Source organism: Thermobia domestica, chromosome 12 (assembly GCF_964235325.1).
Source record: "Thermobia domestica chromosome 12, izTheDome1.hap1.1, whole genome shotgun sequence".
NCBI lineage: Eukaryota > Metazoa > Arthropoda > Insecta > Zygentoma > Lepismatidae > Thermobia > Thermobia domestica.
In genome coordinates, this window is record NC_137465.1 from 163015054 (window position 1) to 163087142 (window position 72089).

Genomic DNA, 72089 nt, shown 5'->3' on the forward strand with positions numbered 1-72089 from the left:
TTTGGACTCGTGCTCAAGGCTCAGACTGTGAGTTATTTGCTCAATTCGTGCGCGCAGAGCCGTTTGCTAATAAGAGATTTTCTTTAATGCGCAGTGTTTTATCCTTCTTATGATAAACATTTAGAAATTATTTTGTGTTTCTTAGAAAGAAAACCGTATGAACAATATTTGCTGTATATAGCTTGCTTTTTTTTCTGGAAAACTTGCGTTACAGATGTCCTTATAATTACAGATATCTTACTGTAATACTTACTTACTGTAATACTTACTGTAATACTAATACTTAATGTAATACTTAATCCGAGACTCACATTTAGTGAACTTAATAAAACATTAAATGCAAAAACCAAATTCGCTTTACTCCAGTTTCGCTAGAAAAGTACATTGGAAGGTTACTTAACAAAGAAATAATAAAACAAAAAAAGTCCGAAGGATCTCAGGTCAGTATCTGTACTCTACACAAGTTCACATCAGCGGTTTAGAATTCCCCGCTTTTCTTATTTTAAAATATGGCAACCCTAGTGTAAATAAACTATTATTCTTTTTCTCTTTCTTATTCGAAGACACTCAACCGGAACTTTTAAATTAAAGCTCCTGTCATGACCTAACAGTAGCTGAAGGTACACAGTTGATTGGTGTGTTATCCAAAGCCATCATATACATATTTCTTAAAAAGAAAAGCCTACTATATCTTATCATTCACACTTGCATATGAAGTACTGACTAAAGCCTATATTAAGTAAGACATTGATTGGTGTTCTCTTGTCTTATGTTCTAAAGCAAGCTGAAGGAAGAACTCCATTTTAGGAAGCTGCTAGCCACTGTTGTACTTTGTGTGTCAAGAAAAGCTGCTTAAGAAAGGTGAAAAAGAAAGAATCTCGTTTTCTTTTGTACTTCCCTTGAGCGCAATTGTTGATGTTCAATTGTTCTTGAGGGATAAAGGTTTTTAGAAGGAAAGGTCGGCACTTCTAATGACAAGCCACCAAGACTTCAATTAACACCAACTACAAAAAAGGCACACGCCTTTCTTTTACAGCTTTCAACCATTTTTCTATCTCCTCATCATTATTTCTCACCTCCATGCTGATTGCTTTCGTGTATTCTATATTTATACCAGCAGCGACCTAACTGGAAATTAACACTTCAGTAGTTCTAGTATGGTGAGATTCTTAAACTTAATATGATCGCACCTCAATACAAGGTGGTCCAAAAGTGTGGAAAAACCCTAATAAGTAGTAAACGCTGCTAAATATAACTAAAGTAGTAATGTAGGTGGGGAATAGGGATGGGGAAAAATGTTTGAGGATGCATCACAATGACGTCCGCCATCTTGAATTTTACACAACTGTCTTAAGTGGAAATCATAGCATGTGATATGTAATTCTAATAGCAAATTTTCGTAGAAATTGAATGGAACTGTTATTTTTGCACTAGCGCTAAACATTACGAAGTTATGACTATTTCTTTGTTGTATCCCTGACAAAAGAGGTTTGTCATGAGGCAAGGACCACTCACTGTTTCAGAACATGTTAAATGTATCCCCATTCTGGCTGGCTGTCAGATGCATTCTCAAGTCTCACATGTCCCAGTCACGCAAAATCTTTCCCGAAGTGTTGGCAGTAATGTTGGAACATGCGTCCAAAATTCATTCCTTGAAATGCTGAACATCCTTGATTCATCGCATACACGACAGACTTCACATGACCCCACTGGCAGTAGGATGTCGTCGTCACATCAGAAGAACAAGCTGACCATTCCACAGCGAGCTTCTTTCCCACGCTAATAATAACAGGACGCATCCTTCATAACTTCGGTGTTGCACAAAGGACGTAAAACGTTAAATCTCAACTCACACTAAAATTATTTTTATACATCAAGATATTAAAGATTTACACGTCCTTGAGAGATGACTGCAAATGAATCCCTCAGATGGACTTGATACCAAAGGTCATTCAACGAACCTTCTGATCCTGATGTAAACATTGCAGAATGGTATTACTCCGCCAGTCATCGGATGATTGGCTATCGGCCAGTGCTTCTTTCGAGAAGCACGTACTTGTATCTTATTGGTGTTTTACATATTCCCGGACGCGGCCATATTGTAAAGTGTAATTCGTGCCTAAGATGGGTCAAAGCCCCATGCGTATTCTCTTTTATTGTATTAATTTAATTTACTTCTTAGATACAGTGTTATTTCTGTTATTTAATTGTAAGGAATTTGCATTTCTGCTAATGAGCCTTGTAAGTAACAAAAACATTGAAAAACAGCTTACTTGACATTGGACTATTTTCTTCTGCCGCATGAATGTTCCAATGCTCTTTAACCAAAAATGAAATAATTACCACGTGTATTTGTTTACATGAAGTACTAGACATTTCTTGAATAAACTATAGTACTATTAGGGACTTACACTTAACATACTCGTGTTGCGAGCTTAAGAGCCCGACTTACTAAAAATAATACAAAATTTATCATTTTTCTTTTTCATGATTTTCATAAGTGAAAGAAGATAATGAAATGCAACTTACCACGATCATAGATAATGTTATTCTACAACAGAAAATATGAACCTGAAGAATTTTCAATGTTGCCATCACTAGACATTACAGTGTTACTAGAATAACATTTTTCACAAAATCTAAGTTAGGGCAGCGACTAGAAGAACGAACTTAACTGCACTTCTTTACGTATCATGTTATCTTAAAATCATGTGAACTACTTTTAAAATAATAGTTGTATTTAGTTTGTAATAAACAAAATAGTTTTAACATACAGTTATTAAAATTAAATAATAATGTTGCCCTAACCTAGATTTTTGGAAAAATGTTACTCTGGCAACTCTGTAATTTCTATTAATGGCAACACTGAAAATTCCTCAGGTTTATATTTTCTATTGTAGAATAACATTATCTATGATTGTGGTAAGTTGCATTTAATTATCTCCTTTCACTTATGAAAAACAAGCAAAAGGATAAATGATAAATTTTGTATTATTTTTAGTAAGTCAGGCTCATAAGCTCATAAATGTGTGGAACCCCAAATTTGGTATTTTGTATCATTACATTTTAATTTATTTAAGAAAAGAAGTTCTCTTCTTTATCGTTATTACTAAAAATCATGCTTAAAATTTGACCTATTTGAGTTGCAGTTTTCTTAAAACGAAGGGCAACTAACGGAACACAACGCAGAAAAAAATTCGATTAATTTTGAACGATAAATAAAAGGAAAACCACTTCTCTTCAAAGCCTTGCCCTGACCTTAACCTGACTGTATAATACTGTTATTATACTTTAAACAATGCAACATTCTTGTTGACAGTTCTCTGAAGAAGGCATCTATTTTCTTATCAATTATAATTCTCGTTAAAGATTTAAGATTCCTCAACTCTTCTACATCCTTCTTTAACTGCACTATACTTTCCTTCCGCCCAGTTTCATGAAGTACGAGTGGCCTTCTTCGCTTGCGTCTTCTGGGAGTGGTTTTATATTTGTCTTTATACTGCGATGAGGGTGGAGCATTCTTTCTTCAATTAGGCCTCTGCATCCGCGATTTCATTTGGGTGGTCCCTGGTTTATGTACGACTGCAAAATGATACACGCTTCAAAAGAAACACTAACAGCGCTGTTTGTTTCCTCGGGTATCTCTGCAATAAGGTTATCTCTTGTGAAATAATATTAAGAACAGGCCTCCAGCTTTCTTCTTCTTCTTCTTCTTCTTCTTCTTCTTCTTCTTCCACTACTAGTTCTACAGAAAGCTTTAAGAACGTTCCTTACTAGAAGTGCCTTTGACTTATCGTTATGGTTTTAGAAAGATGGCTCTATGTCTTGAGTACCTTTTAAGTTTAGTTCTTTTATGACTAGTGCTGATTACAACCATCGCTGGGTTGAAATAAAATGTCATCGAAAGTTTTTTTTTTTTTTGGCTCAGGCCCGTCTTTCAGATCCGGTATCTGAAAAATTAAACCGGAACGGGTTATCATCATTGCCATTTTTTCTTTTCTTTATTCATTATGACATACAATGTCATCGAAAGTGTCATTGTTTGTCTCAGCGACCCCCAAAACTATGGATTCGACACTAATTCGCCATTTTTCGATAATTTTTAAACATCTTCCCTCCCCCAAGTTGCGGGGCTGAATTTGGATTCAAACGGCATCGAGTGTCACTGTTCATCCCAAGGATCCTGAAAACTATAGATTTGACACTAATACCGGTCATTTTTGATCATTTTAAATATATCCCCCTAGTTTATTTAATCTTACTTACAAGTCATTCTAACTCAGTGTAACTCCACATGAGCTCCATTTGTAACTTTATAGCATGAACTCAATCTCTCTCTACGTATTCTGTAACATCTGAGTTGTTACTGAAGCAATCGCATTCCTTATACGGTACGGTTCTTCAGTTCGTCAAGGTTACGCACCTTCTCACAAGAATACACAAGGTCTTTCACGTACTCCCACAGGAAGAAGTCCAGGGGGTATCTAATAATGTCAACTCGCTCGGCTCGAGCCCTGAGCCACCGGTTCAGCTCCAGCTCCAGCTCGGCTCGGCTGGGTTCAACTGAACCAACAGCTCGAGCCGGCCCGATTGCAATGAGCCACCACCTCGGTTCGGCTCAGGTGAATCATTGGCTTGAGCCAGCTCGGTTGGAATGAACTATCGGCTCGGTTCGGCTCAGCTCAGGTGAGCCACCAGCTCAAGCCGGCTCGATTGGGGTGAGCGATCGGCTCGGCTCGGTGGTGACTGAGCCGTGAGCCGAGCCGTTTCTTATTTTTGTATATATATATAATGTATGTATGCGTGTGTGTTTCAGCATGAGTCTGTCTGGAACACTTGGGGCAATTTTAACCAATGTCCACATATTACTTACAGTCTAGAAAAGAGTACTGTTGGGAAAACTAACCTTAGTTAGTGATGTCAAAAGGATCTGCGCGAGCCCTGAGTTACCAGCTCCACTCGGCTTGATTGTTATGAGCTTTTGGCTCGGCTCGGCTCAGATGAGCGATCGGTTCGAGCCGGCTCGATTGTGATGAGCCAGCGGCTCGGTTCGGTTCGACTCACGTGAACCATCGGCTCGAGCCAGCTCGGTTGGAATAAGACATCGACTCGGCTCGGTTCGGCCCAACTGAGCCACAGGCTCGAGCCAGCTTGGTTCGGTGAGCTGTTGACTCGGCTTGATGGTGACTGAGCCTCTCGAGCCGTTAACAACACTAGGGGTAACATCAGGATAGCGTGGAGGCCACCTAATTGGCCCATCACGGCCTATCCAACAGCCAGGAAATTCAGTATCAACTTACTCCCTCACTTGTGGGCTTCAATGTGGCGGGGCACTATCCAATTGGAGTATCACTTGAGGTTGCAAATGTTGTAACTGGGAAACAGCAAAGTGTTGAAGCATGTCTAAGAACACATTTCCTGTTATGGTTTGCTCTATGAAAAAGAAGGGGCCTATAACTGCATTATGTGTTAAAGCACACAAAATATTCAATTTGGGACTGTCTCTAGAATGTTCTATGTACGCGTGTGGATTCTCAGATCCCCATATCCTAATATTGTATCTATTAACACAGCCAGATAAGTGGAAAGTTGCTTCATCAGAGAAAACAATGCACAATAGGAAATTATGGTCATAATCAATCCTGTCCAGAATTTCAGTAGCATATGCTGCTCTCTGTGGCTTATCGTTGGGCTTAATTTCTTGCATCTTATATACGCACAAACGTAATCGTTTGTGTACCACATCGTACACTGCTGACTTTGAAATTGCGAATTGCCTGCTCGCTGCACGAATTGACTTCCTCAAGCTACGTGAGAAACACTCTCTTATTGCTTCCACATTTTCTTCTGACACACGCGATTTACCACCGCTGTCTTGTTTCACTACACCCCGTTGATAAAAATTGATCCTTCCACGCCTGGATACTGTTGCGTGATGGAGAATTCTTGTGGTAAACACGTCGAAAGTTTCGTTGAACTTGAACAACACTTTTTGTCTCTGCAAACCACCAGACACATTGCGCCTTTTCGACTGCCGACGCCATTTTTATTTATCGGCGATACTAGCGCCGTCACCGGTAGTTGTTCAAGCATGAAACTTTGCTGAACAGAACTTTTTGAATTTTCCTTCAATATGATTTTTTTTTCCTGTATCTCTGACCATATTAAAACCATACACTTTTAAAAACCGTCAGTTCCATTCCGGACAACCTGTATACCCCCTCTCCTAAGTAGCACCAACAAAGTGAAATGGTGAAAATCAACCCAGGGCCGAACCTCATCTATGATGAAAATTTGATCGAGATTGGTCGGTTTGTTTAAGAGGTATGAAGTCACAAGCATATGTCAGCTTCAACAGTATAAAAACAATTCTAGCGGCAGCTCATAGGGAAGTAGGTTACATCAGTAAAAAATATTTTTTTTTTTCGTACGAGCTAGGAGAAAGAGGCTTTAAACAGTTTCAAAAAGATGTGTACAGAAATTAGTATATTTCTAACCTTAGCTGGTAGCAATACGGTAAATTCAAAATGTTTACGGATATGACTTTTCTCAAGAGACACCACTACAGAACTATTAAGCATAAGGAAGGTAAAAAGGAAAATGTCTAATTAACTTACCATACTTCGACTCCACTTTGCAAAGCAAAATTTATAGAGAGTTGTGATCACTGGCATGTAGAGACTCTTAAATCACTAGCATTTACTTAAGGGTGGTGTTCTTGCCTTGAAAACTGGAAATCTCAAGCTTGGATAAAGTTTTTCTAGAATGTCTCTTCAACCTCACCAGGCAAATGCTGCAATGACACGATTCATGCCCCAACCAATTTCTTTTTAAAATACGGTAGGTGTCTCAGTTGTTCCCGGTAGCAATAGCCGAGTGGTTTTCGGGTCCTGATCGCATAGTGTTATCCATCATGGTAGAGGAGCACCCACGGGCGGTCCTTCGGGTCCGGACCCCCAAAACTTCCTAACTCAACATACATTTGTGCACTTTCTTAATAAAACTGTACTTGTTTAACAGGAAAACTCTTGATGTAGTATGAACATTTGGTTTTATACTTCATCTGTATTCTTTCTCTCACAAAAACAATCCAGTTCTAGCATTTTTTTTCTGAAATTATAGATGGTAGTATTTTACAATTACTTATCGGGTACGCAATAATACCTTCAATATTACACAGATGTAGTGGCTTGTAATATTATACTTCCCCCCCTCCCGAACAAAAATTTTTGGGTGTGCGCTTGCCCTGCCTCAGGTTCGACTCTCTCTCTAAAAAGAAGCTTTTAATTCTCCTCGAATTTTCTATGTCTCTGTCTCTGTCGGATAGGATTGTGTAGACTCTAATCTGAGATAAATGAAAATACTAGGAAAAAAGAGTCCCTGTTGGGGCGAACTTTCTTCTCTACCAGCGACTCAAGTACAAGGTTCCATCTCCGACCTGGCAGGTTATAATATTGAGCCTTTGATAGTTTCAAAGCCTATCAGTTTCTCAATGTGAAACACAACTCACTTGTTCATTAACTAACTAACTCTATGGCCTATGGAACCCGGAGGTTCAATGCCACGTTCACAAAAGCTCTCCACTGACTTCTATCCTTAGCTAACTGCATTCAGTTTCTATTTTGTATTCCACTTGTTCATTATTGAAAAAAAAGAAAGAAAAAGAAAAGATAGAAAGAAAGAAAAGAAAAGAAAAGAAAGAAAGAAAACGTTTTTAAGTAGAGTGTTACAGAGATCTAAGTGTAAGTGTGCAGTGGCTGCGAAACATAATTCACAGAAAAGCCTCCTGATACTCTGTCGTGCTACCTGTAGTTGCATCACTCGGTAATAGGAGAAGTGGTGTTGTTACACGACAGGGAACAAATAATATGTTAACGTCATGGTAGCTGATAACTGGCCTTACACACAAACCTATTCTAACACTCTATCTTTAATATATATATATATATATATATATATATATATATATATATATATATATATATATATATATATATATATATATATATATATATATATATATATATAAAAGAAGCAGCTAAAGGTAGATTGCTTCCACAAACGATAGTATCAAATGTCATAGCTCTATACAAAACTGGTAGCTAGACCCAACATTTGCATACAACACTAATCACACATGGCGAGAAAGTCAAAATATCATTGTTTCTATCTCAGAAAACCTTAAGTTTACTTCAGAAACTTAAGACGAAGAAACGAAAAAGAGATACCCGTACTACACCACCTTTTGAAATGGTTGTATGTTTACATATATACAAGAGGAGTTTCTCTCCCTAGGTGGTCAAGTGGAATTAGGCAATACTTAACTTGAACAGACAGCGACCTCAACAGGAAGATAGATTCCTCAGAGGATAAGGAACAACAAGCATAGAAGGCACGGCTTCTGTGAAGAAATCTATCACGACTGACTGAGTATCGGTCAACAATCGATTCGTGTTTATGCATTCTTTTAAGAATGAACCATACTTAATAAGGATAAAATATGAAGAAACAATGGTTACAAAAAAATGATGAAATGGTATAAATACTCTCAGAGACGGAGGATGGGAATGTTTGTATTACTTCCGACATGAAAAGCCACGTGTGGAGTTACAAGGAATGACATCATATCACAAAGAATGTATGTATGCATCATATATGAATATGGGCGGATCCGAAGGTGCCTCTTCAGCTCTCCAAATTTACACTTCATAAATGACACTTAGAACAGTTTATTGAACTTCACAATGGGCAAAATAACATATGGATGTGCAGGGCCGGATTAAGGGGGTTTAGGGGACTGTAGACCCGGGCCTCTACTCTGATCAAAATCTTAACTGGCTGTCTAAAAAACAATCATACAAGATACAATCATCATCTTCATAAGATATTGTTACATTCACCGTCTTAATGAATTAGCATAAATCAGTTTTAAATAGTTTTTGAGAAATACTCATTTCTTTGTTTATTACTTGTATATAATAAGGTAACCTTGTGTGTTTTCTTTATGCATTTCCAAAGTTCCATTACGTACCGGTATATCATTTAATGCATGGCATGATTGATATAGAACTAAGTGTATTCCTTTAACTTTCCTACTGTATTTTTATAGAAATGTATTAGGCGAATTCAGCAGAGGCCACATTTTTCTTTTTAGCCCCGGGCCTCCAGATGGGTTAATCCGGCCCTTTGGATGTGTATATTGTAGTCCTTTTTCGCTAAATTCTAGCATATATATATATATATATATATATATATATATATATATATATATATATATATATATATATATATATATATATATATGGTGTTCTAAAAATGGCGCACACGGACCACAGAGCCTTATTCCACAATTCAGAATAAAGCGAAAAATATATATATTTGTATACCTTTCGAGTCCACATGTGGTAATACAAATTGCACTATGTAGCAATGTCGCAAATAAAGAACCATAGACTAGATCTACCAATCTATCAAATAGTTATATCGATTCTTTCCATATGGAAGCTAAGGTCGATATTGATTGACATCAGCATCATATATTAGCGTAGCAATCGATTCAACTGCTAATGGTTCCAAGTTAATCTGCGACGTTGACACATTGTGAAATTTTGATTTCCCATAGCGGCTGAAGGAGGTCCCGGAGGGAATATCGTACTATCATATAACATTTTCGCTTTATTTTGATCTGTAGAATAGTGCCGTGGTTCATGGGCGCCAATTTTTTTAACACCTGATATATATATATATATATATATATATATATATATATATATATATATATATATATATATATATATATATATATATATATAAGGTAACCAAGAAAGTTCTGTCACTTTTTGTGGAGGTCTGTGTTCAATTGGCCCTCACACCTTGAGTTGAATGCGAATGGAGATAAGGTAGGTTAGTTGTTGGTCTGGGTATATCCAACATACTAACTGGTTATGGCAGTTCAGTTACACCCTGAACTTGTGTAACGACAGAATCAACATGCAACCTCCACAGAGCGTCATACGGGCGTGTATAGTGTACGAGTTCAAACTGGGGTCAAACGCCGCTGCAGCGGGCGGAAGATATGCCAGGCCTTTGGTGAGGGCGTTGTGACTATGCAAACAGTGCAGCAGTAGTAACCAGTTGCACAGTTTGAAATAAATTGGTAACTATTTTATTTCAACGGTTGCACAGTTTGAAATAAATGTTTGAACTTATTTAACACTGCGGTGGAACTGGGTTTGGATAATTTCAATTCGATTTAAATACACATCCTAAGGGAAAAAGAGGGAATTCAAATATTCTTTCATTCTTTTTTTATTATTATTATTACTCTATGCCTTTTTCCCAGTTAGCTGGGATCGGCTTTTTGAATCGATGTCTTGCATCTATCTTGTGTTATAACCACTGTGACAACACACTGTACTATTCGTTCTAACACAATTACCCCACTTTTCCTTTGACTGGCTTCGCACTCGTTTCCCATTCATTTCTATAGCATCCACTTGGGAAGCTACGTATTCCGAAGTTCTTCTTACATGCCCAAACCGTCTCAGACTGAATTTCTTGTAGTTTTACTACTGGTCTTACTTTCGCTGTCCCTGGGATTACTTCTGTCCTGTCTTCCATACATTCTGTCCTTCCACACATCCACTACAGCCACACATGTAGCCAGAACTTCATTTTGAGGAGGACTAGGGCATGAGAATTTTTCAAGGTTTCTGCATCAGGAACTTTCTTTACAGTCTAATAGGTTTGAATGTTGTGACTGGGAAGCAAACACACCTAAAATCGTTAAATTTCAATTTATTAACCATCTACTGGTGAAAAATGACCCTCTCATTTCTCTTTAAAGTATAGCCATACAATACCACACAACACAATGAAAAGAGTTCATCTGTCCGTTCACAGAATCAATTTTATTTGTCCGGTAGCGGCCATAACATTAATCACCTTCTCAACATTAGTGACAGATGAGAACGAATTGATAGAAACGCATGTCCTGTAATCTGCTCTACACTCATTATGCTTCGGAGCAGCGGCGCAAATCTGTCTTCAACATTGGAGGGGACAAGAAGACCTTTATTTATTTATTTATTTATTTATTTATTTATTTATTTTTTTGTTAAGCGATGGTCAAATATTTGTGAAGTTGAAAAACAATCCCGTGGAGGATCAGAGAGCAGAGTTGTCTTCAATATTGGAATGCGGGCAGATTTGAGGCTTATTCTGGGGGGACATCAATTTCATCTCACTTTCCTTTGTGGCAATCGGACACATATTATCACTATTTTTTTCGCAAAAAACACATTTCAAATCGGATTAATGGGGCGGACAGTCCTCCCAGTTCCAAGATTGGAGGGGACATGTCTCCCTTATCCCCTCGGGATTTGCGCCAGTGCTTCGGAGATAGTATTTGATTCTGTTTTATTGAAGAAAACTATTTCCTCGTCGACGCGGTTGAAACGAGCGGGTAAACTAACTGTAAGACCCGTTACACAGTCACGCGGAGCTCCGCGCGCGGAGTCCCGCGTGGCAAGATTGTTCTATTGATTCTTATGGGTGCATACATAGTCACGCGGAGGCCTCCGCGCGGCCCTATCCGCGCTCCGCGAGGCAGATAGGGCCATTGAGCAAATGGGTGCTTACACAGTCAAGCGGAACTCCGCGCGCAGAGCAGCCACTTCTCTTTAAAATTTAAAAAGAAACGTGCATGGTAGCAAAAGCAAAATGAAAATTGATCCAGATTTCTTTTCTTATTTTTGATGGTGAGTTGCTAAATAATATTTTATACTGTTCTATAATACTATTTTCATATTTTTTTAATGTTATTTTTAATTTAGCTATAATGTCTTCGTTTTGCTTAATTGGAACTGTACATGTGGTGCCTCTAATGTACCAGAGTTAACAGTATGTGACTATTGTAATTTTTCGTCTTTCTTTCAAAAATTTTCAAATTTCAGTTTCAGTTTCAATTACCATGGAGGTTAAATTAACACCATGTTAATGGGATCCCTCTTGTGAGGAATACAAAAAGTGTGACATTCGTGAACAGGCATGGAACGAGATATGTAAAAGATTTTTTTGTAAAAATAAAGGTATGGACAATGAAAAAAGATAAATTGAAGCAAATAATTTATCACTATTATTAAATAGTTGATTGGATGAAAAGTGATTGGATGTGAAGTTCTAACCAAATGTACAAACATTCGTTTTTTCATTTGTTAAAGAACAGTATCATGATATTTTTTAAAGGAAAGTACTGTATTTTAAGAGCGTGCATATGGATCCTATTTAAACTACATTTTTATAATTTCGGTGGAATTTTTTCAATTAGATCATCGAACGGCTGAACTGACGTACGGAAATTATTGAAATACTTCTTCTCGTCTTCTTGCAAATCTATATACACAGCCACAAAAGTTCCCTTCAGACTTCTTTGAGAAACTAAGGAATGAATCTTGAGACATTTATTTTTCTGTGATCGTTTTCTCTTCTTACAGAAATATTAAGATGCCACTATTGTCGTTTCGAACTTTTCATGTTGACTCGCAACACTGACTGAGAAGAATCCTGTATATAATCACGTGACGCGTAGCGCGTAGCTACGGATGACTGTGTAAGCACACACGCGTAGTGCGGAAGACGGAGCGCGGAGCTTCGCTTGACTATGTAACGGGCCTAAGATTGTTGGAGTAGCTTGAGTAGCTTCTGATTCTTGGGAAGAAGGCTGGATTACAGGCGTCGAGCACATTCATAATTTCGACAGAGTTATTCGGTGCATGATGCCATTTTCACACCACATACTACTATACTCAGCCTTGAGGACAAATTCTGAAGAAAATTCAATCCAACAGTTCTGAATTTTTGAGAGATCTTTTAGTTTTCATTAGTTGATTGCCAGAAATCTGCCATTTTTTAATGTTCCTTTTTCTAGTTCGCAGCTACTTGAACTTCTTTATTCCATCACCGCTGCTCCTTATCAATGAGGCCTTTTCCTTTTGTTTCTACCACAACTTTCCTTGCTGTTTCCCTGTGTGCTACTGATACTCTGGTCCACTCCTATTCTACGTGCACCTCTTCCTTCATTTTCTTTATTCATGATGTGGTAATTTCTCTTTGAACCTCTCCAGCACTTCCCACCTAATTTACACCACTTCGTTTAAACAGGCACATTTTGTCGTCTTATTCCTACTTTTTCCTTGACGCAGATATTCTACTACAAGATATCCTATTACTTTGCAGTCCTTTGCATCACGTAAGTTTTGTCTCCTCCATATAATAAGGTAATTCTGAGACCTTGGGTTCCCACTACTATATGTTATTCTCTCTTCTTATAGAATGTATTCAGGATAATAAGATTGTATGCTTCCGCCACTTGTAGTATGTTCTCTCCCTCCTTATTTCTGTCTTCCAATCCATATCCTCCATGTATTCTTTCATAACCTGATATTAAACATCCTACATGCTCATTTAGATCTCCTACTAGGACAAGCTGACGTCAGAAGTAACGAACAATTCTACAGACTACTATCTAGCTCCATCCAAAATTTCTGCTTTACCTCTTCATCACACTTAACTTGTGGGGCATTGGTGCTGATTATATTCAAGGTTTCTCTTTCTTCTGGCATAAACTTCACTATCATAATTCTATTGACTATTCTCTTCACGTCTACCAATTGAAGATTTTGGGGCAAAATCCCGTCAAGTCCAAAAAGTGAAAGTATAAAGGAGATAGCTTCACAAGGGTTTCTAATCATCCGTTTTTTTTTCAAACTTGGCACATATATAGTAGACCGAAAATAAATCGACACGTATTTTTTTCTTTCGGAAAATAGGTTAAGAAGGGCAAAGGCTCCTTTTCAAAAAAAAAAAAAAAAAAGTTCCCTTCGTTAAAAGGGCCACATTAAAGAAACGAAACTCTGAAGATGACTTCAAAGTAGAAAATACTTGTTTTGTTGTTTTTGCGACAAAAGAGTTGCAGATGGCAATGGCCCTCTTCGAAATGACAAAGGGCTCGCATAATCCTTACGGAAATTTGATTTCGGTTAAATTGCTTGAAACCGTGATATGTTGTAGATATTGTGTTCTTGAGAGAAAGCCTCAATGGGCATAACCACAATTCACTGACAGTTTGGCACTACAGGGCCACTGTTTTTGAAAACAATAGAAGATAACGATATTCTGGATCTCGGTATAACTGACTGAAACCGTGATATGTCGTAGATGTTGTGATCCTGAGAAAAAATTCTTAATGGGCATAATCACAAATCACTGATCGTTTGGCCACTACGAGGCCACTTTTTTGAAAGCAGCCAAACACAGTGATATTCTGGATGTCGATGAAAATGACTGAATCCATGATATGTTGTAGATATCGTGACTCTGACAAAATCTCAATAGGCACAACCACCAAGCACTGACCGTCTGGCCACTATAGGACCACTTTCTTTGCAAACAGCAGAAGGTTACGGTATTCTGGATTTCGTTGGAATTGCTTGAAATCGTGGTATGTGGTAGATATTGTGATCCTGAGAAAAAGTCTCTATGGGCACAACCATCAATTATTGACCGTTCGGCTACTACAGGTCCAGATGTTTGAAAACAGACCAGTATAACGATATTTTTGATTTCGGTGTAAATGAACGAAACTGTGAAATGTAGTAGATGCCATAATCCTGAGAAAAATTGTCTAGGGTTTTCCTTTTCGTGCAAGATGAACATCGGAATGTTGTCTATGCTTAAATGATGTTGGCCTCTACTCTCCCCATCCCTTTTCCGGGTTGTGAGATGGGACTTTTCAGGGTTTCATACAATTCCACCAAAATTCCAGAATATCCTTACCTTCTGCTGTTTTTTTTTTTTTTTTTAATGTGGCCCCGTAGTTGCTAAATGGTCAATGATTGGTGCCTGTGCTTATTGAGACTTTTTCTCAAGATCATAGTATCTACAACATATCATGGTTTCAAGCAATTACACCGAAATCCAGAATACGTACCTTCTGCTGTTGTCACAAAACATGGTGCTGAAGTGGTCAACGGTCAGTAGTGGGTGGTTGTGCCCATTGAGACTTTTTCTCAGGATTACAATATCAACAACATATTACAGTTTCAAGCCATTCCACCAAAATCCAAAATACCGTTACCTTCTGCTGTTTTCAAAAAACCTAGGTAGCCAAACGGTCAGTGATTGGTGGTTGTGTCCATTGAGACTTTTTCTCAAGAACACAATATCTACAACATATCACGGTTTCAAGCAATTCCATTGAAATCCAATTTCCGTAAGAATTGTGCGGGTCCTTTATCATTTCGAAGGGAGCCATTGTCCCCTGCAACCCTTTTCTCGCAAAAACGACAAAACATGTATTTTCTACTTTGAAGTCATCTTTGCATCGGCAGTTTAGTTTCTTTAATGTGGCCCTTTTAATCAAGGGGACCTTTTTTTTAAAGGGGTCCTTTGCCCTCCTTAACCTATTTTCCGAAAGAAACAAAAAAATGCTTGTCGATTTATTTTCAGTCTACTATGTATGTGCCAAGTTTGAAGAAAATCGGATGACGAGAAACCCTTGTGAAGCTATCACCTTTATACTTTCACTTTTTGGACTTGACGAGTTTTTGCCCCAAAGTTTTCAATTCTTCCTTCACATTCTTATCCAAGACAATTCTGACGCCATTCTTTCTGTTGTTGTTCCCTGCATATATAAACTTGTATTTATTTCCTATTTCCATTGATCTTCAACCCTATCAATTATAGTTCATAAAAGTACTTTCTCACTGAGAAGAACGGTCACTTGACCTAGTGTAAGCTGTAAACAATTAGAATGAATTGACCATACTCATAAACCCTAAATGTAGAGAATTAGTCCAGCTTACCGAAACAAATTTTGATACTGATCTACTTAAATGAAATCAAGCTTGAATTTGTCTTTGTGAAACGAATTTTTTTTAAAAGATAAAATACAACTTTCCTAAAATCTTAAACAGTATTCTGAAACTAAGATATTTTAATACTTATCTTTGTATTTATAGCAGATCCGTGTATACTTATCCTTATATTTATAGCATGAAATTTTAAACGAGGTTGGGTGTATCACAAAGCACACTTGGTACGGGCTGGGATCGAACGTGAGACCTCATGAACCCGAAGTGAGTTATCCATCACTGACTACTACAGCCACCAGGATTCAAGCTACTATTATATATTTTGTCCAAAGCATAATTCTGGTGCAGATGTTGTAGCTGTGATTAAATAGATGGAGGAAGGAAGGGAAAAGGGGAAAGATAAGAAGACTGAGATTAATGTGATTGCATTAAAACAATATTTCGTACGTTGAGACGAAAAGATGGTGCATGGAAATTAATGAATCCATGGGGAAATGAATGTCTGTTGATGAGAAAATATCTAATTGTGACGATAATTAAATACTTCTTTATGCATATATACTTCTGTTTTCTGTATTTTCCATTAGAGCAGAATGTATATAATACGCACATCTGAAGACAGGTGTCAAAATAATAACAAAACAGCTTGTTAGGCGTGAAGATGAGGCAAAGACAAGAATTGTATTATCAGGCTCATCTTGTCATTTCTTTTTTAGCCTTGTCTGATTACTATGCTGACAAGGATGAGGATTGTTTCACTGACAAACACACCCAAATTAAAACACCATCCACACACACTTTAAGTAAAAATATGTTCCTGACACTTACGCATTTCAAAGCTATTTCTCCACCGTTTCAGACACGAGAAAGATTAATAAATTTTGCGCAACAAGCTAGCTATATATTTTTTTGTCTTTTTCCTTTCTCGAAACTAGTAAATATATACATAGACGTGGGCATACAGTGTATGCTGTCAGGACCAGTCATCAAATACGAAACTTACAATATACCTACAAGCATCATCTCCTTCTAAGGTGAACCTCTCATAAAATTACCATTACCACGCAAACACTAAAGTGTTTTGTGTAAGATTTTACGATTATACTAACAGAGCCTTGAAGCAATTAGTATGTAAATCCAAATCAATTTATAAAATGCTTGATTGATTAAACTTGATTGTGGTTGTGGCTTTTGAGGACACCCACACGATGTACATTTACATGTGTGGTCGCTAACATTAATATTTGGATAGTTTTATAAGAGGCAGATGCATTTTAGAGCCCTCTAAGGTGGTCTTGTGACAGGTACATGCGACTTTGGTGCACGGAGTGTCCGGTTCGATTCCCGGTCGAAGAGCCTTGTAGCTTGCATTTTACTTTAAGTTCACGTCTCATATAGCCTGGGTGCTGAAAGGATAGCTAAACTCCAAACCATTACGTTTCAGAAGCATGCATTGTTCTCGAAGTTGATTGGTTTGAGATTAAAAGACGAGTCTACTGCTCAAATTGAGATCCGAGCCATTTATATCTGTGCAAGTACACGCACGTCGAAAATTATTGTCGCATGTCTATAAATATGTTGTTGTAGGAATATAATTTGATAACAAATTCGCCCGGTATTTCTTATAATGTTAGTATGAGTATAATCGGCAAAGACATGTATGTGGCGAACTACATGTCAAAAGAGCAGTAAATAAGAACAATAAAACTTTCTTGTCGATTTAGCAACATTATGTTTTACTCATTCTAATTTTCGTATTTATAATTCTTTTCCTATAAAATTTACCACAAATATGCATTTCTCGACTATACACATAGTATCAGTATTAAAAGTACCCTGCAAAATCATTATCAAATTATATTCTTACAAAAAGTCAGTTATAGATAGGCGACAATCATTTTGGACATAAGTGTACATCCACCAGCAATCGAATTCTGGAATACGCGTAGAGAAAGTACACACTTTAAATGCTTAACCATGTAGGGGTACATTGCTTTCTAAGATTTACTCAAAAACAATATGGCACTTTTATTTCTTGCAATATTCAAAAGTAGTACTGCCTAATCGAAGACAGTTAATTTCTGTTGTGAAGAGTCCCTGGTTAGATTTCAGATTATGTAAGTTTGTAGCAAACATTCATTTCTCCAGAGATTTTCCCCAGTTTTCTCCACTTTCTTCCACTCTCTTACTACCACTAGTTCTTGCGTCATCACCTTTACCGCTACCAACTATGAACCTTCCTTCCTCTTTTGCCTACAGGGTATAACTGAAGGAATATAATATTTCGTTTTTAAATAACGGACGTATAAGAAGAACTTCTTGAGTTAGGTAGTAGCTAATTTAGTTTTCGAATTTCGTTCATATTGTGTTAGACTTGGTAGACAAAGTACATACCACCAATGCAAGGATCAAACACAACAACCATCTCAATTGTTAGTTTAGGTTTACGTCTTTCTTGTGCTCTTCTTTCTCCTTTCTTCTGCATTCACCAATAGGAAAGAAGTTGTATATACGGAAAGAAAACCAACGTGCCCGTTCTTCACACGGCTAGTACAAAGTTTCTGGAATACGTTTTAAAGATAAACACTGAAACACTTATATATAGTTATTTTTAATAAAGTATTTAGGTATATAATTTTACACCTCAAACTTGGACAAATCCTTATGTTGGGTATGATATGAATATGCAATTACAATATTACAGAAATTGTCCTTCTTTTCCTGTTTACAAGCGAAAATTTCGAAAACGCTGGAAGACCACTTATTTTTCATATAGAGTTTAAATAATGAGCTTTATCTTCCTAACTTAAGGAACATTTGGGATACTTTATTTTGGTATATATTTTAAAAACCCCTTTGCTCTTCTTAAGAAATGACAACTAACTTAACCCAAGTGCTAACTATATACAACCTTTATTTCAAATCCATTTTTTCGTGAAAAGGTTATATACAACATCAATTTTACTTTTATATAGAGAGATATGTGTCTAAGTCTTAAGAAAAATTCACAGAGCATATAATGTCCACAGATATTTATCCAGTATAATGCAAGATATGGAATCGTTTAGTGTTTATAATACTAAAGCAATACCAAGTTAATAAAAAGGGATAGAGAGTGGCGGAAGTTTACATCACAATTAGTGTTCAGAAAAATTGGATGATAGCTTCAACTCTAACTGGATCAATCAGAGCCAAGTTGAAAAGTGATCCCTTAACATAATTTGTTGTTTCTCAGTAGCCTCGCATTGAAATATGGGTTTCGTTAAAATGTTTTGCAAAATAATTAAGCAAACAAAATCTAATTTGTAAACTGATGTGACAGAGATTATTAGCAAAATAAAAATCGCGTCAGGAATAGTATTTGACAGCACAATTGCATGTACACGGTGAAAAGAATCAAGACCATTTGGATGGAAAATTCGTAGGCCCCGGCTACAGGTGGTTTTCTTGCCGCTGATCCTGCCATGGCAGAAGAACTGCAATCTGCATTGAGGTACAGTGCGTAGTGTCCCTGCACAACCAGATAAAGTTTATCAAGGTACATAGCCATGATTTTCTGTATTCTGCATGTACCTACGGAGGACACACATGAGTTTCTTCTATTTGCGACCGTAGAGATTGGTTCTGGCTATGAAACAAACCTGCACGTAGACTGATACAGAAAAATCTTATGTGATACAGAAGCGTGTTAAATTTCGCCTCTATGGATTTTCTAGGCTAAAAATAAGCTTTTCTTCCCTTAGTGCACAATAACACTGGAAACTGTCATTATTTACAATAGATTTTCGAACTTGTAATTTTGAAACATAGTTCTCTTACTCCGTACCTATTGATCCTTTTAAACCCTGCGAAATACATTCCCCTTCGTGGTACTGGGCTTCATCCCCAGTTAATGAGTAATGGTTCGATCCTACTTCAAGCATTATAGCTGAACAGAGACGTCATATCCATAATTAATAAATACTCTCCTTATTGATCTAGTAGCATTTATGCCTTTGGAGAATTTCACTTTTGATTTCAGATGGAAATACTTGAAAGAAATATTTCTCATCATTTTCTTTAGCATCTACGGCACAGTCGTTCAGTAGTCTGCAACCTAGAAGGCTTGTCTTGTTTCAAATATGGGTCGTGGAAGTAATGTCTTATCAGAGAAAGTACATTGGAAATGAAGCTTCTATTGGAAGAGTTCTGTCTCGTGCGGAAGGAGTGAAAACATTAGGTTAAGAACCACTAGTTTAGAGGTGCTAAATCTCTTAGATTTGTTCATGTGAAATTTTAAGGAAGTATAATCTTTCTTTCATTCTTTTCTTTTTTTAACAAAAGAAATAATAAAACCCTATTGATCTGAACGTATGCGTATAAGAATGCTTTAGCTTGAATTCAATACATTGTGTTCATTCATAAACTACCTCGACAATACAAGCCACAAATTATTTTGAAATCTTAAATTGCCAAAGAAACTAGAACAAGATCAATTTACTGTGAAGAATCTATTCGTCCTATATGTTGTTCAGGAAAGTTAAAAAAAAAAAATATTTTAGTTCTCAGACGATTGGTGCTAGGCCAAGTTGAACTTCACATTTAAGTCCTTTTAAATGAAACCCTAAAAATGGACTAGCAATCCGAAAGAATGATGTATATTTATGAGCACACACACTTTTACCGCAATGGCTCAACAAGAAAAGCGCGTCCTCAAAAAACACCGTACCGTGCAAAGACCATAATCCACATTCTTGAACGAATGTTATCAAGTCATTTGGCTCTGAAACTAATCTGCTTGGCGAACCTTTTCCTAGTTCGAGACCGTATGTCTGAGCACGCCGCATTTCAGGTAAAATATTTGGCACAATACAATCTACCACAAGTCACAATGAGGAATGCCTGCTTCTAATGATTCATTCGTGAAGGTTGTAGCGATACCAGAGCGGTTGGGAGGGGAATTATCTGCCAGAGTAGTGATTTCAATCTAGGACAGGAACTAAGCTTTGTTACGTGCAAAGTCTTGTAATTCGCGAGACTAACGAAGCGAGTGACACAACAACAGTACTTGCTGTAATTGAACTGAAATAGGACAATTTGTGTGCAAGTGAACACATCTGGAGATGAACCAAGATTGTTTTTATCCAACCTTAAATCATGTTTATGTATGTTTGTTTGCGCAAATGGGATTTCTTTTCTTTTCTTTTTTTATTGTTTTTTTTTTTTATTTATATATTTTCATCTACTACCGTTAACTGCTGGCATACTAAGTTTCTTGACATGCTATTTCTCTAACTCCTAATCAGTGTTGGCAATATTGTAAGAAACTGACAAAGAAGGAGAAAAAATATATTCTTTGCACTTCTTAGTACATAATTTTTTACGCGTGTATTACGAGAATTTGTGTGTTTAATATGCAAGTCTTACTTATTAGACTTCGAAACTATGAAAAGTGTTATAGAACCACAATATCTGTCCGGCCACCCGTCTGTCGACAGATAGGTAGGAAATAGGACATTTCGTCAAAAGCTCAAAACGGTCACATCGTCAAGGAAACGGACACTTCGTCCAAATACAATACATTTACATTGTCTAAAGAATCGGTCAGTTCATCAAACTGTTGCTCCCGAGACTAGATATGGGGCTATCTCGCCTCAAAAAGTGTATCTTTACTATTGAAGGAGCTCTCTCTCGTCTTGCATCTTGTGTCATAACGTGGGTAACGCTACTCCAGACTATGAGAAGTGTTATAAAACGATAATGTCCGTTCGTCCATCTGTATGTCAACATGGAGGTAGGAAACAGGACATTTCGTCACTGTCATTTCGTCAAAAACTCAAAACTGCCACGTCAAGAGAAACGGACACAATGTCATTCTCAAACATAGGGAACGGACACTTCTTCAAACGGCCACTTCCTCCAAATACAATACATTCATATCATCAAAAGAATCGGTCAGTCCATCAAACGGTCACTATGTCAAGTGGTCACTTCGTCAAAAGAAATGTTCACTCCCTCAAACGGACACTTTGCCAAAAGAAACTGACACACCGTCAAAAAAAAAAAAAAGTCGATCACATCTTCAAACGGTCATATCGTCAAAACTAATGGTCACTTTGTCAAAAATTCAAGATTGTCGCTCCGTCAATACTGAACGAAGTTGGCATCATTCCTATAGGCGTAATTGAACATTGTTACTGCCATATTTGGCCCAATAAATTGAGAGTAGATTAATGTTCTCGCGGAGAAAAAATTGTGTGTGTGTGTTGAAAAATTCAAATAAAATAAATGAGAAGCCTACGATTTATCACACTACTGAAATCTGCTTTGGGCTTGATTTTAATTCTCTAAGAACACATGGAATTTTATCATGTACCACTCGATTGTTACGTGAGCGATACTATTTTGCAGCAATGCTTAAAGTAGTTTTAAAGCATTTCTATCCTCTCAATTTCTGGCCCAGACATGCAGAAACTCAGGTCCAATTAATATGATTATTTGTTTGAACCATTACTTCTGAAGGAACGATAATAGTCTTGCTTTTCTGACGAAGTGACCGTTTCTTTTGATGGTATGAGCGCTTGCAGCTATGAATGATTCTTTTGACGATGTGATGTTTTACATTTTTTATGAAGTGACCACTCCCTGCTTTTGACGATGTGTTCATTTCTCTTGAAGTTTCTTTTTGAGGGAGTGACCGTTTCTTTTGACGATGTAACCACTGACGGAGTGATCGTTTGACAAACTGATTGATTCTTTTAACGTTGTGTTGTTTTACAAGTAATCATTTGACCGACGGCGGAAATCTGTCTTCAACATTGGGAGGACGTGTAAGACCATTTCTTCCTTTCTTTCTTTCTTTTTTTTTTTTTTTTTTTAGTCATGTTCAAAATATTTATGAAGAAAAGCAATGCTGTGGAGGATCAGTGGAGCAGAGTTATCTTTAACATTGGGATCCGGGCAGATTTGTGACTTATTCTGGGGGAGGGGGAAATGAGACTCATTTTACGGTAGATGAATCTGATTTCTGAGGTGAACCTGTTGTATATTATGTGAACCCTACCATGACCGGTCCCAAGTCCGTGCTGAGAAAGGGTGAGAAACTCCCTCATTACACCGGTTACCGCATGCCTTGTTGAGAGCTGGATGCTTTGAGAGGGAGATAGGTTTGAGTGGTGCTTGAAAACAAATAACTATCACGAATGTCCGGCACCCCGGACAGTTCCCTTATGAACTGTTCCTTGCAGCAGGACAACAACCTACCGGCGGAGGTGAGGCTTCGGCTATCCTTCAAAATGGGCGACCAGCTCGTGCTATTGGATCCGAGAGAGTACGTGTGACCTCATCACGTTTTCAGTGAGGTAGGTAACTTTTGTTCTTGCCCTACCGGCGGAAGTGAGGCTTCAGCTATTGGCGACATGCTTTCTGCTCTTCACTCAGATCATGCGGAACCCATATCGCAGCGATTTTTCTCATCTTGAACTTTTCAATAACGATTCTGTAAACTGAAGTGACAGACATTCTGGCTTCATATACAATTTCCTCACATGTTTTTCGTCGATCCTCTCTCTCAAAATGTAATTCACAATAATCTCAGAGGTGTAGTCTCTTGCAGTTGAAGGTCTTCCACTTCTTGGATTGTCCGCACTGGTTACACGACCTTCATGAAAACGAGTTGACCACCATGATACAGTGCTACGATCCACTACACTATTTTCACAAACCTCTCGCAAAGCATCATAAATTTTAGTTGAAATCTTTCCACGCAGAGTTTCGATTTTGATATAGGAACATTGGTCGCCATATGTAATCCGACTTGAGTCGGGTTCACCTTCCATTTTAACACTGGATTCCTCTCAACACAGCCACGCGAACAAGCAAACACGTACACAATCGTCAAGCTTAAACTCTTACTCACAACTGACATAAAATTGAACTTGATGACACCACTCAAAGGCTCGCGCATACGCTGTGTGCAAGACTTTTGAAACGACCCTCATACATTTCAATTCAAGTTTCGTATACAGTAATGAACTGTATTAATTGGATATACTAGTAGTTGTGTAAAATGTACAAACGGTTGTCAAAACAATGGGAAAATATAACTTTTCTGCTTAATACAGCACGAGATGACCGTTAGTCTTCAGAACAACGCCAGAGGGATATAAGTCATGAAGAATTTCCAGAGGAATATTGTACCGTTCCTCATTTAGTTCAACACATTTCTGCCAACGAGGAATCGAGGATGGAAGAGAATATCTACTCCAGAAACTGAGGTAAAAAATTGACCATAGATTTTAATAAGTCAAACCTGGGGATTGGATAGGCCAGAAAAGATATCATAATTTATTACGATATTTACGTCTTAACAGCTTCTTCAATATGAAATGGTGCATTACCATCTTTGGGTATGTCGTTATTGAACAGAAATAGCATCCGGACCATAGAATGTACATGAACACTTAAAATATCCACATGATTACCAACTCAGCGTAATCACAGGGCCCATGGAATAATAGGGAATTGCGGTCTACAGCATTAAAGGGTCGTTGCCATGTTTTACGATTGAGATGAGGTAGTTTGATGCATTAGCTTATTTAGGCATCCACCATACGTAAACTCGGTACAAGGAGACTTGTCGGACCGTATAACATATTTACCACTATCGGCAGTCTGCATTGAATGTTCTTGGGATAATTTTCTCTGCGCTAAAGCGTTGGTGGCGGTGATCAGAGGTTCGGAAATGACATTACGACTACTTTTCAAGTTAATTCAACTTGCATGGGACTATGATTATCGGAATAGTGTGTTTCATCTCTAGGCGATGACCGTATTCACTCTCCTCTAAGGTTCTTTCGTTAGTGACAATCCTCTTCAATGTTCGGTGATCCCTGTCACTGAAGTCTCCCTTCCTATCACAATTACTTTTCGCCGATATTATTTTGTCATGAGTTCTGTACGCTGTCGTTAGTTTGGACACTTCCTCGCGACACATTTCAACACTGGTCACAATAGATACACTTGGGCCGAATAACTGCACACCCATAATTGAGCTTCTTTGAAACTCAGAGAGGGTTCCGATTTTGTATTACAGACAGTCTATTTCTTCAAGTCAAATTTATTCACTTTAACGAAATAGTTTTCACTCTAAAACAATTTGTACTTTTTCACCCTCACATCAAATACTGTGTCTCGCACAAGATTCAATTTGGTCCTAATTCTAATTTAAATTTTTCACTATCGCATTTTTTTTAATTTAACATTCCCGTTTGTATTTAACTTTAAAATCAATTCTTATCTAAACATTAACTTTTCCTTATTAATCTTACAGTACGTTAATAGGGAACCTATATTTCGCCTCTAATTCCCTACCAATCCTGCCTTCATTCTAACATCACTTCAAGTATCTTACCCTAGAACACACCTTGTCCTACTCTAATATTAGATTTTTTCCGTTTTTATCCTTATATCACCCTTACAAATAACTCTTTTCCTCTTAACTTTTGCGTTATACATGCCCTTCTATGAATTTATTCTTATTTGAACTCGTGTTTCATACCCTTATATCAACTTTTTCTTTCTTTTCTAAAATAAACTTTTGCTTTATACCCTTGTGTCAACTGTTCTTATCTTACAGTTAACCATTGCTTTTAATGTTTAATATAAATATGTATTTTCTTCTTATATGTATTTCATATGAATGTTTTCTTCTTATCTTCTAATTAACTCTTGCTCTTCTGTGCTTATACCCTTATATCAATGTTTTTTTCATATCTTAAAATTAAATTTCCCTTTATAGAGACTTAATATCAACATTTTTCTTTTCTCAAAATAATTTTTATGCATACTCTTATATCAACCTTATCCCCTTATTTCAAAATTGTCGCTGCTTCACATCCTTATACCACCTTGTTCTTCTTATTTTAAAATTAACTCTAGCTTTAAACCCTTATATCAACTTTTACTTCTTATCTTAAAATTTAACTCTTGTTTTATACTCTTATATTAACTTTTTCTTCTTATTTTAATACTATCCCTTGCTTCTTGCGTTTATATTACATCCTTCCTATCACTCTCGCATCCCTACTACAGTCATATTATTATAACATTTACATTCACTTTTACCTACTAGTTTAGCTCATACGCTGACGGTAAGTGAGCTGTCAGTCCTTAAGATAATTCCTTTTCCCAGAAATGATAACTATTTAAGTAAAGCATTCTGTACTTTAATAACTTGTACTTTGATAACTTGTAAGAAAAAGTTTATTTTTAGCTAATCAACATTGCAAATTTTTCTGTATGTTAATAAAACATTGTTTTTGTTTCTTTTCAAAATTTTCTTCCTAATTTTTAGTGACAAACTTCTTGGACCCTGAAACACTAATACATTGCAAACCTGCCTCACCACTTAACTTTTTATCCTAGCTACCGACAGTCTAAAAATGATAATGAATGCCATTTCCAAGGTGTTACATTATTCTTTCGAATACTTTGCCTCTTACTTTTGTATCACTGTTTATGTGTGTAAATATGATTTCATTTTATTTGTATATTTAAATTACATCAGAAAATACTATCATCTCCAAAATGTGAAGTGAAGAATTTATCACAGACATTTACCTTGGAACATAATCATGATACTGACTGGGATTTTTCCTTTTCTAGAAATAACCATTTTCACTTATGTAATAACAGTTCTGTTGTTAATGGTCCATGTATCCGGTAGCCAAAAGAGCGGTTCTCATTCCCTGCAATGTAAGTTATCTATATAATAAATAGGGTTAATCAAAAAAAGCCAGCATACAAGCAGGAAAGAATGAAACACAATGGCTAGGAACGCTTTATGAGGAGCAACCCATACATTACGGAAACAGTTGGAAATGTTTAATTTTATGACTTTCACATATGCCTCATTTAGAGCATTTTACATCTCTCTTTCGTGAGTCTCGTAGATATGGGTAAGATATTTTCTCTCTCTCTACAAGTCATAACACTTTTGGTTGAAAAAAAAAAAACAGTTTTGGCTACCAAGGCGATTTTTTTGTTCAGCAGACAGTGTAGCCATCTATACATAAAATTGCTGAGATGGAATAGTACATGAAAAATTACATTTTATTTTAACGGTGTTGAGTAGCTGCGCCATCATGTTTTTGTCATTGATTTATTTGATGAATTGTTTTTCTGTTTGATTTGAAATGGATTAAAATTTTAATGATGTTATTTGACTGATTTCTTCTTCAAGTCTAATTAAATGTGCCTTGATTTTTAAAAGCGAATTTACAATATATACGTAGTTGTGGTATAAGTTCTGTCCTTTATTCAAATAGGCGGAACGAAACAAAATTTTGTAGTACACTAAATTCTTTATTGCCACTTGTACTTTAATACCAAACAAACCGAAAAAAAAAAAACACTAGACTGTTCAAATGGCCTCCGTTGGCCGTCACACAAATTTTCAATTGTTGAGGCCACTCGTCAGTGGCGACACGCACCACATCTTGAGGTATGGAAGCGGCGGCTTTTACTAAGTCGGCCTTAAGTGACTCTGGTGCGGTGAGATTTTTTGCAGGCCTTCTCCTCTAAGTAGTCCTAAAGGCGGTAGTCCAGCGGATTGAGATCCGGGCTTCGAGAAGACCACTCCTCAGCGGCTATGAAGAGGGGAACAATGTTGGCAAACCACTACTGGTTCATCTTCGCCTTATGTGCAGGCTCGGGGTCTTGTTGGAATGTCCATTCTGCGCCGGAAAACGGAGTGTGGTTCAATGATTTCACTACCTTCTCCAAAACATCCTTCTGGTAATTTGCTGCCTTCTCAAAAGTACAGCTGGGTGACACCGTCGTAAGACATGCCCCACCAAACCATCACGGAAGCTGGGTGGTGGCCTCTTTGAACCTTAGGAATTTATTCGACAGCTACCCGAGAACTGTAGGCATAAATACTGTCGTTTTGTCGGTTGAATTTTTCATGTACAGTGAATATTTTTTCATCGGTGAAGAGGATTCGCCCATGTTTCCCGTTCGCGTAACGCTAGATTAACCTCTTGTCTCTTGTGGCTCGTATCTCCTTTAAAGCTGCTGTCAACAGTTGTTCTGTGGTTCTTTTGTAAGCCCCAAGTTTAAGGTCCTGTTTGATGATGCGGGACATCGTTCTCTTTGGTATATCCATCTCCCGTGCAATGATTTTCTGTTTTCGAAGAGGATTTCGACGAATTCGCGCAGCTACGGCTTTTACAGCTGCTGGCGTCCTTGAAGTGCACTGGCGGCCAGTTTTTGCTCTGTCATCGATCGAGGAGGTTTCACTGAACCGTTTGATGCAAAGATGCACTTTTTTTTTTTTTTTTTTTTTTTTTTTTTTTTTTTTTTTTTAGTAATTTGCAAAGGCTTTAGAAGATTGAAAATCTCTACTGGCTAATTGTACTTACGTAACGCGATCACAGCGATATAATTCTCTTTGATGGCTTACTCCATGTCAACTGGAAGAGTGAACGACACAAACTGAAGACTGGCTTGAACTACAGGTTTGGCACAACGTTGTGTAAACAAAGCTGGTCGTGAACATCAGTCGAATTCGCCATGTAGCGCTAGTGAAGAGGCGTTTTTTTAAAGAAGTACCGTTTTGAAATTTAAAAGAAACAAGTATATTTTTCGTAACATGAAAACCTGTACCTTAATCTACTTTTCAAAATAGTTTCCACCAATATTAAGGCACTTATCGTATCGTGCAACAAGGTTTTGAATACCATCTTCATAGAAGTCTGACACCTGATTTGATAATCATTGTAACACATTCGTTTTGACTTCATCGTCGTCGTCGTGGCGCTGACCTTGAAACTTGAGGAAACTTGTCAGATAACAACGAAATCGTAAACTGTTATTCTCCCTTCAATTTTTCATGAATTTTTTTGCACCAAGTCTTCAGTGATGACAAAAGGTCGTCACTCACTTCGTCCCTCATCATCATCATGAATATTCGTGCGACCTCTATGAAAAAGCTTTAACCCATTTCCGTACCATTGCATCGGCCATAATGTTTTCTTCACTAATCTGGAGAAAACACTGGCGATGAATTTCAGCTGCTTTCACGTCTTTAGCACTAAGAAAACGAATCACAGCGCGCTTCGGCGGGATTATCCAATCTGCAGAAGCATTTTAACTAATCACAAACAAAAATAAACATGGTCGAATGTTTCCATAATGACATTTGTGGCTTACCAACAGATATAAGTATTGAATAAACATGTGCGGAATACCGACTGTAACGCTGCAGCGTCCGAATTTCAAAACAGTACTTACTTTAAAAAGCAAGCCTCGTATATATATATATATATATATATATATATATATATATATATATATATATATTGTGGTTTGATTATTAGGATCAGACAAGTGAGACTTATAATAGTATATTGTAAGTCGATTACTCCTCACGAAAACACTTGAAGGGAAGCCTATAATTGAATTCAATTTTTGCCAATGGATAGCTAAGAGTGATCTCGCACGACTTCGTTAGCGGAGTTAATCCGTTACCATCTTAAAGGCTAACGATGACTTAAGTCCGCTTGTTACTCCACATGATAACTTTTGAACGGAAGAAAATTGTTGAATTCTGTTTCTTGAAAATGTAGTAGAGATTACATATCTTGCCGCTAGATGGCAGAAAATGTCCTCCAGCGGTTGGCATCTAGTAGTAGAAGTTACATATCTTGCCGCTAGATGGCAGAAAATGTCCTCCAGCGGTTGGCATCTAGTAGTAGAAGTTACATATCTTGCCGCTAGATGGCAGAATTGAACCTTCTAGCGCGTCATTCTTTTTACTGTCTATCAGAATTTATTAAACATTAAAATTATAAAAAATAAAAACATAATTTTCGCAAAGTGTAAGGGGCATTTAAATATGTTTAAAGAATAAGTATGTTAAATTAAACCTTTAAAATTGAAGTTCATTTAAAAACAAACAGAAAAATAAGTTCCCTATTTGAAATGAAATAAAACGAAATCCAGTTTAACGTCCCATGTTTATGCCCGTTAGGTTAAGGGAGATAATGACTAAGACAAGTGAATGACGATAAAAGAATTGGTGGAATGATAATGTGTGAAGAAATGAGAGTACCACGAGAAAATCCACGAACACGACGTTGTCCACGACAAACATACTTGAGCGTAAATCGAACCACGGACCGTACGGACCAGAGGTAAGCACTCTACCACAGAGCCACCGTGCCCCTTCAAGTTCCATATACGAAATCCTGGGTTATGAAACTATAGAGATGATGTTCAATACAACTACGAAGTTACGCGAAGATAAATTTCTTAACCCATATAATTATGTAAGATTTTCTGTGGGAGAAATTATGAAAAGTTATGCGTATTACATCATTGACAAGATTTTTATGTTCAAACTATATTAACTATACTAACTATACTAACACCATATATATTTTAAAATGTTGATTAATCTCTGTATATGAAAGAAGAAGTCCTAAGTGATTGATCAATGCCTATATCAAAGTGGTTAAACTAAAAACTAAATTTGGACAGTACACATGATTTCTAATGTAAGATATTAATTATTCTTTTTGGTAAGTTTAGAAGGAATTTTGAAAATTCGATACGGAGAAAGGGAGATGGGGCTCCAAGTATTATATTAAGATGTTCATATCTCGGAACATCTTAGGTTTAAATGTATGAAATTCGATATTTAGACTTTTCATTTAAAATAATTAAACCTGTGTTTCATTTTTTTTTTTTTAATACTTCACCTAGAAAGGAACTAAAAGCAGTGGATTGGTTCACTAAAATGACTGTACGAAGTGTTCGAACTTCGTATGCGAATCTTCGATTGCAGACGAATTGAAATGTTTTTTTTTTTTTTTTTGTGTGTGTGTGTGTGTGTGTGTGTGTGTGTGTGTGTGTGTGTAACGTTCCATGATTGTACCCTTTAGACTAAGGGAAAGTGATGATTCGAGACCGGATGTTAGGCAAAATGCCTATTCTTTAATATTAAAGATATGGTCAAAAATAACGTTTTAAAGTTTTTATAGGGTTTGTTCCTGCCTAAATATTTGCTTTAGTGCCTAATGTTGCCTATTCTATGCACTTTCTTCGAAATAAGACTTTATTGGTTAAAATATATAATTTAGTACCTCAAGAAAGGATTCTGCGTCTTCGAGAAATAAGTCCTGTTTGTAGTAATAAGGTGCAATAAAACTTTGGACTGCTATGTGTACTAATAAAGTGCTGTAAAACTTTGGTCTGCTGTGCATACTGGTTAAAATGTATAGAATTTGGACTGTTATATGTAGTGATAAAGCGCTGTATAGAATTTATTTACAAAATACACATGGAATACATGTCAACCTTCGTTTTCATATATACATTAAAAATATTAACAAACAGGTGTGTTTCTATATTCTTTGAACAATACCTATGACTTGAATTTATTTTTTAAATTGTATTGAGTATTTATCTTCGTTATTTCGAGTTACACTTTAGTGCCTATTTTACTGCCTATTTTTTTAAATTTTAAGTGCCTATTTGCCTGCCTATTTTCTAGGTTTTTAATGCCTAAACATCCGGTCTCTAGTGATGATTAAGGTAAGTGAACGATGGTGGAAGAATTGGTGGAATGAGAATGTGAAAGGAAACGAGCACACCTCGAGAAAAACCCACGGACACGATGTAGTTCACTACAAACTTACTTGACCGTTATCGAAGCAGAGACCCCACACTCCAGAAGTAAACATTCTACCACTGAGCCACCGGGCCTCCCTTCAGACGAGTTGTGCATGAAAGATGCAGAAAGAGGAAGCAAAATATTGCCGACAGTAATAAGTAGGGGCAATTACTAGTTTGATATATATATATATATATATATATATATATATATATATATATATATAAAGAACATTTTTGGGAAGTATTTCATAAAATAGCTTGGAAACACTGTTTGCGGCCATTCCTGCGGACCTTGAGAAGGAGCCAAAATCTGCCGGGAGTCTGAAACGAATGGAGAGGTGGCTGCAAGATAGAAAGAAAAGAAAAAAAGAGAGAGAGCATTTAGGAAAGAACAGGAAAGAATCTCGCTGATTTCTGCGATGTTTAAACAACACGTGTAAAAAGCATCCTCTTCTACGTCCACTGGCAAAAGATCAAAATACGAGTTAGAGCGAATGCACAGCAAAAAAGAAAGTGGAAATTGGCCTTCTGTTTATCGCCAACGGTAGCAGAAAATCTTATTACATTTTTTTTCTTTTCTTAGAAGACATACTCATTAATTACGCTCCTAGTTACGCTTAGATCCATACGCTCTCGATACCATGTACTATAATGTAAAAATATAACCTAGTAAATGATACACTGTATAGTGTTTGAGTATACACTATTAAAACGGTTCAATATACAGCAAGGTCCATAATGCTCTACAAGGACAGTTTCTTTGATTATGGAATGCCAGAAAAGATAATCACATCTTAACTATACGAGTTAAGGAAATTACGGTTTCGGAAAGAACAAGCTGAGAGTATTTAAGGTCGCCTTCACACTAGGATCTTGTGAGCCGCTTGCGTGACTGCTCATGTAAACCTATAGTGTGAAGGCATTGACTACTTCTGAGCTGCTCAAAAGATCGTGATACCAAAATGGCAGTCATACTAAAGGCAGAAGAAGCTGCAGCTTTAATCTTGGCGATAAATTGCAAGAAAAAGAAAAAAAATAAGATATAGAACAATGTGAATTCATCCTATAAATTCATCAAGACTGGAAGAATGTTCACTTTACAGTCTTCTTCTAAACTGAGAGATTTTTTAATTACTTAAGGATATCTATATCTTCATTTGACGAACCATATAATACGTAGTTTAAAGTGTGCATTTTATCAGAGTAACACCAAAACGAGAAAATTTTTAACATTAAATATTTGTACACTTTTCTCCATTCCAACTGAGTTCACGCTCAAGTGTGATGGCCTCTCATAAGACAGCGCGTTATTTTCTTCCCCGCCAGCAGCCCGCTCGAGCCGGCTGCCGGCGGGGTGATCTTCATAGCAGCTCAGAGCCGTGGCTCACTTTAAGACAATGCAAAACTAGCAGCTGCAGCTCACGCGAGCAGCTCACAGGATCCTAGTGTGAAGGCTACCTAACTTCTAATATGAAGTTTAAATTTCGACCTATTATTTCAGTTCTAACTGCACCATGTTTAACCTAATTTGTGAAATATTAAGGGGAAGTACATAAGTTGCAAAAGCGTTATATTTGCTTAATAATAAATGCCTTTTTTCTTAAAGGTTGCCTATAAAACAATACTTAAGGTTGCTTCCTCTCGGGATGGTGATGTCTCGGATTGAAAAGTGATGTCTCGTATCGTAAAGTTCTTATATTGAAAGAATTATGTCTCGTCTCGTGCATCGTCACAAAGACTTTGAGAGATTCGACAAATTTTGAACATTTCTCTTCAATTTGCACTCTTTTGAAGGCGAGAAAGCGTGGTAAGGAACGGCCTATATTTTGAGGGTTGATCTTGCATGAGAGTTTATGGGAATCCAACTACACTTACTTCAGGACTGGTCGTGGTTCGCTGCCTTCACTCGCCCTTTAAAATGAACAAACAAAAATGAGGAACTTTCAAAGTTACTATGTGAATTCTTAAGTTAGTTTCTTCATGGGCTATAAAACGTCTTTATGGTTATATACTTGTTTCAAGAGCAGAGGTTTCAATTCGAATGATGTTGTGTTCAAATCGATGGAAGTTCTCACAGAGGTAACTAAATTAAGGCTAACACTTCTATTACTGCCGAAAATCTATGTACTCATATGGTGACATATCTGTTATACGATGAGGTCAGTTCTTTATAATCTTGTTATTGCATAAGGACTCGTAACACAAAACCACGGCCTTTCAATCCGCAAAAAGATGCATTGATTCCTTTATCACCATATATATCTCAGAAACTCAAAGACCAGATAATTCAAATCTGGCATGTGCAATTAAGTACGTTCTGAGGTTGTAATTGTAGTTAAGTCCCAAGCACTTTATTGGCTGCATTAGTCTGTATCATAAAACTAGGCAAAACTAGTTCAAAAACAACAAATCAACGCAGTTCAAAACAAATGAAGTAACTACACAAATGTAATAAAAAAAATACAAAATTGGATGTGGTGTCAGTAGTACATAAAATATAGAACTAAACTAAAATCACTTCAAAAGTAATACGAAATAAATGAATGAAGCGTCTTATAAACAAACCTTCATGATTAACAATTAGACTAATATATTTCTAAATTAAAGAAGTACGTATTAAATATATATATAAAAAATATCTCGGAAAACCTCTAAGGTATGGTAGCCGTGGACCACGAGGAGATGCATCCAATGAAATGCTTGAAAGCCAACTACGATTACCACTGTAGGCTGCACCTGATTGCAGTGCAACATTTGAATTATCTGAATTCATGTCGATTGCAGATCAATCTTCCACAACACCTATCACGAGTCGAGGAAACGTTTAATACAAAAGATTTATGCTGTTTATCGCAGATTTATTTTGCAATTAAAAGTGGTGGTCCTAAATTGAAGAAACCTTATTGAAATTAATTTTTAATAATTGCAGTACCACCTATTACGAATTAAGGAAAATGTTTCCAATAAAACTTATTGATTTTTCAAATAGGATCCGAATCTGCAATTAATAAAATATGGGTCCCTATTTCCGTTTGGAAATTAACACCCGGGAAAGCGACGGAGGCTAATTTTATCACATATGAATTTCCCCCTCCAAAATATTACGTTTTATTTTGAACTTGAACTTTTACTTATTTATTTATTTATTTTATTTTGATCGATGATTATTTCTCCAGATATTTTGAAGTCTCAACTTAAAGAACTCACCCTGTATTTGTTTTTGCCACATGTTTGAAACATTTTCGTTTTACACGAATTACAGGAAATTTTCAACAATTTATTATCTGATTCTTGTAGTGAAGTGTTTGCCGTATTTTGGTCACCAGGCTGTCGCTCAGAAGTAGTTATGTGTGTATATTTTTCTGGTCTTTATGTTTCGCTACGTAGATGTGTGATAGCATGCATGTTTGGTGTATACTTCTAGAATTGAGATTTTATCTGCATTTGTTGTCTTAGATAAAAGGGAGAAAAAGAATGTACCATAGTAATTTGTAATGAATTGAAATTAGAATATTTAAATCATATCAAAATGCCAAACCAAGATATCTATTTACCATATGCAAGGTTTTTATATTCAGTTCAGTTGATTTTGGGTTTAACGTCCTTTCAGCAGCGAGGCTATATGAGACGGGACCTAACTGATTAACGTGGAATCCGAACCACATAAGCTCCCGACCCGGGTCTCCCAATGGTTTTTATATTGCAGAAATATTTTACTATGTATTATTTATAAGATACAGACTAATAAGTAGGTACTATTTAGTTATTTATTGCAATAGAACTGTAAATGTTACAATTTATAATAGTATTTGCTTCAAAATACACACATTTCTGTAAGTTGGACATCTGTCTAAGCTGATCTCATTTTAGTGGAACCCATGGTAGCCGACGTAGAGAGGTTTCACTGTTTAAATGACTAAAGTGAAGACAGTGCAGCTGTCATGAGATAAAATGCGTGAATATATCATATTCAGATGCAAGAAAGCGATTAATTACACTGTCTTCACTTTAGCAAAATTCATTTCAAAGCGAGTTCGAAAGGGATTGGAGAATGTAATTTAAACTGAAGTACAAAGTAAATAAAAAATATATATAAATAGAAAGAAACTGAGTCCTTAAAAGGAAAAGCACTGCAGCATGAATCTAAAGTAAAGAAGAGAGTGGAGAACATAGTAATTTTGTTTTCAAGCTGGACATGTTATTGGTTTCTGAGGTGACGTTGGAAACATAAAAATTGTCGTAAATATCCACACATGCCTCTTTATATCTATGACCGTAAAAGGTAATAATGTTCAGAACATGTAGCACACGTTTTGGAAAGTCGAAATTTTATATATTTAATGTATGTAAAAGTTAGAAAACGTATATATATATATGAGTACGTTTCAACGTGGAAAAGCTAAACTAGCTACAACTCTTTTAATATCCGACTTAATCTTTAGATAACTTTGACAGCTCTTCGCCAACGCAATTTTTTCTTTTTTTAAAAAAGTTGGATTCATGTACTGAACCTTACTGCATCACAGGAGCCAAATTAGGTCCCCAATACTCCAGGAGAGAGGAAAAAAAAACAGACAAAGAAAAAAATATGTCGGATGTCGACCTCATGTGGTGAAAAAGTAATGAGTCTCCGCCGTATATGTTCTTCCAGTCAAGGGTAACCTTATGGTATAAGGTCAAAGATAGCTAATAAATACAATAAAGATATATCAAGGATAGATGCGTTTAAATACTAAGGGGAAGACCGAACAAGTGAACTTAAATAGGAAGATAGATGAAAAGAGAAAAATAGAAAAAAGGGAAAGGAACCTTCAATGAGGTCGTAGTGTGCCAAACCATAATCATAAATTTTTGGTTTATCTCCATTGACAATTGCTTTGTAAGGTCAATATCATGAATAACCGAACTTTGGAGTCTTTCTTTTCTATGATTAAGTAAGTAGATACTCCATTAATGTAATATGAACTCACACAAGAATGTTTCTTAAGTGTCTCTATACACAAGAATGTTTTAAAATACTAATACTAATACTACTACTACTACTACTACTACTACTACTACTACTACTACTACTACTAATAATAATAATAATAATAATAATAATAATAATAATAATAATAATAATAATAATAATAATAATAATATAAATGGAACAGAATTTTGGTGTTACTATCCTATTAATTTTACAGATAACTTCATTTCCTTATGCTGAAGGAGTTTAACATCATTTAAATAGTATACAATAAGAAACATTGCTAAAAAAATAATGCAGTCAGAAAACTCGTTTCTGATTTTTGTCCATTACTTTTTTCTTGAAAATCTAGAACACTACATATCGTACGAGTAGTGTTGCTCACCTGACAAAGAATCGAGACGAAAGTAAAAAAAAATCGAGTTTGGTGAGCAACACTAGTTCAGCCAATTCTTACATCTTAAAGTAATCAAACACGGTTTTAGTGCTACATGGTTTATAGTATAAAAATTATAAATTGATAAAGTGATAGATTGAATAAAATGAAGATCATTTATCAACGTTTAAATGTACGCAAGTCATTACACAATATATTCCAAGGAATAAATATGGTTTACATATTGTTATATCATAGTGTTTGTGAACCTCTTGTGTGGCGCGGATGAGTTCTGACAACTTCTTGTTGAAATTAAGCACAAAAAAATATATATATATATAAAATCTTGCACATGAATTTAGAAAACGAGATGAGAAATATGAGCTTTTCGATTCGTAGGTAACACTACGTACGAGTTCAACCGAACTCATCCGATCTGGATCAAACTTGGCAATTATGGTAGACCTTGACCTTACTATACAAGGTTAATTAAACATCATTATGATTGCTTAAAAAAAAACTAAACATTTGGCTTTTGATTTCAGAACAATAGAACATCAAATATGGAGTGGAGACTTAGACAAATTTTTAATAAAGATTTACTTTTTAGAAAAATCAATAAAAGGATTTTTTTTCCTTCGACAATTGGGAAATTTATACTTGTTTCCTTCCCCACTTATTAGAAGCGGAGCAGGGAAAAAAATAAAGAAAAAGTACAGTTCAGAAATTTGTAAAGTCCGAAACTGAGTATACATAACATTTAGTCTTATGTAACTTAACAGGTAACACATTGAAGAGTTTGCATTAAATGAGAACGAGAGATATTGTGCTGTGAGTTGCCAATTACTGATCTAGTGTGTATTAACACTGAACTAAATTTAGTTTACAAGAGCAATCTGAAATTATTACTCCTTAAAGATAAATTGTTTAGCGTCAAGAGGCAATAGACCGGCCCAGAATCCTTCAATTTTACAGCAATTCAGATAAAGGAAGTGTTTCATAGCTTAAGAGACTCTTGAGAAATTGTTGCTCATAATATTAGATTGTTAACAAGTCATGTTATAATGCAGTTCTAAACTTTTCTTAATTTAAGATTAATTTACAAGTAATATGCTAAAATTTACAATAACAAACATCATTGTTGGAGCAATTATAATTAATGAAACATAGGATTAAATTTTCCAGTTCACTGCTTCGATTACAAGTATTTTAAGTATGTAAAGTATCACGTAAACAAATCACAGTGACAGGAGCAATGAATGAAAACAACATTATATTACTTACTAAACGATAAATTTAGAAAATATACATATCTTCCCGAATGTTCATGTATGGAGAACAAAAGTAAATCAATCTAAATCTAAGCATAACTATAAAGCTAATGTTTTAAAAACCATTCTAATATTCATAGGATAATCAGCCCACGTTGTAACAAAGTTAATTAACCATTACAATAAAAATAAACTTATTCCAACGAAACCAAAGCAATAAAATCATTTTGCTAATTAAAAGTACAACGTAAGGAAGAGTGTACTCGTATTTTTAACGTGTGTGCTCCATTTTAAGCCAAATATTCGAATTAAACATTAGTTTATTATAATTTTTATTTATTTCAAAAAAAAAAAAAAAAACGAACATGGAAGCAGAAATCCTGCCGTTAAGAAAATTACAAAAAATCCGTGACTTGGATATCCTAATTCATGAACAAATCTCCTCTTACCTTTACTTTGAGTACTTTAATCATACAAAAAAGTATTTTTTAGTAAATTAAGATTAGGATTAGGAATTAGACTTTTGGGCTGTCAGCATCTAAGCCATTTAGCCCGTCACATGTATGACGGATGACGTCTCTCGGCGATTACACTACCCAAGGAAAGGGAAGGAAGAAAGCGGCCGGCCTAGAACCTATATGCTAGGAACCATCCTGACATTTGTCTGGTGTGATTGAGGAATACCTCACTCAGAATTGCTGGCCTGAAAAAGCATTTACACTTTTTCGACCGAGTGTCCCCAACAGGCATCGAATCCGGGACCGTTCGCACCAAAGCCGAGATCGTTAGCGACTACACTACGCAGGTTTTACCAAATTGATGTAATATTCCTCCCAAAATACATTATGCTGTACAAACATAATTAAGAGGCAACTTAACATGAAAATATTCATGAATCAAAAGCCACTTTTCAATCACACGATAGCGCAAAGTATGTAATGAAGGTTAACTAATCAGGCAAAATCAAGCTCAATTATTATCTGACAATCAATTGCTTAAAAAAAAAAAAAAAAAAAAAAAACTAGAATAAATCTTGATCAAAATATCTTTCTCGAAAAAGGTATCACGTTTTATTTTCTAGTGTGACCGCAACAGTTGCAGAAAATTCTACATAGTAACTTCTTTCTTTTTTTGGAATATTTTTATTTTATTTTTTATCTTTCTTGGCCTTCGAATGACAGAGGTGCCATGGTAACGCCATACGAGTGCAGGTCACATTACCCCCTGATCCTTTACACGTGGCAAGGGAGGAATGTCTCAGAGGACATGTTCCACATTTTAAAACAAGCTGTCTTAGTTCTAGCACCAGAAATAAGGAACCAAGATACAGATCCTACCGTGTACACGAGCAACATTTTAAAAATCACAACACACATACGTATATATAGCCTATTTCAAAGCTCTAGGACTACATATAAATGAAAGGTTCATTATTTACTTCGCTTTACCGAGATTAAAATGCCAAAAAAATGGTGCACTTAAAATCATTTCATAAGACTGACCGGGCCGTATTAAAATAGCTGAGATAATTGAACTTTTTCCTTGCATAATATTTTCGTTAGCGCTAACTCTATTTCACATATTAGATATGTTCAACGAACTCAAAAAGTTCGTTACTCAATTCTCTATGTCTCTCTCTCTCTCTCTCTCTCTCTCTCTGTGTGTGTGTGTGTGTGTGTGTGTGTGTGTGTCTGTTATTTGCGAATTTTTCAATTTCGACCCTTTCATTCGATAGAGCATCAAAAACTATAAATATCACAGAAAGTGATGGGAATTTTTCGCGTCACTCTTCCCGTTCCCAAAATATTGCTAAAAAATAGTTCCAATTTCGGCAGATTTAACCGAACCTTGGGAACCATAAGTTATATAGAGATGATATTGATATTGATCAATATCTAAGAGGATGGTGAACGTTTTGGTACCAAACAATAACCGGTAGCCACTGGTTAAGATAGTGGCCACCAGTTACTGTTTGGTACCAAACTATTTATCATTCTCTTAGGTATTGCTCAACACTAATATCATCTCTCTATGACTTACCGTTCCTGAGATATTGGCCAAAAAATAGTTCCGATTTCGGGAGGTTTAAGGAGCCATATCTCGGGAACCGTAAGTCATAGAGAGATGATATTTTGCGAATTTTTCAATTTTGAGCCCTCCATTTTGAGCGTGTGTCTTCATAATGTGTGGTCAACATAACGATCTCATCAAATTCAATCCTGACTTTCTAGACCACTTATTTTTAAGCAACTCTCCAGTTGCCTAATAATATTGGGCTAACATTTTAAAAATTTGTCTTCATTCTGGAATTTCAACCTAGTACTAAAAACGCCAAAGGCAATTTGTCTACAGTATTACCATTTATTAATATTGTCGTGGGCAGCGGAACACTTTGCTTTACCGCTAGCTATGAACTGATACCTGTGCAGTGCAACTGGTAGTATGGTTTTTACTTACATTAGTCTGCGACTCACACACAAGTTTATTAACTAACTGAAATTATCCATTTAAAAAAATAATTCGCAGCAGTCTGCAAAGCTTACTGTAATTCTAGCTGCAAAATTACAATCAGAAACAGGAACCCGGCTACTAACCAATAAAGAAGTTATTAGCTTTACAAAGTAGCGCTGGCCTCGGCCAATACTTAACTTCAGACAAGTGGTGATCGTTCACTGTCAAAGACTTGATAAGCACCAACCTAAAACTTACCTGTGTCAAGTAGCAAATCAAAAGAGTTTATTTCGTTGCAGAGTGGCTGCGTTTATTGGCTTTAGGAACCACACAAGTTCCATGAGTTGTGTGATGGAACTGTAATCAAAAATGTCTTTATAAAGTGTTTACGAAAGAATAAAAAAGCTTACAGAGTCCAAACAACAAAGCTTCAGCAAATACAGGTTTCTCTGTAGCCGGTACGCTCACTAAACAAAAATAATTCTCTAATAACTGGGAAGACGAGAATCAGAATCAGATACTGGGAAGATTTCTAAGATTTATATAACTTGGTTACATTCTACAGGATATAAGGCGTTAAGTATTATATATTTATCGCCTGTCACATGGACTTTGGTACTATTTATAGAAACGTATTACAACCAAAACTGGGTTCTAAACAACTGGGATAGTCTACTACCCGAGTTATAGGGCACTACCGAGATACCAGGCCATGAACCAAACAGACTGCGGCATGAATTAGGTATTTGGCGTTCTGTTCACGAATGTATCCAAGATACTCGTTCAATGAACTGAGGCTTTCCAGCCAAACGGATTTAGTAAGTAATACCTAGAACTTTTGCTCTAGGGTCGAACGTGCAGCGCAAATCACTATCCTCTGATAAAGCACGGTTTACAGTGTGCCCCTATGCAGGGCACGCTAAATAAAACCAGGGATCAGCTGTATGTAATTATTTGCGTACTCATGATAGTCATACCGCATCTAGTGAGCAATCCCTGGGTGATGAAACCGATGAGCTGGTAAAAAAAATAAAATAAAAAGAGGAGTTTTTAAAGAGTTCAAGTGTGCCGAGTTCAAAGGGTAATATGGCACAAATCTACAGCTTGTGTACATACGCTAAGTGCCGTTAAGTTAGATCTCCTTCAAGGATAACGAAGAAGGTGCGACTATCTCGTATTAATTTTAATTGGTGCACCGAGAAGTCTGATCAGTAAAAGCTCTTTTAAATAAATTCGGAAAAGATATTTCTTATTGAGAGTTGGGGACGTCATGCAAGACGAGTGGACTCCGTTATCAAGAGATTTACTGCACTGCGCTTCACAGTTGTCTGTGAAGAAAAGTACTGTCTTTATGTATGTGCATGTGTGTTCACCCAACTCTGGTTAATTTTCATGCATTACATTATTACAACGGGTATACACAATAATCATAAACCTGAACATAAAAGAAAAAAAGAAAGAAAGAAAAAAGTATACACATTTGGATTATAATACAAATAAGAACATAAAGTATAAAGAATCTCATAAAAATATTCTTGTTTAAAGAGCAGATACAAAACCCAAGGTGAGAATTTTAAAAAGCAATCGTTTGAACAAATGTAATACCACAAATAGCAATAATAATATTAATCATAATAAAGTTTGATTGCGTATATCTTTTGATCTAAGAATGATAAAGACCTGAGACTTAAAACAAATGTAAGCATGTTCTATTACTGCAACAGGTGTGTTTCAGGTTAATTAATGATAAGCAATGAGAATTTGCACATAATTGATAATATGAATTTTATGACAACAGTGTTGCCAGGGGCTGCGTTTCTGTCAAAAAACACCCATTTTACGAACTTGCATTAAATAGCGTTTTTATATGGCAACACTGTATTAACCTTGTCACATTTTCGCACCGATAGATAAATGTTGATGCATACTGTACATATAGACAGGAATTCACCCGAAGAAATCAATTTTCTGCAACTGAATATTGATTTTCTTCATTTTGTACATTTTTTTATTTTTTTATTTTACACTTACGGTAATTTCTTTCGTTAGAACAAAAACGTTACAAGTTCAAGCATTGGTCATGATCTCGAAAATATCTACATAGAACATGCTTGCATTTGTTTCAAGTTTCAGGTCTTTATCATTTTTAGATCAAAAGATATACGCAATCAAACTTTAGGTTTTGCAACTTTACGAACACACTGTATTACTGCGAACTGTATTACTTTCCTTCCTTACAATATTACAATATAGATACTTACGAATCTTTCAATATTGTGGTTTATCTGGGCGGAAGAACGAAGGAAGGAGTATATATCTAAATGACTAAGAGTGTTGAACAAAGTTCAACGGTCAAGGGTTCAATATTTAATTTGCTCTTCTTTTGATTGCAAGTCTTTAAGGGAAGAATTAGGAAAAAATAAAATATTATTCTTTAACAAAATAATAAGAATTATATGTTCAAATATTACTTAATTACAAATAAATAAAACATGTAAAAATAAGAAAAATGGAGTGCGATTTTTGGACCACTACAATAGAAAACAAGACACAGAGACAATAGGAATTCTATTGATATAAGAAGGATCTTAAATTTAGGTCAAACTTAGTAAAAGGTACGGTAGTATATTTAGAATATTTAAATCAATAAATAAAAGTAAATTAAATCAAGTAATGTACTTAAAGAGGAATTTGAAGCTTAAAATATATGAAACGATAATCATATCTGTTGTCCTGTATAATTCCGAAACATGGTCGCTTACTCTGATGGAAGAATATAGACTGAAAGCGTTTAAGAACAAAATCCTGAAACGAATATTCGGACCCAAGAGAAATGGGAATGGGGAATGGCGGAAACTTCATAAGGAGGAACTGCATAATTTATATCGTTTACCAAACATTGTTACGGTCATCAAGTCCAGGAGGCTACGGTGGACAGATCATGTAGCCAGAATGGAAGAAATTAAGAACGCTTTCAATGTTTTAACTGGAAATCCAGTCGGAAAAAGAAGCTCTAGAAGGACATGAGAGAGTAATATTAAGATGGGTCTCGCAGAATTAGAAATACAAAGCAGAAACTGGATCCAGTTGGTTAAGGACAGAAGTCAATGGAAAGCTTCTGTGAACGCGGCATTGAACCTTCGGATTCCATGGGCCATGGGTATTTAAGATATGAAAAGATGGATTACTGAATTACTGTAGGGCCTATTCTCAAAATTACTATCTACTATTGTAATACCAGTGTATTTTTAAAAAAACAATATCAAATATTGTTCAATTGTATAGGCTATACCATAAAATCATGACGAATTAGAGGTAACAGCATTTGCATTTAGAAATGACTTGAAAAATATTAATCTAGTATTTTTACTTCATGATTTGTTACGAGTTATACAAAAGATATACAAGATTTATTGCTTTGAGAAATAGAGCCCTAGATTATGTTTCTTGACATAAACAATAACTTATGCTATACATTTTGTTCTAGTACTAGAAGTAAGTGAAACGAATATATGTTATCATATCCTAACTAGGCTACAGAGCCAAATTTAAATTTTTATAGCAGTCTTTGACGATTCCAGGAATACAGCAACATACCAGTAGTTTATTTTCGTAGTGTAACACTTCCTAAACAAATCAACGACGTACCAAGCTTTAGCCATCAGTTTATATATATATATATATATATATATTGGTATGTGATATTAAAATATCGAAAGTGCAATTGTAGTGGAGAAACAAAAAAAAAAGTTAATTTCCTGTTGTAAAGAAATTGACCTGCACAGACAAAAGAAAAATCTGTATCGAATGATGTAATAAACGAAGTGCAAATCTTTCGCCAAAAAGCTGCTAGAACCTTTCTTACTAATTAAATGAGACACGCAATTGCATCTCCCGTGACGTCCGGGTTTTCGCTTCATGAAAGTTACACTCTTTGATTGAGAATTCTTTTTCGTTCATTTGGAAGCAATAGCACGTTCCTTGATTGAAACGAGACTCCATTACGAGGATCGTGCGAAGAACACACGGCTGTAATTTCAACTACTACCACCAGAAGCGTTACTAAATCTTAACGTCCCATCTAAATGGCTTTCTTTTAACTTTGGAGCGAAGAAGAAGAAGAAAAAGAAAATAAGATAGTAGTCAACTTACGAGCCAATTCTAGTTTTATACATCAGAAGAAGAAGAGGAGGAAGGAAAAAAGAAAGAATAGTAGGACCAAGCATGCAAGTTAAACACATACGAAGTGCTAAAGAGGATAAACAGTAGTATAAAAGCTACCGAAAACTAAATAGGTAGCACAAATGTTCGTAGTGAAGATAAAAGCAAGAACAAATCGACATTGTAACATTGTGTGGACAGTTTTACAAGTAAGACTGTAAGAAAAATAAACTACGATTGTGGTGTTGAAATTAAACAATAATTAACTAACCATCAGCAATAAATTACCAAGAACGATATTGATAGCCGTCAACAGTGGCGTATTTAATGGAGTGTTTCCGGGCTTAAGCTCTCCCGAAACTTTATTTACTGTTTTAAAGTAATTTAAATATCTTGCAGAATTTTCACATTCCCGCCTTAAACAAAATCGTAAATACGCTACTGGCCGTCAATTTAACTAGTTTGGTTGAAAGGTACTGATTATGAATACGCTTTCTAAGAAATTTTCAAGTCAAATATGTTAATGCATACAGGAAGAATAATCTTTAACTAGCATATTTATATAGGTGAGGAACAACACCGTTAAAAGAAGTGAGTCCTTGCTGCGGAATTGTAATGAAAAGCTGGCGTGTAGTGGTGACCACCTGGCACATGTTCGTACGTGTTTTTACCACTTGTCTTTATATAGGCGCATACTTACCGTTGCTAATGCGCCTGCTTCTACAAACGCACCCTTATTCAGGCCCTCCAGCTTCGCCCTGTCATCCACCTGAACACATGCAGGTCTAGCTAGTAGTGAATGATCATTTACCACTTCTGTAGTTTGGTGCATATTTTTCGCAATCATAGTTTTTATGTTGTATAAGTTTACAGTAAAACTATGTAACTTTGTAAGCATAGTATTTTGTAGGCTTCTAAGTTTCTAGGAATATAAATTTGTATACACTTAGTGAGCAGGCGGCAAGAAAATAAGACTAGCTATGGAAGGCATTAAAAGACAACTACGAAAATGATTTTAATTTGTGATCAATTATTCGTGGTGGCGTCATTCAACTTTTTTTTTTTTTGTAACGAGTAGAGTAATTAGGCATGCGGCAATATATTCCTGCATGAATTGATTGCTCCATGAAATATGATGATTTCAAGTGTTCTCTTAAATATCCCGAAAACACAGGCGTAACTAATCCATTTTTTCTGATAAACTGAATGTAAAATTCTGCTCGATTGTTCAGTGGTGAAACATAATGGTAACTACATGAGTATAATATGTAGCCCTACAATGTTTTTAACTGTAATATCTGGCGGAACTAATCGATCATATAAGTTGCAAATAGCTATTGCATATCTTCATATATTTAATTAAATGTGTTGTCTCGAATAGCAATAATCCACAAGCAATTCAAATTCAAGTAACTTTTGATTACAGTGAAAAAATAACAATTTTCAAAAATCTTGTGGAATAAGAATGAACTGTTCCGAAAAATAAATTATCAATCTGTAAAAAATCAAAAGTACTCTGTCAGTTGTCTAAAGGAAAGGGGAGGGAGAATTGGACATCTTTCAGAAATATGTTTTGTTTCTTAATTCGCTACGACAGAACTTCTAAGTAGATTAATGATAGCAATATGGTGATAGTGGCTTGTTTCCTCGTTGTGACAACAAATTATTCTTGACAGTAGCTGGAAGTGGCTAGTTATAGATTAAGGGAATTTAACACATTTCGTAATAAACTTGAGAATCTATTTTCAGATCTTGGAAAAAAAATCGTCTATTCAACACCTTTTCATTATGTTAAAGAAAATATTCACAAAATATCTGTAATGTATTACACAAGTTGCCGTGAATATACATGAAAAATAGCACGAAATAATTTGGTGACGTTTAGAATTTAATGTAAATTTTTCTTCATATATTTTTCGATTGTATTTGCTAACGAATTAAAAAAAATGTTTTAGAGAATGTATCCTATAATTCATTTTGAACGAATATAAACGAGCATAAATGGACTCGCAATGGGGAAGCATGTTTAAAAAAGAAATGAAAAACTTGAAACTCGACTCGCAGTTTTTCAACAACGTATGTCACACATAAATAGCGAAACAAATGAGGATCGACTTTGCCAAGTCACCTGGCAGGAAGCCCTCACATCCATCATTCCATATTTTGTTTTGCCATCAGACTCTCGATGGTCAATAGCCTGTGCGTTCTGCTGAGGACATTGTTAGGCATAAAAAATGATACTTTATAAAGAAAACAGTTCCAGTGATTTCAGAAAGAATCAGTGATTCATTTTGTTGGAGATTATACTGTATACTCATGACCAAGAAAACACTCAAAATGTAATTAAGGGATTGAACTACTCAATCAAGGGAACCGACTGTGAGTAAACGATAAAAGAGTTTAATTAGTGACATGCTTGTTCGAACACCTTAAGTAGGAACTTTGATGAACCTTCCTTACCCAAAATAACATGGCCCATCCTTACAAAGTTAGTGATATGGCATGATTATGTTATATTTATATTATATCTATTATGACTTATGGTAAGACACATTCTAAAACCATCCTGCTGTTGAGACCATGAGTTCTTTTCTTCAGAAGAATAAGGAGTTCATAATCTTTTTATTAAAGTTAATCAGACTTCTACAATAGGCCAAGAGAAGTCGAGCGTGCAGGCAATTAGTAGACCAGCCGAATGATTGGTTAAAACAACTAATTTGACTTACTAAGATACGGTCGTAGTTTTTATTTGAAATCAATTCTGATGTACAATACAATTAACGAAAGTGGAAGTTCATCCGTAAAAATTAGAATTCTATCGTTGCGGAATGGAGGAGGAAGACTTGTCTAGTGTACTAATTCTTATACATATATAAATAGGGCCTTGTATGAGTTCTCTTCCCTTAGTTTGGAATAGGGCCTTGTAAATTTTCGATTTTTACCGATGGAACTTCCGTTAAGTGCCACTACTCTGGAGGACATCGTTGCTCGGGAAAGAAGAACTAAAACAAACATAAATTTCATTTTGAAGAGCAACAGTACAACTGTTCCCTGTATATTGTTTTCTCGTTACGGTATCCTATATTTCCCGATCTGGCTAAAGTAAAAAATGTGTTTGATCAACAGTGACTATACTATTTTTTCGTTTCTATTTGTGAACATTCTCCTTGGATGCAAGAGGTATCCGGTATGGAGTCACAACTACAAAAGTTCAAAACTACATAGATCCTCACGTGTGCAAATTATAAACGAGCGGAAGTCCTATGATTCATCAGTCTTCACTAAAACGCTCAAAGCCGAAGTTGCATGACAATTCAAAAGAAAATGTTCAAATTTTATTGTAAATATTAATCCAAGTAGGAATGACGGGAAGCGTCTAATTTACAATATTTGTACGGCAAGGTACGGCGTATGAACGATTACAGTTTTAGAGATATGGCGCATTCGTGCGGGATCGTCAGTTCCCTGTGTTCCATTACTATAGTAGTAACAGTGCCATTTTGTCTCGTTGATGTCGAAGGGCGCAATATAAACTTCGTTCGAAATAGTCCGCACAGGCACCCTATAGTTGATGAAACACTTTACCTCCTATCTCTATGCATGTGCCACATAAATTGCATTAATAAATTAAGCTCAATAAAGAGTGCGTAGGTGGAAAAATTCTAAAGTTGAGGTCGGGATTGGTCGCACTTAATGCGCTGAAAGTCGAAGTTTCGGGTCAGTAAGCCTCTGCCTGCAAAAATTCTAAAATTAATCAATCATCACTGGCACTAAAATGTAAATGACAAAAGCCTATTCTTGGGAAAATACGATAAATCCATAATAGCATCTAAAGCCTAAAGTACGGAAGTCCTAACCGCTAAAGAACTGTATTTTATAGAACTTGTGCCTGTGATTTTTGGAACTACCCAACTATTACCATTAGCTGCAAAAGTCAAGGAACAATTCAAATGCAATATAATGTAATTTTATTGACTTGTATTTCACCATACACACACATGGTAGTGTCATGATGAAGCATACTGTATCGATTACATTTAATTGCATAATGTCAGTCAATCACATAATTAATAAATATAGGGCAAAGTTTTTACAGCTGGCCCTCCTGTGATGCGTACACTCAATCTACATCTTATAGCACACTCGGTCATAACGTTTTCAGTTTCTTTGAAAAGAAAGTTAACTCTGAAATTTCACTAGCACTATCCCTTTCTTCTTAATAGTTGTCAAGAAAAGCATAGCTTTACATGTTAACAGTGGTGCTACTAGGCCGGTTCGCTAGAACCGGTTGTTAAAATATTTGTGGTTCGCAGAACCGTTTGTTATACCGTCATAAACTGATACACACAGGCAGTTGGAAGAGAGAGCTTGTTGGATACAAATTTTTAACAGCCAAAAACAAATGACCTACTTAAAAAACTTTGCTTTGCTCTGTACATATCAGAAAATAACTGGCGAGGAGGGGGAACGGTAAATTTTAATTTTATCTTAGCTTTTAGAAATTCTTATAGCTATAGGGTTAAACATATGATCTCTCAGAATAAGGTATAAGCGTTTATTCCTAATATATCAAGAATGAGAACTGGGGTTATATGAGTGACGAGATGAGGGTTATTTATATTTGAAACACATACTTAGCATTATTGTCAATTACCGATCTATTGCTGGCTGAAGGTCTTTCCAATACTTTTTGACAACCAACTCTCTTGGACATTCGTTTTAATATTCGCAGTGCAATATAATTTCGCCACACCACCTTGTATTAGAATGCTGTATATGTCGCTATTTGTTACTTGTGGTATCCAGTGAAATAATGGTTTTGTCTACCTTGTAAGAGTTGTTTCCTAAAAGAATCATATCTACCTACCTATCCATCTACTATATACCTCTCTCTGTCATATATATATATATATATATATATATATATATATATATATATATATATATATATATATATATAACCCGTTGTTAAAAAAAATTGAATAGCACCACTGCATGTTAGTGACATTAATGCAAAAATGCCGATACTCACAAACAAATATTTCTTTCAATTAGTGTCAAACTTCGCCTATTGACAACGTTTTGTGCGGTGCCACTATATTATTACATATTTGAGGTGCAAAGAAGGAATAGGTTGGAAAGAGTAACAAGCAGTTGCTATAATTAATTATAAACAAAATAGAATATCATGCTTTCGTTTCAGTTTATTGGAAATATACTGCGACCTGGTGGAATGAGAATGTGGAAGGAATTGAATCATTTCCGACAAAATCCATTAGTGCATCATAATCTTCTGTACTCAAATGAGTGAACTGTATAATCATTTTCTTTCTTAAAAACTCTTTCCTAACTCTAATTTTACTTTCCAGGAACACCAAACTCAACAGGCACTGGAACACAGAAATGTCGAGGACAGTTAAAAATACTTACGTTCTTCAGAGAGACCTGGTCCTCCGACGGATTGAAATTCGTGATTCGAAGACAAATGCCGGAAACCATTCAGCAACTACCACCGCCCCCTAACAGCGATGATTTCGAGGGGTGGCCTATCTTCGATTGTGCTTAACGTAGGTTATCAATGTTTTGAAGTAGGGTCTATTACTTTTATCCTCATGCGTAGAAAGTCTACCCCTCAGACAGAGTTATTCATAAGGGAAACAACTCAAAAAATTTCAGGGCGCAAAATCTTTCAGAGACCCGTGAAGAAAAATACCTTTTTTTTAAAATAAAAAAAATCTTCAGTCAATAGAAGCTTTTTTAAGTTTGAAATTCCGTTCAGTAACAAAAGAATTAAAATTGTTCTAAAGATTAAATAAAATAAAATTCGGCTTAAAAAAATACGGATTTCACAATTTTCTAAAGACCTTTCTATGACAAGAATAAACATTAGTTCATTGATAATACAGTACAGGAATTTAGATTTTTCTTAAATTGTTACTTTGCAATTTTCATTTTAAAAAATTGGCAACAGTGTTGAAGATTAATATCTATCTAGCCTTGGCTGGGAGCCCATGAAATCTATTGACGCCCCTGTCCCCAGGGAAATCTAAAATCACCACTGCTCCGTACTTTCGTCAAAAGAATATGAAATGTACTTTCACTTCTTTGCATAAGAGCAAGTCTAATATTAACATGTATGAAGAAAATGTTATAATTTGTGTAATATAATCACTTTTACTTAGTGTTAGTCTATCTTTAATTTAGATATTCACATTACTAAAAGAAAATTAAAAATTTTTCGGAATTCTCTACTATATTTTTGTAATAATCATAGCCAAGTCGAGAAATGAGTATTTGCACAACATATATATATATATTTAAAATCTGAATTTTACCTTTTCATTACATGTCTGTTTGCACACGATCAACTAAATGAATCATTTCTGCTCCAAACGAACCAAAAGAAAGAAAAAAAAGGCGAACTGAGACATCTTCAAAAGAAGTTATCCGTTGGAACGGTGACAGGCAAAGAAGGGGGAGAGAGAAAAATCACCGTTCCGGATAATTTGGAATCATAACAAGGATGGTCCAACAACCCACCCTGTGTGTGTATACGTGTGTATGTGAGGTAGAGAGAAAGAGAGAGAGAGAAGAAGGAATTCGTGTTATTAACATTCGGCAGTCGTTGACAGCTGATTACGGTGCGTGTGGTCCGAAAAGCCATTAATGTTTGAACTTAGCAACCTACGCCAATTCAACTAAAAACACCGCAATTGCTATCAATTTAGCCCAGGTTCTCGTTTTCTATGTATATATATATATATATTCACTTACACACACATATATATACCGGCAGACAAAAATTTAGCAGTTAGTGAGGATGATGGTGTTAAAATTTATAGGCAGATGGAACAAATATAGAATAATAGCTCTAACGGTGGCCGAGCATAATTTTTCATTATGGAAGATAGAAGGGGAGATAAAAGAATTGATTTACAGCCCCACTACCTGATTAGGAAATTTTACTAATTTTCTCTCTATGGTGGCCATTAATTTTATTTTTTAAAAGTTTTTAAAGAAAGAATTAATGTTTAGGAAGAGAACGGGTGGACTTATATTAAAAAAATAATATTATATTTAAAAATTTATGTTATTTTAGTGTTTGATAATGAGGAAAACATACTTAGCAAAGATCCGTGAATGAGTCTCGCTGAAGTTCAAAATGAGCTCACGGCATGTATACGTATTATAATCAGGGGGCGGAAGTTCATGACCTAAAATATATATATATAGATATGTGACCTATAAAATACTCTTAAAGCATGGGAAAATATTTAAAAATTGTGAAAAGTGACCTAAAAACTGTGACAAGGACGATTAAATTTGTAAGTGTAGCTTGAAAAAAAATACAACACACATATCAAATGATAGCCATTGTGTCCGCCATACCAGAAAAGATAAGCTAGCTTTTTGACTCAAAATATATAAATTTGATTTTAAATGTAAATAACCAAATAAAATATATAAATTTAAACAATCTAATTATTAAGACAAAGACTGCAAATTATTCAGCGTAAATTGCGCTAGTTTCCCGCTTTTCGGCTTACTATGTAGCACGTGTTTCTATGTCTTGTACGTTACAACATAGATACAGAAATAACGTTTCCATGTATAAATCGTGTAATTATTGTTTAGAATTAACCTATTGTACAGGTCACAGATGACGAGAAGAACCCTAAAACAGGGGAAGCGGGGAAAGGTCAACGACACGGTCAAGTCCATTTTCGGTTTTTGAGGTGTGGTCTATACTTAGATGTCGTCTGCTACCCGGATAGTTATTTGTGTGCTATTCCGTGGTGTCATTTGAAATCCCCGTGCGGAAAGTGGGCGAACCAATACCTACGTCACACTACTTCTGCTAGGGTTCTTCTCGTCATCTGTGAGCTGTATATGAAATGTCGGAAATTTAAAATCAGGAATACACTTGGGGAGAAGGTGAGGGAGACTTTCTAGGTCGTAAGATGGAATTTCCAGCAACATACATTGTATATACAAACCGATGAAAAAGTAACAAATTTAAACATCAAATTCTATCTCAGCTCTTATGTTTCTAATTGCCAGCCTAATGGACTATTGAGCTTTCGAACTCCTCAAGCGGTGCCTGTACAACCGTCGAGTCCGCACTGTAACCGTCCTTTTGAAAGCCTGTAAACATGCAATACCCATGGTCCACCTGCAACGCAGGTTCCTGTAACGGAAACTCCTATGCAAAGCAATAGTCAGTAGAGGTCATCGATAAGCGATGGTGGAAATATGGCATTCTTAGGCAAGTGGTACATTCAAATTTGGCTCAACATAACTAAATTAATCTCTGTATTAAAATAGAACCTTGCTTTAGGTTGCTTAAGCAATTAGTGTTATTTTCTGCTTATTGATGTTAAATCCAGTTCAAATGGTAAAACAGAATTTACCTGATACTTTATTAAATAGATATCAAGGAATTACATATATTTTTTTTTATTTCAACTTTTAATTTCAATTTCAAGAACTGTCACGTGTTATATCTGCAGTTAGTTGAAAAACAATGGAACAACACAACGTTTTGTTTGTGCCGCAACCAAGTAAAAATTAGTCTGTGTTTGGTAAAGCGACAAGGTCATTTGTTTCGCAGTTACAATCCCAAGCAAATGCTATAGGATTTGTTTCTCCTAGATGGGTTAACGTCTACTTCGTACTGGTGGAAATCTCTCATTTCCAACGTCAAGAAAAGAGTAATCCAACAACGGAACAAATGACTCCGTGGAAATAAAGAAAAGTCTCAGTCGATTGTGGAACAAGGGAGAAAGCATTGAGCAGCAACTACAAGCACAAGAAAATTGTAATATTTTAACAGAACTGAAATCTTAAGGACAATTTTTAAAGAAATAAAATATCAATCAGATTCGAGATTGTTCACAGTACTATTTTTTAAAAATCCTGAACAACATAATGCCCGTGGGTTTTCTCGGAGTTCCCTCCCACATTCCCGTTCCACCGATTATTCTATTATCATTTACTTGCCTTAATCATCCGTCTCTCTTAGCCTCAGGCCCGTATCCAGGGGGATCTAGGGAGGGCCGGGCTCCCCCTAAATTTCCGCTGCCCCCAGTAAAATTTTCACGGTAGGCTTGCAAATGAACTATAATACGATGATAAACTATAATATGGTTAAATTGGGCCCCCCTAACTTCATCCGCCCCGCTCCCTACATTTTTGGGCTTGCTACCGGCCCGCTTAGCCTAAGGAGCATAAACTGAAATGTTTCATTTAAGTTTCTTCATTTAAAAATCATTTAAAAACAGCCATATTGTTTTAAAAGCTGAACAGCATGACTATAAATAAAGCCTGGAAGAAATGACGTACCTACCAGATGTAGGAAAATTAGCTAGTTCTAGATCCAAGAGGCTTCAGCAAGTTCTAGTTTTCGGAAATTTGAGATAGGCTAATTTTAGTTTTAGGAGCCTTGAGTTAGTCCTAGTTCTGGGAGTTTTGAGCTAGTTATAAATCTAAGAGACTTGAACTAGTTCTAGATCTAGGGGACTTGAACTAGTTCTAGATTTAGAAGATTTGATCAACTTTTAGTTCTAGGAAACTTGAGCCCATAAACATAAGATCTAATATTGCTCCTTTATAATTAGTGAATTAAATTTGGTAGGTATACGAAGTTCTATTATGAGTCCTCCAAACGTAGAAATAAGACATGAAATTCCTGATCAGTTACTGACAAGTGGTCAACCCTGATCCACTATATCTAGTTACCCGACTTGATCTGACCAGTATCAGATATTGATTAAGTAACCAGTACTGACCCGATTATCGTCCCGATCCGAGAACCAACAAGAATTCATTATACATACATATCAAGAGCAGCGAGAATCCCTATAAATTGGAACCAATGTACATGAAGTGCCATGTTTCTATGGCTGAAGCAGATTATTGTATTTACATTAGTTTCAATGGAGAAAGTAATTTCAGATTTCGAATAGTGTTATGGAACGGATTAGCTTCGTAACCTGGGATCCACTGTATATAGTATTTCCAGTACCGGATTGATATTGTTTTGAGTGGGAATATTTCTGACGTTTTAATTTTCCTTTTTAAATCACAGCAATTACTACAACAATCGCAATATACAGAGTGGTAGGTAACTCCACCGAAAAACTTTTGGAGGCGTTTCCTTACACGAAATGAAAGAAAACAGTTCTAATAAACATGGATCGAAAAACGTCTCCTTTCAGAGTTATGAACTACCGAAAATTTGAAATTTCACGTTTCAAAACATCCTGGCTTAGAAACTGTAGGGCCTATCCCAAGCGGTTAAAGGAATTACACAGGAACTGGTATCTGCTCTATCTACATATCCATGTTTCAGAATTCACCGGTACCAGCTAAACGAACGCACCATTAGTACTTAAAAGAGTATCCCTATTCTTCAACTTCCTTTTTACAGTTCCTTTCGCCGATAACGGAGGATGGTAAAACATGGATATTTAGATAGAGAAATACTAGTTCCTGTGTAATTCCTTAAACCACTTGGGGTAGGTCCTATAGTTTCTAAGTTAGGGAGTTTTGAAAAATGATTTTTCCAATTTTTAATGGATCATAACTCTGAAAGGAGGCATTTTTCGGCCCATGTTTATTAGAACTTTTTTCTTTCATTTCGTATAAGGAATCGCCTCCCAAAGTTAGTCGGTGGAGTTACCTACCACCCTGTATATTTAAAATGTAGAAACACTCTCTCTTGTGGAAAATCATAAGGGCGTCAAGCTTCTTATCTACCTCAGGCTATGTTACTAAATTTAAACATTACTCTTTACTTAGAGCTCATGTTCTCATATTCAATCTACCGAAATGTATTTGTGTTACTAATAACTAGTAGTGTCACGTGTACACAACGGAAAGGAATTTGGTTTGTATAGCGTGATACTTTCTCAATTACTATGGAATACTTAAGCAGTTGTAGATTTCTATCATTTCTAGTTTTAGTAGAGAGATTAGAGTCAATATTAAATATATTCTTGGGACAGAAAACCACTTCTCACTATGTATTATTGTTTTCGCTGTATTATAGCGATGAACGTTGAAACCGGAAGTGGTTAATTTCTGTCATTTCTGGTTTGAATACAGGAATAAAAGAGAATGTAGTAACTATTCTTAGGAACCTAAATCTATCCCCAACAAATGTGCTTCTCACAGTCTCTTATTGTGTCTCTGCTCTCTGAAAATCAATATTGAAACCGGAAGTTGTAGTGGACCTCTATGAATTCGGGTTTGAGTGGAGAGTTAAAGATGGAGATGAAATGTAAGTCTATTCTTGGAACGCTTAATCGATTGTACGAAATCACTTCTCGCTGTCTATCACCGTTTTTGCTCTATAGTGATCGACGTTAAAACCGGAAATGGATAATTTGGCCATTTCCGGTAGATGAATCTTCTTCGTTAACAAATTCTATACTTAGCTTTCGATGTCCTAGATCCTGGCTAAAATTGATGGTGATCCATTAAGTAATGCTTGAAGTTTCTTGTCTCCCGGACAGACAGACGGACAGGGTAGGTATATATCCTGTCTCTAAATATATACCAAAAGGGGTTCTGGTAAACCAAACTTGTTAAAAATTAACTCTTTAAGAAACATCAATCTTCTGTTTATACAGCAAAGTCAAAGGAAAATGCATCACAAATAGATACCACACTTTACATCAAAGGTCAGTGCTTCTTTAATGTAGCCTTTATTTTATGTTACCAAATATTTGCAGAAAATTGTATATATATATCCTGAGATTAACTAAATTTCTTCAGCAACCACACACCTTATATTATTTTTTTTTTAAAAAAAACTTAATTTTCCATCATACTTTGTTTATCAAGCTGTTTATTCATTAAATAGAATAGTATTTTACATTTAAATACAAAATCTCATCCCAAATCAGATACACAAAAATTATATAGACTTTGTGAAATTATAATATTATCTCGTAATATTCGTGACATGCAGGTATGATTACTACATGATTCTGGTACAGTCAGATAGCAGTACCGTTACATTAAAAAGTAATTCAGTTTCGTGGTTAGTTTTGCAAACACATTCTACAAATTGTAATGATAATTTAAAATACATTAGAAGTTCATTGAGAGAACAAATACCATTAGTAAAGTAAGTACGTTTGTAGAATATATTAATTAAAGGTAAATACTGAGTTTTGAGAAGAGAAATTTAATGTACGTAAATATCTTACTTTTCTCACAGTAACAAACAAAAATCGCTACTTATCACTGTATTGCAAGCGGTGATAATTAGAAATAACGTAAGTAAAAGGCTAATAGTCACCGCAACAAACAAATCACATCACTAGGATGTACTTTGGAAGAACATTGTCTTCATCTTCAGTGTAGGCACACTTCGAAAAGGATTTAAACGATAGGAAAGAAATTATGGATTGGTAAAAACTTTTACTGATCCCCGACAAAGTAGTGACGTCTATCGGGTTAAATGTCAATGTGACCAAACATATATAGGCCAAATAAAAAGGGATATTTGTACGAAAATCGCTGAGCACATTCGTACATCCTAATCTTGTAGCTTACAACAGTTATCTGGATTGGAATCACATCTCAAAGAAATTAACCACAACATTGCTAATTCATGTTTGATCGGAAAAACAAAAACAGCAACTGAACGGAAAATTAAAGAAGCTTACTACATTCATAAGGAGAAACCGACACTCGATTCAGATAAAGGTGACATAAATCCCATTTGGAGCAGTGTTTTTACTACTCATTTCCGCCGTCTGGAAGGTAATGAAAAAAGAAAACCAGTAAACAACAGTGAACTGTGACAAGTGAATTACTATTAACATATGTCTATGAACTGTGACAAGTGAATTACTATTAACATATGTCTATTTCTAGTGACAAGAAGAATTTTACTTTGCACATTTTTAAAATTCTTTTTAAGCATTTCTACCCATCTATAATTTCTTTCCCATGGTTTAAATCCTTTTCGAAGTGTGCTTAGACTGAAGATGAAGACAATGTTCTTTGAAAGTACTTCCTAGTGATGTGGTTTGTTTCTTGCGGTGATTATTAGCCTTTTACTTACGCTACAAATAATCGCTACATTTAATTGTCTGTATTTCCCGGTCTGTTTAAGTAGAGGAAGTTCGGGTATTATGGAATAGTCGGATAATATGGAATACCTCATTATCTCGCCTATGATGTGTTGCTTCCAAGCGGAGAGGAAAGAAACTACTACCTCACGTTTCCATCATGCTCTACAGTCAGTCTCCTTGTGATTGTGACATTCGTTGTGTTGGTAGACGTGAAAATCTGATTTCATATTCCTGAAAACTTTTATAGATAAGTGTTTTACAACCTGTATTTTCCTATTGAAATGCAATAGAACAACAATTCTTTGTTTACTATGACGTTGGATATATAGACAAGTGACACAGATGCCAGTTTGGAATCGAAACTTGAATCTTGACAATTTAGACGAGACAGAGAGATGTGCACATACTTCGGAAGGTGATTCGTAACATCAAAAGAAGACCAAAAATTTTCTTGCATGTTGTTGAATTTCGAGTTGTGTACGCTGTGCAAATCTTTCTGTTACGTTCCAGTTGTCAGGATTCGATTGTCGATTCTAAGTTGGCATCCTTGTCATTCTTACATGACGCAGAATTCGACAATATGCGCAAGAGGACGTTTTATCTTCTTTTGATGTCACGAATCATCTCCCAGAATTTGTGCACATTTCAGGTTCGCTCTGTATATTTTATATTTAAGTAATATTTTAGATGAACTGAAATTAAAATTAAAGAATTAATGACAATTTCAGACTATATCACATTAACCATACTATGCACTGTCATCTTGCTTGTAACACAATATGCTTGTCAATAAGCATATATTTCAGTATCAGTATCACATCAACACGTGGCATGGTTCTCCAACAAATTAATTACTTTTTTAGTTTTCTCAAAAATACGCATAAGCATTTACTTACACATATAATTCTATTCACCTTCATAAGATATCTCGATTACTTTCTGTCTCATCTTTACACAAAATTGTCTTCGCTAAACACTAGTAAATTTCTGGAGTTTAATTACACATATCCACTATTGTTTTAATATATATATATATTACATGTCACCGGTAAGACAATAATGAACACTATAATCCATTTTCGTTTAAAAAAAAAACTGATTCCAAAATGACAGACATCAAGAAAACAGACGATTGCTGACTGTGAGCCTCTTCCTCTGTCAACAACCATCCCTAGCGCTTACAATTTCCCAATTAAATAACTCAATTTAGACATTTAGACTTCGTGTAACTCCTATTTTGGTGGGTTGGCACGGTCTAACGATCTAAGTCATTAGGCTGGGAAGCGCAACAGCGTCGTAGCTTGGAACTTTTCCTAGAAAGATAAGCATTAATATTTGGGCTCCCTAGAAAAATATGAAGTTGGACCCCTATTAAAATATGAAATATGAAATTTGGCCCTATTAGAATTTAGAACCCTAACAGAAATTTTAATTACTTCTAGAGACGTTTACTCATGTAGGGCCCAGATTACATTTACGCTTCATCTTAGGAAATTATATTCTCCTCAGATAATGAGGCAGCAGCGACATTTTCAATTATTTTCAGTTCCTTTGGAAATTTTATGGTGGGTCCATTCTATGCAAGTTAAATTTAAGGGACGATATTTGAGACAATTCAGTCATAAGAAATATATATATATATATATATATATATATATATATATATATATATATATATATATATATATATATTATTTCTGGGGACCCTAATAGTATAAATTTTACTGTAATTGTCTCAGATCATGTATTTACTTCATTTAAGAGATTTTTTAGGTCTGTGTTGATTTTGGAATGTGGCAAATTTATTCCAAGCTTCATTTACACATAAGGTCTGCACATGCGTACAGTAAGAAAACTATCACGTACAGTAAGAAAACTTCTATCTTGAATGTGCCGTCTCCCCCTCTCAAACAGTGGGGAGCTAAAATGGGAGGACAGTTGTAAGTTTTATCTTACATATTATCTGAACATTGTTTATTATATTATCTTTCTTTATTACTTATCGTCTCCTTTTGACCTAAGGAGCAGAGCTGTGGGACGTGATTTTAAAAACATACAGTGTGCCTTTTTTTTCCCTCTCTGAGTGAATTTAATTCCACGCGACAGAAGAAAGAGAAGAAGAAAAAGATTAGAGCCGTCTTCGCTCTTTCCAAAGGCACGAGTTCTTCCGTAAGTGCGAGTGAATCAGATTGTTGAAGCAGATGGGACCTCAGAATATATCGCCAACTCTGCGAAACTAACGGATTCGTCTCAACGGAACGAGTCCTTCCATGTAACGGATTGAAAGCTATCACTAATCGGAAATGAACCAAATTTCTCATCACTATGTTAAGGAAAGGGAAAACACCTGTAGCTTATGCAATCCATTATACAGCTATATTTATTGCATTGCTGATCTTCTAGGAAGGAGTATTTACAATAAACTCGTAGTGGATTTGCACTGTTTCGGAAATTTACCTGATTCGTCCGTGGAGGTATATAAGGAAATAATGTATTATTATTATTATTATTATTATTATTATTGCCTCTTAGTGTCCTTTTTTTAGCTCGGAAAATTTTTTTTGGAGGTAATCTTGATTCTTCGTTTGAGTGATGTGATTTGCTTCGGTTTTGTTACTATAATCGAAGATAAACCACCTATTGTTCCAACTTCCAAATATGTTTTAATTAAATAATTGAGTTGATTGATGACAATTATGGAAAAATATATTCAATAATTATGAGAAAACTATATTTAACATAAAAAAAAGAGAATTGTTGCAACAATATTCCTTTATAACCATAGCAACATTTTCATTCATTTCTTTCTATTTTCTTAATTGCTTACATTGAACATTTTTTTTTTTGAAAATTCCTTATTTCTTCATCATCACCATTTCTTTACACACACATTAGCATCCTCTATTTCACCTTCTCTCTCTTCTCTTTCTTTCTTCCTTTTTTTTTTTTAAATAAATTCTTTGATAGACTTTCGCAGCAAAATCTTTGAGATTGAAAGAATACCATGGGGCTTGCTAAGTGAAATACCAAGGAATTTGTTAGAATTCGCCCATCCTTCATCTCATCATCATCCACTAGCAAGTTACTTGATAAAGTATCACAGCAAAACCTTTGGCATTAAAGGAATTCCAAAGGGTTTGCTAAATGAAACATCAAGGAACTTGCTGGAATCTAGTTCTCCGGCGTAAGATTGTATGGTGCATATGATCTTACGTCTCTCTCCAGTCAAAAGTAGGCCCTCACAGACGGTGGAGACCTCGACGAGGTTGTGGGGTTTTTCAACCAACATCTACCTGCACTAACCTCCTGAATTTCTTTCGAACAATAAATGATACTTCTTCGTTTTCTTTTCAGGTGCACAAAGTGTCTAGAGACGTTGTAACCACATCATGAATTATGGATGTTACAAGAATTAAAGGTGACAAACTTATATTGGAAAGTGGAAGTATATACTTACTTGGAAGTCAGGAGATGAAATCAGAACTTTCCTGAGACGTGTCCTGAACAAGGCAAATACACTATAATCTACTCTAGATGGTTGAAAGAAGCAGAATATTAAAAAATGAAGCCAGAAACAGTCCACAAGAAGACACTGACTTATTTAAAACATTTGAAAGCTCCTCCAACATATTTATCTACAATTCATAGTACTCTTTAATGCAGATAATGAAATGTTTACAAGATCTCACTTCCAGAATGGAGAAAGGACTTAATTTCAGACATTCTCTTTAAATATAAAAAGAGTAGTCCAAACGTGTAGCGATACTTAAATTAAAAATAATAATAAAATCTAATTGAGCAAATGTAACAGTATATGGGACGTTCATCAAAGATTTCCCCTAACCTACTTGTAGTTATTGTAGAATAATGAAATTTTACAGTTGTAGTGATACACATCTCTCTAAGTTATGAGGATATTTAATTTTTTAACTCCAATATCTTCTGTTACAGGCATCAAACTGAACAAAAGTGTGAAGATTGGGTCAATTGAATCCTGAGCAATGATCAAGTTTCTGGACTTGAGAGGCCGCACATCAAAGGAAACATTTGAGGAGATGAAAGAGCCTTATGGAGAGGAATGACGTGAATTACTGGCATCTTCAAGTTGGTTAGATTTCCGTAGAAATGGCTAACATTACAGGTGATCTCAGTCTACCTAATTAAAGCACCATTGAACAAGAGGAATACACCATTGAGCAAGGAAGTTGCTCTCTTGAAGGATCGCCGCTTAAACATTCGCCAACTAGCTGAAGATGACAAGATAACTGTGAGGTATGTGGTAAAAATAATCCATGCGCATTAACAAATCTATAAGTGTCTGCTCAAAGGGTTCTCTGGGTACTGACACTGTTTCCAAATCACGAACGAGTCACTTTTTCCCAGGAACGTTTGACCCTGTACCACGAAAACAAGGATTTTTTGACATTAAAACTCAGCATGAAACGTGGATCTATCATTATAATTCAGAGGCTAAGACTTAGTCAAAGCAATGGAAGCACACTTACTCACCAACTCCAAAGAAAGCCTGTGTCCAACAATCAGAGGGCAAGGTCATGCTAGATGTTGCTTAGGACCAGCATGAAGTACTGATGATGGATTTCTTGATAAGAGGCATCACAATTACAGGAATATACTATGCTTCACTGCTGCAGAAATTACTGGATTTCATTAAAACCAAGAAGTATGGAATCCAGTAGTTTCCAAAGGTGTCCGTATCCTTCAACATAATGGTCCAGTTTAAACTCGTATGTCACCCAGACAGAAGCATGATCCTGCATAAATGAAATCCTTCCCCATTTTACGCATTTTCTTCACCTTGCACCATCTGACTTTCATCTTCCTAATCATGAAGTTATTTTTGAAGTGAAAACATTTTAAATACGATGGAACGTTGATTTCTGAGGTCGAGTCATGACTTCTGGAATGATCTGCGGAGTTCTACAAACAAGGTTTCCACAAGTTCATAAACAACTGGAAAAGTATGTGGTCATTGGAGAGAAGAACTAATGTCTTTACCAAATTTCGTTAATCTCAGTCGATAGTAAGCGTACTGAACTCGATAGTAAGTTCATCTAAATTTCGATAGTAAGTTCATGAAATTTAGATGAACTTTTAAATCACACCATCACATTGTAGGTTAAAATTATGTTTAAGAGTTTTGACTGCTCACATTTAACTTTTATGTTTTATTTATTTACTTATTTATTTAGGGAGATTAATACTAGAGGTAAAGATACCTATTTACAGTATTTACAAAAAACAGATAGTAAACACAATAACAGCAGAATAAAAAGACAAGTGATAATTTTAGTGATTGGTTAATCATCGATTCTGACAATTAAAGAATTTACTACTTTTTTTTTTTTTAATTTAGTGGAGGACATTTTGAATATTGCAAATTTTTGATCAACCACACAAAGTTTGTTGTAGAGGTAACACACGCTTCAAATACGTGAACTTGAACTTTTCATTTTATTTGTTTTAATGTTCTATCAGTGAAATAAGCCAGCTTTTGGAAGTTTTCTAACGTTAGGAACTTTAAATTTCAGAAGTTCAAGTAATTGCGATACTTCGATTTTGTTGTTTAAAATTTTATATAGAAGGCAGAGTAACCGAACTTTTCTTCTGTTGTCGAGGGATATAATGTTCAGTTGTTTAATTAAACATTGATATGTTTCAAATTTAGTATATATACCTGTTTCCTTGAAAACTAAGTACCTTGCGAATTTTGATTGTATCGTTTCTATTTTGCGGCTATATTTTTTACTCGTAGGATTCCAGATTTCGGCAGCGTATTCTAGTTTCGATTTAACGTTTGCGTTATAGTATATATAGTTTTTAATATGTCTTGTTTCTTGATGTCCCTTCCAGTTCTTATCGTATATCCCAGGTTTGCATAAGCTTCGCTCACATTTTTTGTTTAAACGTGGTTGAAAAATGTTAGTTTTGTGTCAAACAAAGGTGTGTTTAAACTCACCAACTAACTTACGAGTACACAATTATTAATGCTCAAATCTAAATACAGTTATGGCCCTTGTCTTATTAATGAACAGTAAACTATGTTCATGTTCCGTATCATCATTAGAATAATTAAGTTCAAACAGTACAGATTTTAAGTTGCAATTAGTTTGAAATATGCAAATTTCACACAATAGCGACTCTATTGCCGGTAGAAAGGCAGCGCACCTGGCTACAATTATTAGAGTGACTATTAAGTATTAGAATTTACCGTACCGCACGGACAACTTTGTAGTTTAAAATAAGGATTAATATTAATAATAATATTTAAATACTAGAAAGTAAGGAAGATTTTTTTTTAACCAAAACTGGTATTATTTAAGATTTTAGCTTAGCTATAAGTTAAGTTATGATTAGTCATTAAGAAAAGATGGATAATAATATCACTATAATATTGCAAGGAATATTTTCTTATTTTATGTTGAAGATTTGATTTTACACAAGAATTAACGTTCGCATTTTGTAATAAAAGAGATCGTGTATTCAGTCCGCCAGGCAGATATTTTCATTAGGATTTCTCCTTAACTTTATCCTGAGCTCTTTCGCAGTTAAATGATTGGAAATGTTTCTTTAGCACGTAAGGTCCAAGTTCTATTTCCGTTAGCAATTCGTGTTATGCTGACAGCAAGTTAAATTTTCAATTCAAGCCTCACATAATCTTGGGCGTGAGAGGACGCTTTGAACTTCAAATAAGTTTTAGTTAGTCGAAAATAGAGAATGGCATACTGATGCTATTCAATATTCAAACTCTACTAATATTTCTATTAGGAGGCACGGTGACTAAATGGTACGGTGCTTATCTCTGGTACGTGGGTTCTTTGGTTCGATCCGTGGGCAAGTAAGTTTGTGGCGGACAATATCGTGTCCGTGGGGTTTCTTGACGTACACCCCTTTCCTCCCACTTATCATTCTACCAATTCTTCCATTATCATTCAGTTGCCTTAATCATCCGTCTCCCTTAGCGTAAGGGACATCATCGAGGAACGTTAAACTAAAGATTTTATTTTAATATTCCTATTAGAAACATTTCTCATGTTAAATTTTCATGCAGGTTATGACAAGCATTATTTTCGTGTATTTCTACAATATTATTTCTGTATAACGAAAAAAAAAATATTGTGCAAAGATGAAATATATACCAATTGATATATCTTATTGTTCCGAACAAAATAAAATTCGTGAGTGTAAATGCTCATGCGTAGTTTTCGAGAAAAAGGATAAAAATCTCTCTGTCTCTGAATGAAAGGAAATGAACTGTTTTAGTTGAATGTCCCATGATTATGTCCTTTAGGCTAAAGTAGACGGATGCTTTAGGCAAGTGAATGATCATGGAAAAAGTGGTGGAATGGAAATGTGGGAGGAAAGAAAGTAACCGGAGAAACCTATGGACACGATGTTGCCCAGTACAAGCTTCCTTGGCCGGGGATCGAACCAGGGAAACCATAAACCAAAGGTAAGTGCTCTACCACTGAGCCCCACTCTCTAAATCCAAAAAAAGGATGATGTACTATGTAATTTTTGAGATAAAACCGATACTAAAGTATAAACTCAATGAGGTCTTCATTATGACATTAGCAAGACGACAATGCTTGCTATGATTAATGAAACATAGAATAAAATTACCACTAACACTTAAACTTTAATACATGTTTAACTCAAATATTGTCTAAAAACAAGACCTACTTATATCAGTAGATAGGTCACATTGATCTGAAGAAAATAACATGCTTGTGAGTAAATTAGCATGAGTAATTTTGGAGAAAATCGAAAAAAATAAAAGTATATCATTAGTTGCATACAATAATTGGCAGTTTTTATTTTTTCTGGAAGAAATGATTTATTTATTGTGTATATAGCATAATGTGCTGCTAGCTACCAGACTGATCTATTCTTATTATTTGTCTTTCCCTAACAGTGACATACTTGCTCCTTTACGCACACAGTAGTTGTGAATGCTATTCCTTAATACTGTAAGAATAAGTATTTTAAAAAAAAATGGCTGGCAAGTACTGAAAATTTGGAAAAGAACAATTGGGTTAAATTAAGTTCACGATTCTTGCCGAAATATAGAAAGTAGTTTGAGTGTCACTGTTAGGAGAAAACGAACAGCAAAACATACATACGAGGCGTGTTTTTAAACTAAGTACGGTTTCGAAATTCGGCCGCTGCAGCGCTACGGAGGCATCTCGCGCATGCGCGCTGTGTACCTACATCTATAAGCAGGCTACACAAACAATTACTAAAACATTCGACTTCGTTTACGTTTGTTTGTGAGTAGTTAAAATACCCCTGCCGGTTGAGAACCCCGCCGACTGTGAGATACGCGCTGTGATTCGTTTTCTTAGTGCTAATGGCGTAAAACCGGCTGAAATTCGTCGTCAAATTAGTGAAGTGCATGGACAAACATTGTGAGTAATTGAATGGTACGGAAATAGGTTAGAGCTTTTAAAGATGGCTGCACGAATGTTTATGATAAACACGAGGAGGCGACCTTCTGTCATTTCTGAAGACTTGGTGCAGAAAGTTGACGAAAAGATAAAAAGAGAACAGACGCTTTACGATTTCATAGTTATCTGATAAGTTTCCTCCATTTTTCAAGAAGTGTTGTGACTCAATGTTTTGTGACTCAATTCAACTCAACTCAATGAAATTGTGACTCAACGCTTAAATTCTCGAAGCTTGTGCTCACGATCGTGTTGCAGTGGTTATCAAATCAGGCGGCAGCCTTCTATCAGGATGGTATTCCAAAGCTTGTTGTTGTAAGATACGATAAGTGCCTTAATGATGGTGGAAACTACGCTGCAAAGTAGATTAAAGTATAGACCTTCATGTAACAAAATCTTTATGGAAAGTATACTTGTTCTTTTTTTATTATCTCAAAACGATACTTACTTCAAAAGCACACCTCTTACTTGGATATTTAACATTTTAGATTTGGTACATACATAATACCTAAAGAAATAAGCCACCTGTTCCAGCAGAACAAAATCTCAACTATTATTGGCAAGAACAATATGATTTTAAGGAATTATTTTTTTATTTGCTCGAAAAATACGCATGAGAACTTAATTTATCTTCAAACATCTCATTTTGTTCCACTTGATGTGCTCTGTCGAACGATATACAGGGTGAACCAGAGATGCGCACAAACTCCGGGAGGTGATTCATGACATCGTAAGAAGACAAAAATTCCTCTTACATGAAGTCGAATTCCGCATCGTGTACGAGTGACAGGGGTGTTAACTCACTTGGAATCGGTAGTCTAATCCTGACAATTGGGACGGAACAGAAAATTGTGCACAAACTGGAGGAAGAGATTTGTGACATCAAAACTAGTTAAATGTGACTATGAACAAAAGCAAAATGGTACATTAGGCAGTTGCGCAGATAAATATATTTTGTGCACATCTTTCTTTTCTGTTCCAATTGTCAGAATTCGATTGACTTTTTGTCTTCTTTTGATGTCACGAATCACCTCCTGGAGTTTTGCACATGCTTCAGATTCACCCTGTATATCTGACTGTTGGTTAATATTACAGTTAAACAAAACTGAAAAATTAAGATTTCAACATAATTTTGGGCTATATCTCAGTCACTATAGATATTATCAAATGTTGCTAGTGCCGTAATATTATATAAAGCTTGATCAGTGTATACTAAAGTGTCAGCTTTATCATGTTAATAGATGGCATAATTATAGTACAAAATCAATTTTTAAGTTTACAAAATGAAATAATTTTTCTCGAAAAGTACGCATGAAAATTTTCATTCACCAACATCATTTTGTTTAGTATAATATGATCTATCAATTGGTATATGTCTCACCTTTGAAGATCTTTTTGTTGTTGTTGTTGAACGCTAATAATAATTTAAAATTCAAAATTTAGACATCTTTCTATGTTTTGCGTAATTAGGCATGAATGGATCATTATACTTACATAAATTGCTACGTACATTTGCACTAAATTGAAGTCGATAAATAAATTAATAATTCTTTATTTTCTTCAAGTTATTTCTCCCCCTGCTCCTTTCCCCTTTTCAGAATAGACATCTCTCTGAGAAAAATGAAATCTGCAAGCACGCTTGATTTCCTTGTTCATGGACAAATAGTGCTTATTCTGAGGAATGTTACGCCTGGTTTGCTCTTAGCCACACTTGCTTATTCCTTCTCTCCTTTGTGGCTGGCAACAATGACAGACCTTCCCCGTTGCACCCTACAGTCACACTCTGTTATCAAGATAAATTACCGTATTACATCAGAGCCACGTTTCCAGAGTGATACATTAACACTTTACATGCTGAGATAGCGAGAGCTATCTCATTTTGTGGTCGCTGTCTTATTTGACAGGATGTAACAGCTGCTACCATCAATTCAAGTCTGTTTACAGCTTGTTCGATCAGGAATACAAAAATGGGTAGTTGTTGGGTCATTTTAGTTGTCTTTTGAAGGTACTCACCGCTAATTATAAAGATAAAAATTATTTTCAAACTGTACTGTTCATTTTGACTCCGAAACCTTTGATACAATATTTCTGTTAATTGATCTTTCGGTACGGTTGTGTAGGAAATCTTCAAATATTTATATTTTAATAATAATAATAATAATAATAATAATAATAATAATAATAATAATAATAATAATAATAATAATAATAATAATAATAATCGTATTTATGAAACAAATATTTTATTATTAATAAACATGAAAAAATTAAAAACGCTTGCACATTTTTCATTTCTTCTGTTCATCTATTATATAATCTTGATTCGAGAATGGTTAAAGATACATAATTAAATTTAAATTTCGGAATCACACAGATCAAGGCCAAGATTACTGTAGTAAAGATAGCCCACACGGACCTACTGAAGATAGTCCCCCCTCCTCCGTAGGACTATTATATTTGCAAATCAAAAATGGCCGAAGATAGCTACGCAAGTTGTCCCTTCATAATCTAGCAGCATATGACCCCCCAAAAATAAGTCTGAATTTAACGCAAATTCTTAATTATTCATATATGTCACTACATGCAGTGCCTGCATGATCGACAATAGATGGCACTAGTTTATAGCGAGCCGAAGGCTTGAGAGGAAAGAAATAGTAATGAAAATAACTGTTCAAAGTCAGAAGGACAATAATTTCTAATTTCAGGACATGGCAATGTTTGGTTTAAAAGCAAGGGAGTCGAATAAGAATTGGAAGCGTTATCGCTTCAAAACTTAAAAAAAAAGAAAAGAAAGAAAGAAAAGAAAAGAAAAAGGCAAGCCCTCTAAATAATGAAGATCATTATGTACAAAAAAATATATTATGATAAATGTATAGAATAAGAGGAAGCTTAATTTTAAAAGAATACAGGTATGCGGACACATGACTACTAGTAAGAAACCTAACATTTCAGCAACTAATAATCATAATAAAACAGTCCGTTTCCTTCCTCCAAGCCAGAGACTCACCTAGTTCTATAATCAGGCTAGAGACATAGTAACGCTACTATTTGAGCGCACGCATATCACATTAAAACAGTACCAGTTACATTTTTTTTTTTTTTTTTGTATTTGAATGGAGTTCTTCCCTTTCACCAAGAGGCTATATAAGATGTGGATCTACTGCTTAACATAGAATCCGAACAATATGAGCTCCCACCGAGAATCGAACCCGGGTCTTCCACGCTATTCTAACTGCTTAAGTACAACTAGTTAAATAAACTCTCGGTGCAAGTTAGAAATATGAAACCTGTCGAATAGAAACAACGTAGGCGCCAATATGTCTCTTTTTCACTTTTTTTTTGTGACAGCATATTCTATGAACAGTCCAGCATACTTACTGAGAGTGATTTTATTAAAGAGAAACAAAAATAGAATTTCAAATGAGGCGCTAACATAGGATTAACAAGTAGCGAGAAATTCTTCCATAATTTTAAGAGTTATTCTGGAAACTAAAAGTTCAGGTATACGTTGTTACTACTCTCGATGCTTCAGATATAGTCGATTTCAGTGCATCATAAAATTGAGTTCTGGTTTTGGCTAGCTGAATTGAAGGAATTAAGTAGGAACTTGATAACTAGCATTTTACAAATTTGACAGGAGACCTAACTGAGGAAAGGTGGGTGCTTACCATGTTATTCCCCTGAGAGCGTATGTTTCTTTCTTAAATACCTCAAAAGTTATCATGTTCCCTTTCACATTTCGTCATCATTTAGGTCCCAATTCTACCAACAGAAATCACTACTAAACTGAAGATTGGAAAAATGGAGTTATCGTGTTTTTCGCCTGGGTCTTTCAATTTGAATGTCTGTTCAAATGAAAAGAAAATTCAAGGTGATGCAAAAGTAAACTAATACTAGGACAGCAATATCACTGCACAGGACAGGAAGTTGGTTCTCATTAGGGATGGGCACGAGACGAGTCGAGACAGGATTTTCCTGACAAAATTCGAGTCGAGACACGGTTCTTCCAACAGAAAAATATACATTTTTCGAGTCGAGACATTACTTTTACAGCACATATCCGAGACGAGACAGCCACAAATCTTGTCTCGTGCGCATTCCTAGTTCTCATATCGTACTGAAAGTGTGCGAATGCCTAACAGCATGATTAAGGTGATAAGAAATAGTCAACGGATCTCCCTCAATTGAGTTGAGTTGATTTTGAGTTTAACGTACTTTTCAGCAGCGGGGCTATATGAGACGGGACCTACTGATTAACGTGGAATCCGAACCACATGAGCTCCCACCGGGAATCGAACTCGGGTTTCCCGTGCCTAAGGCGCGTACGATAACCTCTTAGCAACGAAGGAGCTCACTCCTTCAGTTGGTCAGGCAAATACTCCATATCTGATAAGTCCTAACCCACGAAGTTTGTTCACAATAATCAGAAGGCTAGTTGGTGTACATAACAGAAAACGATAAACAGTTAGTTACATAGACGCTTATAGCAAGTCCAAAGGAGTCGACTCCCAGAGCCTCCATAGGGTTAGGAGAGGTCTTTTGTGCCGACTACCAAGATTAATGCAAATGAGGTCATATTTTTCACGAATTTTGCATGATTTGCTGGAAGAGAGTCCTAAAAGACGCTTTCAATTTTGTCAAGTAATACTTAATGAATTAAAGCAAGTTCATTTGTTCCGACAAAGTGTCCTTCAATCTGATAGTAGATGTATGCAGATACAATTATGTGTTTGAGAGTGACATTACGGGAACTTATACTTGGAGACTTTGTCTCCCGTAGACAATTCATCTCCCGTTACTCTTATTACCGACTAATGCTACTGTGTTTTGTCGGTACTCACTCTTAATAACATCTTACAGCGTATGAACTGATTGGCGAAGACTTTAGTACCACGATCGTCTAAGTTAAGAATTCGATGTCTTAACTTTACTACGAACAGTGCTTGTGTCATCGTTATTTCATTCATCAGTGTTAACTTCAGCTGTACAGTACTATTTGTGTGTATGCAGTCCTACTTAGAACTTATTCGCTGCTATTAAGACTTTGCTATTAATATCCAGGAACTGTGCTATTCACGGATCCATTACGATCCATCACTAACGCTAAACTGCTTTGGCTCCTAATCGCATTTACAGTTTGCTTGTGCTAAGACTCAGTTACACATTTTTCGAGACCTCATGTAGGACGTATCCTGTTGTTGTATAAAGTCTATGGACTTATTCGAGCTAAACATAAATTTTTTTTTTTTTACTTCGAACTACTTGTGTCGCTTACGTCATTTCCCATTCTCACAATATTTCCTTATCTGAATCTCTCATCGTTTTCTCGAGACATCTATTAACGCCTCATTCATCGGCGTGCGAGTGCTATAGTCTACTGGAGAAGCAGAACAAGCTGTGAAGTGAAGTCCCGTTGGATGCCATTCTATTGGGTGCTATATTCTACCATTTCTCTCACCTCTATTCCAAGACGGCGGACTAGGAGAAGACCAGCCTGTACGAAGTTCAAACACTCAGAATTCTAACCTGTGCGAAGCCCAGTGATGACATCATCTCGTACGAAGTTCTGGTAATCGTCCTTCTACTCTGCTCTTGTGATTCAGCCGCTTGAAATACAAGTGAGTAAGTATAACATCAGTTGTGTTTTAGTGTGTTAAGTGAAACCCGCTCTCTGATGTGTACGAAACGTCTTTAGCAACGCCTGTGGTAGCCCAGGAGTTTTTCACCACCTCGACTTCAGAGTGCCTGGCGGCAGGACCATGGACCTCAGGTGGGTTAC